Below are 66,546 nucleotides of genomic sequence, written 5' to 3'. Positions count from 1 at the left end.
GGAAAACAACACTGGAGTCCCGGAGTGCTCAACTTCACCCTCAGACATAACCAAATATAATGTACAGACAAAATATATATGGCAATAGAGGAAAAAAGAACTGCACTTCCCTGTGTGCTGAACAACAGTCCTGAATATGGCACTGTGTAGCACACAACTGTATGTGACAGACCTCACAAATACTTGATTTATATATGTGAGGTTAGTAGAAAAGCCCCTCCTCCACACCTGTAGGGCTAAGGAAGAAGGAAAGAGATAGATATAAGCTGACAGTAATAAGAGAAAAATACAGACAGCAGCACTAGCAAAAGTCACATACCATGCAGGAAGATATACTCACTGCACCTTTACACTACACTCAACCGCCCAGATTCAGTGTCTGGGAGGGCTATAGTGCTGTGTACGCCGTCCTAACAGGGGAGAGGTACACAGGGGGACCGGTCCGCGTGCTCCCTGAGGGATCTGCGCTGCCACATGTAGAAAAAAAAAAAATGGCCGCCAGAGACCTCAGAGGAGGAGTGGCCGAGTGAACTGCAGCTCAGGGACGCTAGACATGCAGGCTGAAAAGCGCGCTGAGCTGAGGGGAGGAGCCGCTGAACAGGGAAGGCTTCCTCCCCTGGCTGGCCATTAACCCCAGGGATGCTGGCTTCCCGCTTGCCGGTTATCCCTGGTGGTCTAGTGGTCCCACGGGTTATGGGGGGGGCCCGCCGCCACTGCCAGCAGCCTCCGGTCTGTCCCCAGGACCGGAGGCTAAAGGACTGCATTTAAGGTATTCCGCGCGCCGCCGCTAGCCAGCGACGCGCGGCTTACCTGAATCCCCGGCGACTCCGGCAGCAGTCCTGGGAGGTAGACAGAGTCCGGCTAGTACGGACTCTGTCCTCCCGCCGCGATCCCCAGATCAGTACTGGCGTCGCGGCGCCAGTCGGGGATCAGAGCGGCAGCGTGGGCGTCTGTACAGACAGCCCTTCGCTGCCGTCTGTAGTAAAAAGAGAAACTAAAATAAATAAAATCTATTAGAAAATAAAAAGCTTCTGGGGGCTGCTCCTGCAGCCCCCCTGTGCGGTGACCGAGTCCGGCCGGGCACCAGCTTACACTGAGGTGCCTGTGGCTCGGGGGCGGGGTATAGAGGAGGACCCAAGTGCATCCTGGGAGCTAAAAGCTTAACTGTGTGGTGCCCATGGATCCTGATCCAGCTATATCCCCCAAGGTCAACCCTGTGGATCCCCTATGGACCCTGAAGTAGAAAATACAGATATATACACACACACACACACACTCCCATCTCCTGCAGCACTGACACAACACAGATATACACACACACACTCCCCTCTCCTGCAGCACTGACACAACACAGATATACACACACACACTCCCCTCTCCTGCAGCACTGACACAACACAGATATACACACACACACACTCCCCTCTCCTGCAGCACTGACACAACACAGATATACACATACACACACACTCCCATCTCCTGCAGCACTGACACAACACAGATATACACACACACTCCCCTCTCCTGCAGCACTGACACAACACAGATATACACACACACTCACATCTCCTGCAGCACTGACACAACACAGATATACACACACACACACACTCCCCTCTCCTGCAGCACTGACACAACACAGATATACACACACACTCCCCTCTCCTGCAGCACTGACACAACACAGTTATACACACACACACACACTCCCCTCTCCTGCAGCACTGACACAATACAGATATACACACACACTCCCCTCTCCTGCAGCACTGACACAACACAGAAATACACACACTCCCCTCTCCTGCAGCACTGACACAACACAGATATACACACACACACTCCCATCTCCTGCAGCACTGACACAACACAGATATACACACACACTCCCATCTCCTGCAGCACTGACACAACACAGATATACACACACACACACTCCCATCTCCTGCAGCACTGACACAACACAGATATACACACACACACTCCCCTCTCCTGCAGCACTGACACAACACAGATATACACACACACACTCCCCTCTCCTGCAGCACTGACACAACACAGATATACACATACACACACACTCCCATCTCCTGCAGCACTGACACAACACAGATATACACACACACACTCCCCTCTCCTGCAGCACTGACACAACAACAGATATACACACACACTCCCATCTCCTGCAGCACTGACACAACACAGATATACACACACACACACTCCCATCTCCTGCAGCACTGACACAACACAGATATACACACACACACTCCCCTCTCCTGCAGCACTGACACAACACAGATATACACACACACTCCCATCTCCTGCAGCACTGACACAACACAGATATACACACACACACTCCCCTCTCCTGCAGCACTGACACAACACAGATATACACACACACACACTCCCATCTCCTGCAGCACTGACACAACACAGATATACACACACACACTCCCCTCTCCTGCAGCACTGACACAACACAGATATACACACACACACACTCCCCTCTCCTGCAGCACTGACACAACACAGATATACACATACACACACACTCCCATCTCCTGCAGCACTGACACAACACAGATATACACACACACTCCCCTCTCCTGCAGCACTGACACAACACAGATATACACACACACTCACATCTCCTGCAGCACTGACACAACACAGATATACACACACACACACACTCCCTTCTCCTGCAGCACTGACACAACACAGATATACACACACACTCCCCTCTCCTGCAGCACTGACACAACACAGTTATACACACACACACACACTCCCCTCTCCTGCAGCACTGACACAATACAGATATACACACACACTCCCCTCTCCTGCAGCACTGACACAACACAGAAATACACACACTCCCCTCTCCTGCAGCACTGACACAACACAGATATACACACACACACTCCCATCTCCTGCAGCACTGACACAACACAGATATACACACACACTCCCATCTCCTGCAGCACTGACACAACACAGATATACACACACACACACTCCCATCTCCTGCAGCACTGACACAACACAGATATACACACACACACTCCCCTCTCCTGCAGCACTGACACAACACAGATATACACACACACACTCCCCTCTCCTGCAGCACTGACACAACACAGATATACACATACACACACACTCCCATCTCCTGCAGCACTGACACAACACAGATATACACACACACACTCCCCTCTCCTGCAGCACTGACACAACACAGATATACACACACACACACTCCCATCTCCTGCAGCACTGACACAACACAGATATACACACACACACTCCCCTCTCCTGCAGCACTGACACAACACAGATATACACACACACTCCCATCTCCTGCAGCACTGACACAACACAGATATACACACACACACTCCCCTCTCCTGCAGCACTGACACAACACAGATATACACACACACACACTCCCATCTCCTGCAGCACTGACACAACACAGATATACACACACACACTCCCCTCTCCTGCAGCACTGACACAACACAGATATACACACACACTCCCATCTCCTGCAGCACTGACACAACACAGATATACACACACACTCCCATCTCCTGCAGCACTGACACTGACAACAACAGATATCACTGAGTTTTTTGCCTCAGCCTCTGAATTGTTAAACACTCACACAGCTCCTCGGGCTCTCGGCATCAGCTCCTCCTCCATGTGTCCTCCTTGGGCTCAAACAGCAGGCAATCAGCTCCTCCTCGGTTATGGCTGGGCAGGGAATGCTGGGAGCATCAGTCTCTCCCAGCAGTCTGTGTGTACTTTGGCCGGTAAGTCAGCTGCTCTGTGCAGGGGGTGGACCCGGGCAGCTGCTCTATGCAGGGGGTGGACCCGGGAGACATCTCTCTGTGTTAACAGACTCCCTGCCCCTGCGTCTTCCCTCACTGAAGCCCTGGCCCTGCCCCCATTACATCCAGACTCGCGCATGCGGTCCGGGCTTTCTGCTGTGCAGAGAGGAAAGCGGGGGGATTACATGTGCTGTGCGGGATAGCGGGAGCTCTCACCTTAATTCGGGAGGCTCCCGCAGAATTCGGGAGGGTAGGCAAGCATCGGGTAGTGTAGAGTGTGCAAGTAGCGGCAGCAGGGTTAGCGGTAGTGTAGTGCGTGTGGGGAATGGGATCAGGGTTAGGGGTAGTGTAGGGTGTGTGGGGAGTGGGATCAGGGTTAGGGGTAGTGTAGTTTGTGTGGGGAGTGGCAGCAGGATTAGGGGTAGTATACTGTATGCGGGGATTGGGTGCAGGGTTAGGGGTATTATAGTGTGTGTGGGGAGTGACAGCAAGGTGGTCGGTAGTGTAGTTTGTGCGGGGAGTGGGAGCAGGGGTAGTGTAGTGTGTGCGGGGAGTGGGAGCAGGGTTAGGGGTAGTGTAGCATGTGCGGGGAGTGGGAGCAGGGTTAGGGGTAGTGTAGTGTATATGTGGGGAGTAGGGTTAGGGGCAGTGTAGTGTGTGCGGGGAGTGGGAGCATGGTTGGGGGATGTGTAGTGTATGCGGGGAGTGGGAGCAGAGTTAGGGCTAGTGTAGTGTGTGCGGGGAGCGGCTGCAGGGTTAGGGGTAGTGTAGTGTGTGTGGGGAGAGGGAGCAGGGTTAGGGGTAGTGTAGTGTGTGCAGGGAGCGGCAGCAGGGTTAGGGGTAGTGTAGTGCGTGTGGGGAGTGGGAGCAGGGTTAGGGGTAGTGTAGGGTGTGCGGGGAGTAGGGTTAGGGGTATTGTAGTGTGTGTGGGGAGTGGCAGCAAGGTTGTCGGTAGTGTAGTTTGTGCAGGGAGTGGGAGCAGGGTTAGGGGTAGTGTAGTGTGTGCGGGGAGTGGGAGCAGGGTTAGGGGTAGTGTATTGTGTTCGGGGAGTGGGAGCAGGGTTAGGGGTAGTGTATTGTATGCGGGGGATTGGGAGCATGGTTAGGGGTAGTGTAGCTTGTGCGGAGAGTGGGAGCAGGATTAGGGGTAGTGTATTGTGTGCTGGGAGTGGGAGCAGGGTTAGGGGTAGTGTAGTGTGTGTGGGGAGTGGAAGTAGGGTTAGGGGTAGTGTTGTGTGTGCGGGGAGCGGGAGCATGGTTGGGGGATGTGTAGTGTGTGCGGGGAGTGGGAGCAGGGTTAGGGCTAGTGTAGTGTGTGCGGGGAGCGGCAGCAGGGTTAGGGGTAGTGTAGTGTGTGGGGAGAGGGAGCAGGGTTAGGGGTAGTGTAGTGTGTGCAGGGAGCGGCAGCAGGGTTAGGGGTAGTGTAGGGTGTGCGGGGAGTAGGGTTAGGGGTATTGTAGTGTGTGTGGGGAGTGGCAGCAAGGTTGTCGGTAGTCTAGTTTGTGCGAGGAGTGGGAGCAGGGTTAGGGGAAGTGTAGTGTGTGCGGGGAGTGGGAGCAGGGTTAGGGGTAGTGTAGTAGGTGCGGGGAGTGGGAGCAGGGTTAGGGGTTGTGTAGTGTGTGCAGTGAGCGGCAGCAGGGTTAGGGGTAGTGTAGTATGTGCGGGGAGTGGGAGCAGGGTTAGGGGTAGTGTGTGCAGTGAGTGGCAGCAGGGTTAGGGGTAGTGTGTGTGCAGAGGATTGGGAGCAGGGATAGGGGTAGTGTATTGTGTGTGTGGAGTGGGAGCAGGGTTAGGGGTAGTGTATTGTGTGCTGGGAGTGGGAGCAGGGTTAGGGGTAGTGTAGTGTGTGTGGGGAGAGGGAGCAGGGTTAGGGGTAGTGTAGTGCGTGTGGGGAGTGGGAGCAGGGTTAGGGGTAGTGTAGTGTGTGCGGGGAGCGGCAGCAGGGTTAGGGGTAGTGTAGTGCATATGGGGAGTGGGAGCAGGGTTAGGGGTAGTGTGCGGGGAGTGGGAGTAGGGTTAGGGGTATTGTAGTGTGTGTGGGAAGTGGCAGCAAGGTTGTCGGTAGTCTAGTTTGTGCTGGGAGTGGGAGCAGGGTTAGGGGAAGTGTGTGTGCGGGGAGTGGGAGCAGGGTTAGGGGTAGTGTAGTGTGTGCAGTGAGCGGCAGCAGGGTTAGGGGTAGTGTAGTGTGTGCGGGGAGTGGGAGCAGGGTTAGGGGTAGTGTAGTATGTGCGGGGAGTGGGAGCAGGGTTAGGGGTAGTGTAGTGTGTGCAGTGAGCGGCAGCAGGGTTAGGGGTAGTGTAGTGTGTGCGGGGAGTGGGAGCATGGTTAGGGGTAGTGCAGTATGTGAGGGGAGTGGGAGCAGGTTTAGGGGTAGTGTAGTGTGTGTGGGGAGCGGCAGCAGGGTTAGGGGTAGTGTATTGTGTTAGGGGAGAGGGAGCAGGGTTAGGGGTAGTGTATTGTGTGCTGGGAGCAGCAGCATGGTTAGGAGTAGTGTAGTGTGTGCGGGGAGTGGGAGCAGGGTTAGGGGTAGTGTGTGAGGGGAGTGGGACCAGGGTTAGGGATAGTGTAGTGTGTGCGGGGGATTGGGAGCAGGGTTAGGGGATGTGTAGTGTGTGCGGGAAGCAGCAGGAGGGCTAGGGATAGTTTAGTGTGTGCTGGGAGCGGGAGCAGGTTTAGCGATAGTGTATTGTGTGCAGGGGATTGGGAGCATGGTTAGGGGTAGGGTAGTGTGTGCGTGGAGTGGGAGCAGGGTTAGGGGTAGTGTGCTGGGAGTGGGAGCACGGTTAGGGGTAGTGTAGTGTGTGAGGGAAGAGGGAGCAGGGTTAGGGGTAGTGTAGTGCGTGTGGGGAGTGGGAGCAGGGTTATGGGTAGTGTAGTGTGTGTGGGGAATGGGATCAGGGTTAGGGGTAGTGTGTGGGGAGTGGGATCAGGGTTAGGGGTAGTGTATTGTGTGCTGGGAGTGGGAGCAGGGTTAGGGGTAGTGTAGTGTATGCGGGGAGTGGGAGCAGGGTTAAGGGTAGTGTATTGTGTTTGGGGAGTGGGAGCAGGGTTAGGGGTACTGTATTGTGTCCGGGGGATTGGGAGCATGGTTAGGGGTAGTGTAGCTTGTGCAGGGAGTGGGAGCAGGGTTAGGGGTAGTGTATTGTGTGCTGGGAGTGGGAGCAGGGTTAGGGGTAGTGTAGTGTGTGTGGGGAGTGGGAGTAGGGTTAGGGGTAGTGTGTGTGGTCAGCTGGAGCAAGGATGGGGGATGTGTAGTGTGTGCGGGGAGTGGGAGCAGGGTTAGGGCTAGTGTAGTGTGTGCGGGGAGCGGTAGCAGGGTTAGGGGTAGTGTAGTGTGTGGGGAGAGGGAGCAGGGTTAGGGGTAGTGTAGTGTGTGCAGGGAGCAGCAGCAGGGTTAGGGGTAGTGTAGGGTGTGCGGGGAGTGGGAGTAGGGTTAGGGGTATTGTAGTGTGTGTGGGGAGTGGCAGCAAGGTTGTCGGTAGTTAGTTTGTGCGAGGAGTGGGAGCAGGGTTAGTGGAAGTGTAGTGTGTGCGGGGAGTGGGAGCAGGGTTAGGGGTTGTGTAGTAGGTGCGGGGAGTGGGAGCAGGGTTAGGGGTTGTGTAGTGTGTGCAGTGAGCGGCAGCAGGGTTAGGGGTAGTGTAGTATGTGCGGGGAGTGGGAGCAGGGTTAGGGGTAGTGTAGTGTGTGCAGTGAGCGGCAGCAGGGTTAGGGGTAGTGTAGTGTGTGCAGAGGATTGGGAGCAGGGTTAGGGGTAGTGTACTGTGTGTGTGGAGTGGGAGCAGGGTTTAGGGTAGTGTATTGTGTGCTGGGAGTGGGAGCAGGGTTAGAGGTAGTGTAGTGTGTGTGGGGAGAGGGAGCAGGGTTAGGGGTAGTGTAGTGCGTGTGGGGAGTGGGAGCAGGGTTAGGGGTAGTGTAGTGTGTGCGGGGAGCGGCAGCAGGGGTAGTGTAGTGCGTATGGGGAGTGGGAGCAGGGTTAGGGGTAGTGTAGGGTGTGCGGGGAGTGGGAGTAGGGTTAGGGGTATTGTAGTGTGTGTGGGGAGTGGCAGCAAGGTTGTCGGTAGTCTAGTTTGTGCTGGGAGTGGGAGCAGGGTTAGGGGAAGTGTAGTGTGTGCGGGGAGTGGGAGCAGGGTTACGGGTAGTGTAGTGTGTGCAGTGAGCGGCAGCAGGGTTAGGGGTAGTGTAGTGTGTGCGGGGAGTGGGAGCAGGGTTAGGGGTAGTGCAGTGTGTGAGGGGAGTGGGAGCAGGTTTAGGGGTAGTGTAGTGTGTGTGGGGAGCGGCAGCAGGGTTAGCGGTAGTGTATTGTGTTCGGGGAGTGGGAGCAGGGTTAGGGGTAGTGTATTGTGTGCTGGGAGCAGCAGCTTGGTTAGGAGTAGTGTAGTGTGTGCGGGGAGTGGTAGCAGGGTTAGGGGTAGTGTAGTGTGTGAGGGGAGTGGGACCAGGGTTAGGGATAGTGTAGTGTGTGCGGGGGATTGGGAGCAGGGTTAGGGGATGTGTAGCGTGTGCGGGAAGCAGCAGGAGGGCTAGAGATAGTTTAGTGTGTGCTGGGAGCGGGAGCAGGTTTAGCGATAGTGTATTGTGTGCAGGGGATTGGGAGCATGGTTAGGGGTAGTGTAGTGTGTGCGTGGAGTGGGACCAGGGTTAGGGGTAGTGTATTGTGTGCTGGGAGTGGGAGCAGGGTTAGGGGTAGTGTAGTCTGTGTGGGAAGAGGGAGCAGGGTTAGGGGTAGTGTAGTGCATGTGGGGAGTGGGAGCAGGGTTATGGGTAGTGTAGTGTGTGTGGGGAATGGAACCAGGGTTAGGGGTAGTGTAGGGTGTGTGGGGAGTGGGATCAGGGTTAGGGGTAGTGTAGGGTGTGTGGGAGCAGGGTTAGGGGTAGTGTAGTTTGTGTGGGGAGTGGCAGCAGGATTAGGGGTAGTATACTGTATGCGGGGAGTGGGAGCAGGTTTAGGGGTATTGTAGTGTGTGTGGGGAGTGGCAGCAAGGTTGTCGGTAGTGTAGTTTGTGTGGGGAGTGGGAGCAGGGTTAGGGGTAGTGTAGTGTGTGCGGGGAGTGGGAGCAGGGTTAGGGGTAGTGTATTGTGTTCGGGGAGTGGGAGCAGGGTTAGGGGTAGTGTATTGTGTGCGGGGGATTGGGAGCATGGTTAGGGGTAGTGTAGCTTGTGCGGGGAGTGGGAGCAGGGTTAGGGGTAGTGTATTGTGTGCTGGGAGTGGGAGCAGGGTTAGGGGTAGTGTAGTGTGTGTGGGGAGTAGGGTTAGGGGTAGTGTAGTGTGTGCGGTGAGCGGGAGCAAGGATGGGGGATGTGTAGTGTGTGCGGGGAGTGGGAGAAGGGGTAGTGTAGTGTGTGCGGGGAGCGGCAGCAGGGTTAGGGGTAGTGTGTGTGGGGAGAGGAAGCAGGGTTAGGGGTAGTGTAGTGTGTGCAGGGAGCGGCAGCAGGGTTAGGGGTAGTGTAGTGCATGTGGGGAGTGGGAGCAGGGTTAGGGGTAGTGTAGGGTGTGCGGGGAGTGGGAGTAGGGTTAGGGGTAGTGTAGTTTGTGCAAGGAGTGGGAGCAGGGTTAGGAGTAGTGTAGTGTGTGAGGGGAGTGGGACCAGGGTTAGGGATAGTGTAGTGTGTGCGGGGGATTGGGAGCAGGGTTAGGGGATGTGTAGTGTGTGCGGGAAGCAGCAGGAGGGCTAGGGATAGTTTAGTGTGTGCTGGGAGCGGGAGCAGGTTTAGCGATATTGTATTGTGTGCAGGGTATTGGGAGCATGGTTAGGGGTAGTGTAGTGTGTGCGTGGAGTGGGAGCAGGGTTAGGGGTAGTGTATTGTGTGCTGGGAGTGGGAGCACGGTTAGGGGTAGTGTAGTGTGTGTGGGAAGAGGGAGCAGGGTTAGGGGTAGTGTAGTGCGTGTGGGGAGTGGGAGCAGGGATATGGGTAGTGTAGGGTGTGTGGGGAGTGGGATCAGGGTTAGGGGTAGTGTAGGGTGTTGGTAGTGGGAGCAGGGTTAGGGGTAGTGTAGTTTGTGTGGGGAGTGGCAGCAGGATTAGGGGTAGTATACTGTATGCGAGGATTCGAAGCAGGGTTAGGGGTATTGTAGTGTGTGTGGGGAGTGGCAGCAAGGTTGTCGGTAGTGTAGTTTGTGTGGGGAGTGGGAGCAGGGTTAGGGGTAGTGTAGTGTATGCGGGGAGTGGGAGCAGGGTTAAGGGTAGTGTATTGTGTTCGGGGAGTGGGAGCAGGGTTAGGGGTACTGTATTGTGTGCTGGGAGTGGGAGCAGGGTTAGGGGTAGTGTAGTGTGTGTGGGGAGTGGGAGTAGGGTTAGGGGTAGTGTAGTGTGTGCGGTCAGCTGGAGCAAGGATGGGGGATGTATAGTGTGTGCGGGGAGTGGGAGCAGGGTTAGGGCTAGTGTAGTGTGTGCGGGGAGCGGCAGCAGGGTTAGGGGTAGTGTAGTGTGTGGGGAGAGGGAGCAGGGTTAGGGGTAGTGTAGTGTGTGCAGGGAGCAGCAGCAGGGTTAGGGGTAGTGTAGGGTGTGCGGGGAGTGGGAGTAGGGTTAGGGGTATTGTAGTGTGTGTGGGGAGTGGCAGCAAGGTTGTCGGTAGTTAGTTTGTGCGAGGAGTGGGAGCAGGGTTAGTGGAAGTGTAGTGTGTGCGGGGAGTGGGAGCAGGGTTAGGGGTAGTGTAGTAGGTGCGGGGAGTGGGAGCAGGGTTAGGGGTTGTGTAGTGTGTGCAGTGAGCGGCAGCAGGGTTAGGGGTAGTGTAGTATGTGCGGGGAGTGGGAGCAGGGTTAGGGGTAGTGTAGTGTGTGCAGTGAGCGGCAGCAGGGTTAGGGGTAGTGTAGTGTGTGCAGAGGATTGGGAGCAGGGTTAGGGGTAGTGTACTGTGTGTGTGGAGTGGGAGCAGGGTTAGGGGTAGTGTATTGTGTGCTGGGAGTGGGAGCAGGGTTAGAGGTAGTGTAGTGTGTGTGGGGAGAGGGAGCAGGGTTAGGGGTAGTGTAGTGCGTGTGGGGAGTGGGATCAGGGTTAGGGGTAGTGTAGTGTGTGCGGGGAGCGGCAGCAGGGTTTGGGGTAGTGTAGTGCGTATGGGGAGTGGGAGCAGGGTTAGGGGTAGTGTAGGGTGTGCGGGGAGTGGGAGTAGGGTTAGGGGTATTGTAGTGTGTGGGGAGTGCCAGCAAGGTTGTCGGTAGTCTAGTTTGTGCTGGGAGTGGGAGCAGGGTTAGGGGAAGTGTAGTGTGTGCGGGGAGTGGGAGCAGGGTTAGGGGTAGTGTAGTGTGTGCAGTGAGCAGCAGCAGGGTTAGGGGTAGTGTAGTGCATGTGGGGAGTGGGAGCAGGGTTAGGGGTAGTGTAGGGTGTGCGGGGAGTGGGAGTAGGGTTAGGGGTAGTGTAGTTTGTGCAAGGAGTGGGAGCAGGGTTAGGAGTAGTGTAGTGTGTGAGGGGAGTGGGACCAGGGTTAGGGATAGTGTAGTGTGTGCGGGGGATTGGGAGCAGGGTTAGGGGATGTGTAGTGTGTGCGGGAAGCAGCAGGAGGGCTAGGGATAGTTTAGTGTGTGCTGGGAGCGGGAGCAGGTTTAGCGATATTGTATTGTGTGCAGGGTATTGGGAGCATGGTTAGGGGTAGTGTAGTGTGTGCGTGGAGTGGGAGCAGGGTTAGGGGTAGTGTATTGTGTGCTGGGAGTGGGAGCACGGTTAGGGGTAGTGTAGTGTGTGTGGGAAGAGGGAGCAGGGTTAGGGGTAGTGTAGTGCGTGTGGGGAGTGGGAGCAGGGATATGGGTAGTGTAGGGTGTGTGGGGAGTGGGATCAGGGTTAGGGGTAGTGTAGGGTGTTGGTAGTGGGAGCAGGGTTAGGGGTAGTGTAGTTTGTGTGGGGAGTGGCAGCAGGATTAGGGGTAGTATACTGTATGCGAGGATTCGAAGCAGGGTTAGGGGTATTGTAGTGTGTGTGGGGAGTGGCAGCAAGGTTGTCGGTAGTGTAGTTTGTGTGGGGAGTGGGAGCAGGGTTAGGGGTAGTGTAGTGTATGCGGGGAGTGGGAGCAGGGTTAAGGGTAGTGTATTGTGTTCGGGGAGTGGGAGCAGGGTTAGGGGTACTGTATTGTGTGCTGGGAGTGGGAGCAGGGTTAGGGGTAGTGTAGTGTGTGTGGGGAGTGGGAGTAGGGTTAGGGGTAGTGTAGTGTGTGCGGTCAGCTGGAGCAAGGATGGGGGATGTATAGTGTGTGCGGGGAGTGGGAGCAGGGTTAGGGCTAGTGTAGTGTGTGCGGGGAGCGGCAGCAGGGTTAGGGGTAGTGTAGTGTGTGGGGAGAGGGAGCAGGGTTAGGGGTAGTGTAGTGTGTGCAGGGAGCAGCAGCAGGGTTAGGGGTAGTGTAGGGTGTGCGGGGAGTGGGAGTAGGGTTAGGGGTATTGTAGTGTGTGTGGGGAGTGGCAGCAAGGTTGTCGGTAGTTAGTTTGTGCGAGGAGTGGGAGCAGGGTTAGTGGAAGTGTAGTGTGTGCGGGGAGTGGGAGCAGGGTTAGGGGTAGTGTAGTAGGTGCGGGGAGTGGGAGCAGGGTTAGGGGTTGTGTAGTGTGTGCAGTGAGCGGCAGCAGGGTTAGGGGTAGTGTAGTATGTGCGGGGAGTGGGAGCAGGGTTAGGGGTAGTGTAGTGTGTGCAGTGAGCGGCAGCAGGGTTAGGGGTAGTGTAGTGTGTGCAGAGGATTGGGAGCAGGGTTAGGGGTAGTGTACTGTGTGTGTGGAGTGGGAGCAGGGTTAGGGGTAGTGTATTGTGTGCTGGGAGTGGGAGCAGGGTTAGAGGTAGTGTAGTGTGTGTGGGGAGAGGGAGCAGGGTTAGGGGTAGTGTAGTGCGTGTGGGGAGTGGGATCAGGGTTAGGGGTAGTGTAGTGTGTGCGGGGAGCGGCAGCAGGGTTTGGGGTAGTGTAGTGCGTATGGGGAGTGGGAGCAGGGTTAGGGGTAGTGTAGGGTGTGCGGGGAGTGGGAGTAGGGTTAGGGGTATTGTAGTGTGTGGGGAGTGCCAGCAAGGTTGTCGGTAGTCTAGTTTGTGCTGGGAGTGGGAGCAGGGTTAGGGGAAGTGTAGTGTGTGCGGGGAGTGGGAGCAGGGTTAGGGGTAGTGTAGTGTGTGCAGTGAGCAGCAGCAGGGTTAGGGGTAGTGTAGTGTGTGCGGGGAGTGGGAGTAGGGTTAGGGGTAGTGTAGTATGTGCGGGGAGTGGGAGCAGGGTTAGGGGTAGTGTAGTTTGTGCAGTGAGCGGCCGCAGGCTTAGGGGTAGTGTAGTGTGTGCGGGGAGTGGGAGCAGGGTTAGGGGTAGTGCAGTGTGTGAGGGGAGTGGGAGCAGGTTTAGGGGTAGTGTAGTGTGTGTGGGGAGCGGCAGCAGGGTTAGGGGTAGTGTATTGTGTTCGGGGAGTGGGAGCAGGGTTAGGGGTAGTGTATTGTGTGCTGGGAGCAGCAGCTTGGTTAGGAGTAGTGTAGTGTGTGCGGGGAGGGGGAGCAGGGTTAGGGGTAGTGTAGTGTGTGAGGGGAGTGGGACCAGGGTTAGGGATAGTGTAGTGTGTGCGGGGATTGGGAGCAGGGTTAGGGGATGTGTAGTGTGTGCGGGAAGCAGCAGGAGGGCTAGGGATAGTTTAGTGTGTGCTGGGAGCGGGAGCAGGTTTAGCGATAGTGTATTGTGTGCAGGGGATTGGGAGCATGGTTAGGGGTAGTGTAGTGTGTGCGTGGAGTGGGAGCAGGGTTAGGGGTAGTGTATTGTGTGCTGGGAGTGGGAGCAGGGTTAGGGGTAGTGTAGTGTGTGTGGGAAGAGGGAGCAGGGTTAGGGGTAGTGTAGTGTGTGTGGGGAATGGGATCAGGGTTAGGGGTAGTGTAGGGTGTGTGGGGAGTGGGATCAGGGTTAGGGGTAGTGTAGGGTGTGTGGGTAGTGGGAGCAGGGTTAGGGGTAGTGTAGTTTGTGTGGGGAGTGGCAGCAGGATTAGGGGTAGTATACTGTATGCGGGGAGTGGGAGCAAGGTTAGGGGTATTGTAGTGTGTGTGGGGAGTGGCAGCAAGGTTGTCGGTAGTGTAGTTTGTGTGGGGAGTGGGAGCAGGGTTAGAGGTAGTGTAGTGTGTGTGGGGAGTGGGAGCAGGGTTAGGGGTAGTGTATTGTGTTCGGGGAGTGGGAGCAGGGTTAGGGGTAGTGTATTGTGTGCGGGGGATTGGGAGCATGGTTAGGGGTAGTGTAGCTTGTGCGGGGAGTGGGAGCAGGGTTAGGGGTAGTGTATTGTGTGCTGGGAGTGGGAGCAGGGTTAGGGGTAGTGTAGTGTGTGTGGGGAGTAGGGTTAGGGGTAGTGTAGTGTGTGCGGTGAGCGGGAGCAAGGATGGGGGATGTGTAGTGTGTGCGGGGAGTGGGAGAAGGGGTAGTGTAGTGTGTGCGGGGAGCGGCAGCAGGGTTAGGGGTAGTGTGTGTGGGGAGAGGAAGCAGGGTTAGGGGTAGTGTAGTGTGTGCAGGGAGCGGCAGCAGGGTTAGGGGTAGTGTAGTGCATGTGGGGAGTGGGAGCAGGGTTAGGGGTAGTGTAGGGTGTGCGGGGAGTGGGAGTAGGGTTAGGGGTAGTGTAGTTTGTGCAAGGAGTGGGAGCAGGGTTAGGAGTAGTGTAGTGTGTGAGGGGAGTGGGACCAGGGTTAGGGATAGTGTAGTGTGTGCGGGGGATTGGGAGCAGGGTTAGGGGATGTGTAGTGTGTGCGGGAAGCAGCAGGAGGGCTAGGGATAGTTTAGTGTGTGCTGGGAGCGGGAGCAGGTTTAGCGATATTGTATTGTGTGCAGGGTATTGGGAGCATGGTTAGGGGTAGTGTAGTGTGTGCGTGGAGTGGGAGCAGGGTTAGGGGTAGTGTATTGTGTGCTGGGAGTGGGAGCACGGTTAGGGGTAGTGTAGTGTGTGTGGGAAGAGGGAGCAGGGTTAGGGGTAGTGTAGTGCGTGTGGGGAGTGGGAGCAGGGATATGGGTAGTGTAGGGTGTGTGGGGAGTGGGATCAGGGTTAGGGGTAGTGTAGGGTGTTGGTAGTGGGAGCAGGGTTAGGGGTAGTGTAGTTTGTGTGGGGAGTGGCAGCAGGATTAGGGGTAGTATACTGTATGCGAGGATTCGAAGCAGGGTTAGGGGTATTGTAGTGTGTGTGGGGAGTGGCAGCAAGGTTGTCGGTAGTGTAGTTTGTGTGGGGAGTGGGAGCAGGGTTAGGGGTAGTGTAGTGTATGCGGGGAGTGGGAGCAGGGTTAAGGGTAGTGTATTGTGTTCGGGGAGTGGGAGCAGGGTTAGGGGTACTGTATTGTGTGCTGGGAGTGGGAGCAGGGTTAGGGGTAGTGTAGTGTGTGTGGGGAGTGGGAGTAGGGTTAGGGGTAGTGTAGTGTGTGCGGTCAGCTGGAGCAAGGATGGGGGATGTATAGTGTGTGCGGGGAGTGGGAGCAGGGTTAGGGCTAGTGTAGTGTGTGCGGGGAGCGGCAGCAGGGTTAGGGGTAGTGTAGTGTGTGGGGAGAGGGAGCAGGGTTAGGGGTAGTGTAGTGTGTGCAGGGAGCAGCAGCAGGGTTAGGGGTAGTGTAGGGTGTGCGGGGAGTGGGAGTAGGGTTAGGGGTATTGTAGTGTGTGTGGGGAGTGGCAGCAAGGTTGTCGGTAGTTAGTTTGTGCGAGGAGTGGGAGCAGGGTTAGTGGAAGTGTAGTGTGTGCGGGGAGTGGGAGCAGGGTTAGGGGTAGTGTAGTAGGTGCGGGGAGTGGGAGCAGGGTTAGGGGTTGTGTAGTGTGTGCAGTGAGCGGCAGCAGGGTTAGGGGTAGTGTAGTATGTGCGGGGAGTGGGAGCAGGGTTAGGGGTAGTGTAGTGTGTGCAGTGAGCGGCAGCAGGGTTAGGGGTAGTGTAGTGTGTGCAGAGGATTGGGAGCAGGGTTAGGGGTAGTGTACTGTGTGTGTGGAGTGGGAGCAGGGTTAGGGGTAGTGTATTGTGTGCTGGGAGTGGGAGCAGGGTTAGAGGTAGTGTAGTGTGTGTGGGGAGAGGGAGCAGGGTTAGGGGTAGTGTAGTGCGTGTGGGGAGTGGGATCAGGGTTAGGGGTAGTGTAGTGTGTGCGGGGAGCGGCAGCAGGGTTTGGGGTAGTGTAGTGCGTATGGGGAGTGGGAGCAGGGTTAGGGGTAGTGTAGGGTGTGCGGGGAGTGGGAGTAGGGTTAGGGGTATTGTAGTGTGTGGGGAGTGCCAGCAAGGTTGTCGGTAGTCTAGTTTGTGCTGGGAGTGGGAGCAGGGTTAGGGGAAGTGTAGTGTGTGCGGGGAGTGGGAGCAGGGTTAGGGGTAGTGTAGTGTGTGCAGTGAGCAGCAGCAGGGTTAGGGGTAGTGTAGTGTGTGCGGGGAGTGGGAGTAGGGTTAGGGGTAGTGTAGTATGTGCGGGGAGTGGGAGCAGGGTTAGGGGTAGTGTAGTTTGTGCAGTGAGCGGCCGCAGGCTTAGGGGTAGTGTAGTGTGTGCGGGGAGTGGGAGCAGGGTTAGGGGTAGTGCAGTGTGTGAGGGGAGTGGGAGCAGGTTTAGGGGTAGTGTAGTGTGTGTGGGGAGCGGCAGCAGGGTTAGGGGTAGTGTATTGTGTTCGGGGAGTGGGAGCAGGGTTAGGGGTAGTGTATTGTGTGCTGGGAGCAGCAGCTTGGTTAGGAGTAGTGTAGTGTGTGCGGGGAGGGGGAGCAGGGTTAGGGGTAGTGTAGTGTGTGAGGGGAGTGGGACCAGGGTTAGGGATAGTGTAGTGTGTGCGGGGATTGGGAGCAGGGTTAGGGGATGTGTAGTGTGTGCGGGAAGCAGCAGGAGGGCTAGGGATAGTTTAGTGTGTGCTGGGAGCGGGAGCAGGTTTAGCGATAGTGTATTGTGTGCAGGGGATTGGGAGCATGGTTAGGGGTAGTGTAGTGTGTGCGTGGAGTGGGAGCAGGGTTAGGGGTAGTGTATTGTGTGCTGGGAGTGGGAGCAGGGTTAGGGGTAGTGTAGTGTGTGTGGGAAGAGGGAGCAGGGTTAGGGGTAGTGTAGTGTGTGTGGGGAATGGGATCAGGGTTAGGGGTAGTGTAGGGTGTGTGGGGAGTGGGATCAGGGTTAGGGGTAGTGTAGGGTGTGTGGGTAGTGGGAGCAGGGTTAGGGGTAGTGTAGTTTGTGTGGGGAGTGGCAGCAGGATTAGGGGTAGTATACTGTATGCGGGGAGTGGGAGCAAGGTTAGGGGTATTGTAGTGTGTGTGGGGAGTGGCAGCAAGGTTGTCGGTAGTGTAGTTTGTGTGGGGAGTGGGAGCAGGGTTAGGGGTAGTGTAGTGTGTGCGGGGAGTGGGAGCAGGGTTAGGGGTAGTGTATTGTGTTCGGGGAGTGGGAGCAGGGTTAGGGGTAGTGTATTGTGTGCGGGGGATTGGGAGCATGGTTAGGGGTAGTGTAGCTTGTGCGGGGAGTGGGAGCAGGGTTAGGGGTAGTGTATTGTGTGCTGGGAGTGGGAGCAGGGTTAGGGGTAGTGTAGTGTGTGTGGGGAGTAGGGTTAGGGGTAGTGTAGTGTGTGCGGTGAGCGGGAGCAAGGATGGGGGATGTGTAGTGTGTGCGGGGAGTGGGAGAAGGGGTAGTGTAGTGTGTGCGGGGAGCGGCAGCAGGGTTAGGGGTAGTGTGTGTGGGGAGAGGAAGCAGGGTTAGGGGTAGTGTAGTGTGTGCAGGGAGCGGCAGCAGGGTTAGGGGTAGTGTAGTGCATGTGGGGAGTGGGAGCAGGGTTAGGGGTAGTGTAGGATGTGCGGGGAGTGGGAGTAGGGTTAGGGGTATTGTAGTGGGAGTGGCAGCAAGGTTGTCGGTAGTCTAGTTTGTGCGGGGAGTGGGAGCAGGGTTAGGGGAAGTGTAGTGTGTGCGGGGAGTGGTGGAGCAGGGTTAGGGGTAGTGTAGTATGAGCGGGGAGTGGGAGCAGGGTTAGGGGTAGTGTAGTGTTTGCAGTGAGCGGCAGCAGGGTTAGGGGTAGTGTAGTGTTTGCGGGGAGTGGGAGTAGGGTTAGGGGTAGTGTAGTGTGTGCGGGGAGCGGCAGCAGGGTTAGGGGTAGTGTAGTGTGTGGGGAGAGGGAGCAGGGTTAGGGGTAGTGTAGTGTGTGCAGGGAGCGGCAGCAGGGTTAGGGGTAGTGTAGGGTGTGCGGGGAGTAGGGTTAGGGGTATTGTAGTGTGTGTGGGGAGTGGCAGCAAGGTTGTCGGTAGTCTAGTTTGTGCGAGGAGTGGGAGCAGGGTTAGGGGTTGTGTAGTGTGTGCAGTGAGCGGCAGCAGGGTTAGGGGTAGTGTAGTATGTGCGGGGAGTGGGAGCAGGGTTAGGGGTAGTGTGTGCAGTGAGTGGCAGCAGGGTTAGGGGTAGTGTGTGTGCAGAGGATTGGGAGCAGGGATAGGGGTAGTGTATTGTGTGTGTGGAGTGGGAGCAGGGTTAGGGGTAGTGTATTGTGTGCTGGGAGTGGGAGCAGGGTTAGGGGTAGTGTAGTGTGTGTGGGGAGAGGGAGCAGGGTTAGGGGTAGTGTAGTGCGTGTGGGGAGTGGGAGCAGGGTTAGGGGTAGTGTAGTGTGTGCGGGGAGCGGCAGCAGGGTTAGGGGTAGTGTAGTGCATATGGGGAGTGGGAGCAGGGTTAGGGGTAGTGTGCGGGGAGTGGGAGTAGGGTTAGGGGTATTGTAGTGTGTGTGGGAAGTGGCAGCAAGGTTGTCGGTAGTCTAGTTTGTGCTGGGAGTGGGAGCAGGGTTAGGGGAAGTGTGTGTGCGGGGAGTGGGAGCAGGGTTAGGGGTAGTGTAGTGTGTGCAGTGAGCGGCAGCAGGGTTAGGGGTAGTGTAGTGTGTGCGGGGAGTGGGAGCAGGGTTAGGGGTAGTGTAGTATGTGCGGGGAGTGGGAGCAGGGTTAGGGGTAGTGTAGTGTGTGCAGTGAGCGGCAGCAGGGTTAGGGGTAGTGTAGTGTGTGCGGGGAGTGGGAGCATGGTTAGGGGTAGTGCAGTATGTGAGGGGAGTGGGAGCAGGTTTAGGGGTAGTGTAGTGTGTGTGGGGAGCGGCAGCAGGGTTAGGGGTAGTGTATTGTGTTAGGGGAGAGGGAGCAGGGTTAGGGGTAGTGTATTGTGTGCTGGGAGCAGCAGCATGGTTAGGAGTAGTGTAGTGTGTGCGGGGAGTGGGAGCAGGGTTAGGGGTAGTGTGTGAGGGGAGTGGGACCAGGGTTAGGGATAGTGTAGTGTGTGCGGGGGATTGGGAGCAGGGTTAGGGGATGTGTAGTGTGTGCGGGAAGCAGCAGGAGGGCTAGGGATAGTTTAGTGTGTGCTGGGAGCGGGAGCAGGTTTAGCGATAGTGTATTGTGTGCAGGGGATTGGGAGCATGGTTAGGGGTAGGGTAGTGTGTGCGTGGAGTGGGAGCAGGGTTAGGGGTAGTGTGCTGGGAGTGGGAGCACGGTTAGGGGTAGTGTAGTGTGTGAGGGAAGAGGGAGCAGGGTTAGGGGTAGTGTAGTGCGTGTGGGGAGTGGGAGCAGGGTTATGGGTAGTGTAGTGTGTGTGGGGAATGGGATCAGGGTTAGGGGTAGTGTGTGGGGAGTGGGATCAGGGTTAGGGGTAGTGTATTGTGTGCTGGGAGTGGGAGCAGGGTTAGGGGTAGTGTAGTGTATGCGGGGAGTGGGAGCAGGGTTAAGGGTAGTGTATTGTGTTTGGGGAGTGGGAGCAGGGTTAGGGGTACTGTATTGTGTCCGGGGGATTGGGAGCATGGTTAGGGGTAGTGTAGCTTGTGCAGGGAGTGGGAGCAGGGTTAGGGGTAGTGTATTGTGTGCTGGGAGTGGGAGCAGGGTTAGGGGTAGTGTAGTGTGTGTGGGGAGTGGGAGTAGGGTTAGGGGTAGTGTGTGCGGTCAGCTGGAGCAAGGATGGGGGATGTGTAGTGTGTGCGGGGAGTCGGAGCAGGGTTAGGGCTAGTGTAGTGTGTGCGGGGAGCGGTAGCAGGGTTAGGGGTAGTGTAGTGTGTGGGGAGAGGGAGCAGGGTTAGGGGTAGTGTAGTGTGTGCAGGGAGCAGCAGCAGGGTTAGGGGTAGTGTAGGGTGTGCGGGGAGTGGGAGTAGGGTTAGGGGTATTGTAGTGTGTGTGGGGAGTGGCAGCAAGGTTGTCGGTAGTTAGTTTGTGCGAGGAGTGGGAGCAGGGTTAGTGGAAGTGTAGTGTGTGCGGGGAGTGGGAGCAGGGTTAGGGGTTGTGTAGTAGGTGCGGGGAGTGGGAGCAGGGTTAGGGGTTGTGTAGTGTGTGCAGTGAGCGGCAGCAGGGTTAGGGGTAGTGTAGTATGTGCGGGGAGTGGGAGCAGGGTTAGGGGTAGTGTAGTGTGTGCAGTGAGCGGCAGCAGGGTTAGGGGTAGTGTAGTGTGTGCAGAGGATTGGGAGCAGGGTTAGGGGTAGTGTACTGTGTGTGTGGAGTGGGAGCAGGGCTTAGGGTAGTGTATTGTGTGCTGGGAGTGGGAGCAGGGTTAGAGGTAGTGTAGTGTGTGTGGGGAGAGGGAGCAGGGTTAGGGGTAGTGTAGTGCGTGTGGGGAGTGGGAGCAGGGTTAGGGGTAGTGTAGTGTGTGCGGGGAGCGGCAGCAGGGGTAGTGTAGTGCGTATGGGGAGTGGGAGCAGGGTTAGGGGTAGTGTAGGGTGTGCGGGGAGTGGGAGTAGGGTTAGGGGTATTGTAGTGTGTGTGGGGAGTGGCAGCAAGGTTGTCGGTAGTCTAGTTTGTGCTGGGAGTGGGAGCAGGGTTAGGGGAAGTGTAGTGTGTGCGGGGAGTGGGAGCAGGGTTACGGGTAGTGTAGTGTGTGCAGTGAGCGGCAGCAGGGTTAGGGGTAGTGTAGTGTGTGCGGGGAGTGGGAGCAGGGTTAGGGGTAGTGCAGTGTGTGAGGGGAGTGGGAGCAGGTTTAGGGGTAGTGTAGTGTGTGTGGGGAGCGGCAGCAGGGTTAGCGGTAGTGTATTGTGTTCGGGGAGTGGGAGCAGGGTTAGGGGTAGTGTATTGTGTGCTGGGAGCAGCAGCTTGGTTAGGAGTAGTGTAGTGTGTGCGGGGAGTGGTAGCAGGGTTAGGGGTAGTGTAGTGTGTGAGGGGAGTGGGACCAGGGTTAGGGATAGTGTAGTGTGTGCGGGGGATTGGGAGCAGGGTTAGGGGATGTGTAGCGTGTGCGGGAAGCAGCAGGAGGGCTAGAGATAGTTTAGTGTGTGCTGGGAGCGGGAGCAGGTTTAGCGATAGTGTATTGTGTGCAGGGGATTGGGAGCATGGTTAGGGGTAGTGTAGTGTGTGCGTTTAGTGGGACCAGGGTTAGGGGTAGTGTATTGTGTGCTGGGAGTGGGAGCAGGGTTAGGGGTAGTGTAGTCTGTGTGGGAAGAGGGAGCAGGGTTAGGGGTAGTGTAGTGCATGTGGGGAGTGGGAGCAGGGTTATGGGTAGTGTAGTGTGTGTGGGGAATGGAACCAGGGTTAGGGGTAGTGTAGGGTGTGTGGGGAGTGGGATCAGGGTTAGGGGTAGTGTAGGGTGTGTGGGAGCAGGGTTAGGGGTAGTGTAGTTTGTGTGGGGAGTGGCAGCAGGATTAGGGGTAGTATACTGTATGCGGGGAGTGGGAGCAGGTTTAGGGGTATTGTAGTGTGTGTGGGGAGTGGCAGCAAGGTTGTCGGTAGTGTAGTTTGTGTGGGGAGTGGGAGCAGGGTTAGGGGTAGTGTAGTGTGTGCGGGGAGTGGGAGCAGGGTTAGGGGTAGTGTATTGTGTTCGGGGAGTGGGAGCAGGGTTAGGGGTAGTGTATTGTGTGCGGGGGATTGGGAGCATGGTTAGGGGTAGTGTAGCTTGTGCGGGGAGTGGGAGCAGGGTTAGGGGTAGTGTATTGTGTGCTGGGAGTGGGAGCAGGGTTAGGGGTAGTGTAGTGTGTGTGGGTAGTAGGGTTAGGGGTAGTGTAGTGTGTGCGGTGAGCGGGAGCAAGGATGGGGGATGTGTAGTGTGTGCGGGGAGTGGGAGAAGGGGTAGTGTAGTGTGTGCGGGGAGCGGCAGCAGGGTTAGGGGTAGTGTGTGTGGGGAGAGGAAGCAGGGTTAGGGGTAGTGTAGTGTGTGCAGGGAGCGGCAGCAGGGTTAGGGGTAGTGTAGTGCATGTGGGGAGTGGGAGCAGGGTTAGGGGTAGTGTAGGGTGTGCGGGGAGTGGGAGTAGGGTTAGGGGTAGTGTAGTTTGTGCAAGGAGTGGGAGCAGGGTTAGGAGTAGTGTAGTGTGTGAGGGGAGTGGGACCAGGGTTAGGGATAGTGTAGTGTGTGCGGGGGATTGGGAGCAGGGTTAGGGGATGTGTAGTGTGTGCGGGAAGCAGCAGGAGGGCTAGGGATAGTTTAGTGTGTGCTGGGAGCGGGAGCAGGTTTAGCGATATTGTATTGTGTGCAGGGGATTGGGAGCATGGTTAGGGGTAGTGTAGTGTGTGCGTGGAGTGGGAGCAGGGTTAGGGGTAGTGTATTGTGTGCTGGGAGTGGGAGCACGGTTAGGGGTAGTGTAGTGTGTGTGGGAAGAGGGAGCAGGGTTAGGGGTAGTGTAGTGCGTGTGGGGAGTGGGAGCAGGGATATGGGTAGTGTAGGGTGTGTGGGGAGTGGGATCAGGGTTAGGGGTAGTGTAGGGTGTTGGTAGTGGGAGCAGGGTTAGGGGTAGTGTAGTTTGTGTGGGGAGTGGCAGCAGGATTAGGGGTAGTATACTGTATGCGAGGATTCGAAGCAGGGTTAGGGGTATTGTAGTGTATGTGGGGAGTGGCAGCAAGGTTGTCGGTAGTGTAGTTTGTGTGGGGAGTGGGAGCAGGGTTAGGGGTAGTGTAGTGTATGCGGGGAGTGGGAGCAGGGTTAAGGGTAGTGTATTGTGTTCGGGGAGTGGGAGCAGGGTTAGGGGTACTGTATTGTGTGCTGGGAGTGGGAGCAGGGTTAGGGGTAGTGTAGTGTGTGTGGGGAGTGGGAGTAGGGTTAGGGGTAGTGCAGTGTGTGCGGTCAGCTGGAGCAAGGATGGGGGATGTGTAGTGTGTGCGGGGAGTGGGAGCAGGGTTAGGGCTAGTGTAGTGTGTGCGGGGAGCGGCAGCAGGGTTAGGGGTAGTGTAGTGTGTGGGGAGAGGGAGCAGGGTTAGGGGTAGTGTAGTGTGTGCAGGGAGCAGCAGCAGGGTTAGGGGTAGTGTAGGGTGTGCGGGGAGTGGGAGTAGGGTTAGGGGTATTGTAGTGTGTGTGGGGAGTGGCAGCAAGGTTGTCGGTAGTTAGTTTGTGCGAGGAGTGGGAGCAGGGTTAGTGGAAGTGTAGTGTGTGCGGGGAGTGGGAGCAGGGTTAGGGGTAGTGTAGTAGGTGCGGGGAGTGGGAGCAGGGTTAGGGGTTGTGTAGTGTGTGCAGTGAGCGGCAGCAGGGTTAGGGGTAGTGTAGTATGTGCGGGGAGTGGGAGCAGGGTTAGGGGTAGTGTAGTGTGTGCAGTGAGCGGCAGCAGGGTTAGGGGTAGTGTAGTGTGTGCAGAGGATTGGGAGCAGGGTTAGGGGTAGTGTACTGTGTGTGTGGAGTGGGAGCAGGGTTAGGGGTAGTGTATTGTGTGCTGGGAGTGGGAGCACGGTTAGGGGTAGTGTAGTGTGTGTGGGAAGAGGGAGCAGGGTTAGGGGTAGTGTAGTGCGTGTGGGGAGTGGGAGCAGGGATATGGGTAGTGTAGGGTGTGTGGGGAGTGGGATCAGGGTTAGGGGTAGTGTAGGGTGTTGGTAGTGGGAGCAGGGTTAGGGGTAGTGTAGTTTGTGTGGGGAGTGGCAGCAGGATTAGGGGTAGTATACTGTATGCGAGGATTCGAAGCAGGGTTAGGGGTATTGTAGTGTATGTGGGGAGTGGCAGCAAGGTTGTCGGTAGTGTAGTTTGTGTGGGGAGTGGGAGCAGGGTTAGGGGTAGTGTAGTGTATGCGGGGAGTGGGAGCAGGGTTAAGGGTAGTGTATTGTGTTCGGGGAGTGGGAGCAGGGTTAGGGGTACTGTATTGTGTGCTGGGAGTGGGAGCAGGGTTAGGGGTAGTGTAGTGTGTGTGGGGAGTGGGAGTAGGGTTAGGGGTAGTGCAGTGTGTGCGGTCAGCTGGAGCAAGGATGGGGGATGTGTAGTGTGTGCGGGGAGTGGGAGCAGGGTTAGGGCTAGTGTAGTGTGTGCGGGGAGCGGCAGCAGGGTTAGGGGTAGTGTAGTGTGTGGGGAGAGGGAGCAGGGTTAGGGGTAGTGTAGTGTGTGCAGGGAGCAGCAGCAGGGTTAGGGGTAGTGTAGGGTGTGCGGGGAGTGGGAGTAGGGTTAGGGGTATTGTAGTGTGTGTGGGGAGTGGCAGCAAGGTTGTCGGTAGTTAGTTTGTGCGAGGAGTGGGAGCAGGGTTAGTGGAAGTGTAGTGTGTGCGGGGAGTGGGAGCAGGGTTAGGGGTAGTGTAGTAGGTGCGGGGAGTGGGAGCAGGGTTAGGGGTTGTGTAGTGTGTGCAGTGAGCGGCAGCAGGTTTAGGGGTAGTGTAGTATGTGCGGGGAGTGGGAGCAGGGTTAGGGGTAGTGTAGTGTGTGCAGTGAGCGGCAGCAGGGTTAGGGGTAGTGTAGTGTGTGCAGAGGATTGGGAGCAGGGTTAGGGGTAGTGTACTGTGTGTGTGGAGTGGGAGCAGGGTTAGGGGTAGTGTATTGTGTGCTGGGAGTGGGAGCAGGGTTAGAGGTAGTGTAGTGTGTGTGGGGAGAGGGAGCAGGGTTAGGGGTAGTGTAGTGCGTGTGGGGAGTGGGATCAGGGTTAGGGGTAGTGTAGTGTGTGCGGGGAGCGGCAGCAGGGTTTGGGGTAGTGTAGTGCGTATGGGGAGTGGGAGCAGGGTTAGGGGTAGTGTAGGGTGTGCGGGGAGTGGGAGTAGGGTTAGGGGTAGTGTAGTGTGTGCAGTGAGCGGCAGCAGGGTTAGGGGTAGTGTAGTGTGTGCGGGGAGTGGGAGTAGGGTTAGGGGTAGTGTAGTATGTGCGGGGGATTGGGAGCAGGGTTAGGGGATGTGTAGTGTGTGCGGGAAGCAGCAGGAGGGCTAGGGATAGTTTAGTGTGTGCTGGGAGCGGGACCAGGTTTAGCGATAGTGTATTGTGTGCAGGGGATTGGGAGCATGGTTAGGGGTAGGGTAGTGTGTGCGTGGAGTGGGAGCAGGGTTAGGGGTAGTGTGCTGGGAGTGGGAGCACGGTTAGGGGTAGTGTAGTGTGTGAGGGAAGAGGGAGCAGGGTTAGGGGTAGTGTAGTGCGTGTGGGGAGTGGGAGCAGGGTTATGGGTAGTGTAGTGTGTGTGGGGAATGGGATCAGGGTTAGGGGTAGTGTGTGGGGAGTGGGATCAGGGTTAGGGGTAGTGTATTGTGTGCTGGGAGTGGGAGCAGGGTTAGGGGTAGTGTAGTGTATGCGGGGAGTGGGAGCAGGGTTAAGGGTAGTGTATTGTGTTTGGGGAGTGGGAGCAGGGTTAGGGGTACTGTATTGTGTCCGGGGGATTGGGAGCATGGTTAGGGGTAGTGTAGCTTGTGCAGGGAGTGGGAGCAGGGTTAGGGGTAGTGTATTGTGTGCTGGGAGTGGGAGCAGGGTTAGGGGTAGTGTAGTGTGTGTGGGGAGTGGGAGTAGGGTTAGGGGTAGTGTGTGCGGTCAGCTGGAGCAAGGATGGGGGATGTGTAGTGTGTGCGGGGAGTGGGAGCAGGGTTAGGGCTAGTGTAGTGTGTGCGGGGAGCGGTAGCAGGGTTAGGGGTAGTGTAGTGTGTGGGGAGAGGGAGCAGGGTTAGGGGTAGTGTAGTGTGTGCAGGGAGCAGCAGCAGGGTTAGGGGTAGTGTAGGGTGTGCGGGGAGTGGGAGTAGGGTTAGGGGTATTGTAGTGTGTGTGGGGAGTGGCAGCAAGGTTGTCGGTAGTTAGTTTGTGCGAGGAGTGGGAGCAGGGTTAGTGGAAGTGTAGTGTGTGCGGGGAGTGGGAGCAGGGTTAGGGGTTGTGTAGTAGGTGCGGGGAGTGGGAGCAGGGTTAGGGGTTGTGTAGTGTGTGCAGTGAGCGGCAGCAGGGTTAGGGGTAGTGTAGTATGTGCGGGGAGTGGGAGCAGGGTTAGGGGTAGTGTAGTGTGTGCAGTGAGCGGCAGCAGGGTTAGGGGTAGTGTAGTGTGTGCAGAGGATTGGGAGCAGGGTTAGGGGTAGTGTACTGTGTGTGTGGAGTGGGAGCAGGGTTTAGGGTAGTGTATTGTGTGCTGGGAGTGGGAGCAGGGTTAGAGGTAGTGTAGTGTGTGTGGGGAGAGGGAGCAGGGTTAGGGGTAGTGTAGTGCGTGTGGGGAGTGGGAGCAGGGTTAGGGGTAGTGTAGTGTGTGCGGGGAGCGGCAGCAGGGGTAGTGTAGTGCGTATGGGGAGTGGGAGCAGGGTTAGGGGTAGTGTAGGGTGTGCGGGGAGTGGGAGTAGGGTTAGGGGTATTGTAGTGTGTGTGGGGAGTGGCAGCAAGGTTGTCGGTAGTCTAGTTTGTGCTGGGAGTGGGAGCAGGGTTAGGGGAAGTGTAGTGTGTGCGGGGAGTGGGAGCAGGGTTACGGGTAGTGTAGTGTGTGCAGTGAGCGGCAGCAGGGTTAGGGGTAGTGTAGTGTGTGCGGGGAGTGGGAGCAGGGTTAGGGGTAGTGCAGTGTGTGAGGGGAGTGGGAGCAGGTTTAGGGGTAGTGTAGTGTGTGTGGGGAGCGGCAGCAGGGTTAGCGGTAGTGTATTGTGTTCGGGGAGTGGGAGCAGGGTTAGGGGTAGTGTATTGTGTGCTGGGAGCAGCAGCTTGGTTAGGAGTAGTGTAGTGTGTGCGGGGAGTGGTAGCAGGGTTAGGGGTAGTGTAGTGTGTGAGGGGAGTGGGACCAGGGTTAGGGATAGTGTAGTGTGTGCGGGGGATTGGGAGCAGGGTTAGGGGATGTGTAGCGTGTGCGGGAAGCAGCAGGAGGGCTAGAGATAGTTTAGTGTGTGCTGGGAGCGGGAGCAGGTTTAGCGATAGTGTATTGTGTGCAGGGGATTGGGAGCATGGTTAGGGGTAGTGTAGTGTGTGCGTGGAGTGGGACCAGGGTTAGGGGTAGTGTATTGTGTGCTGGGAGTGGGAGCAGGGTTAGGGGTAGTGTAGTCTGTGTGGGAAGAGGGAGCAGGGTTAGGGGTAGTGTAGTGCATGTGGGGAGTGGGAGCAGGGTTATGGGTAGTGTAGTGTGTGTGGGGAATGGATCCAGGGTTAGGGGTAGTGTAGGGTGTGGGGAGAGGGAGCAGGGTTAGGGGTAGTGTAGTGTGTGCAGGGAGCAGCAGCAGGGTTAGGGGTAGTGTAGGGTGTGCGGGGAGTGGGAGTAGGGTTAGGGGTATTGTAGTGTGTGTGGGGAGTGGCAGCAAGGTTGTCGGTAGTTAGTTTGTGCGAGGAGTGGGAGCAGGGTTAGTGGAAGTGTAGTGTGTGCGGGGAGTGGGAGCAGGGTTAGGGGTAGTGTAGTAGGTGCGGGGAGTGGGAGCAGGGTTAGGGGTTGTGTAGTGTGTGCAGTGAGCGGCAGCAGGGTTAGGGGTAGTGTAGTATGTGCGGGGAGTGGGAGCAGGGTTAGGGGTAGTGTAGTGTGTGCAGTGAGCGGCAGCAGGGTTAGGGGTAGTGTAGTGTGTGCAGAGGATTGGGAGCAGGGTTAGGGGTAGTGTACTGTGTGTGTGGAGTGGGAGCAGGGTTAGGGGTAGTGTATTGTGTGCTGGGAGTGGGAGCAGGGTTAGAGGTAGTGTAGTGTGTGTGGGGAGAGGGAGCAGGGTTAGGGGTAGTGTAGTGCGTGTGGGGAGTGGGATCAGGGTTAGGGGTAGTGTAGTGTGTGCGGGGAGCGGCAGCAGGGTTTGGGGTAGTGTAGTGCGTATGGGGAGTGGGAGCAGGGTTAGGGGTAGTGTAGGGTGTGCGGGGAGTGGGAGTAGGGTTAGGGGTATTGTAGTGTGTGGGGAGTGCCAGCAAGGTTGTCGGTAGTCTAGTTTGTGCTGGGAGTGGGAGCAGGGTTAGGGGAAGTGTAGTGTGTGCGGGGAGTGGGAGCAGGGTTAGGGGTAGTGTAGTGTGTGCAGTGAGCGGCAGCAGGGTTAGGGGTAGTGTAGTGTGTGCGGGGAGTGGGAGTAGGGTTAGGGGTAGTGTAGTATGTGCGGGGAGTGGGAGCAGGGTTAGGGGTAGTGTAGTTTGTGCAGTGAGCGGCCGCAGGCTTAGGGGTAGTGTAGTGTGTGCGGGGAGTGGGAGCAGGGTTAGGGGTAGTGCAGTGTGTGAGGGGAGTGGGAGCAGGTTTAGGGGTAGTGTAGTGTGTGTGGGGAGCGGCAGCAGGGTTAGGGGTAGTGTATTGTGTTCGGGGAGTGGGAGCAGGGTTAGGGGTAGTGTATTGTGTGCTGGGAGCAGCAGCTTGGTTAGGAGTAGTGTAGTGTGTGCGGGGAGGGGGAGCAGGGTTAGGGGTAGTGTAGTGTGTGAGGGGAGTGGGACCAGGGTTAGGGATAGTGTAGTGTGTGCGGGGATTGGGAGCAGGGTTAGGGGATGTGTAGTGTGTGCGGGAAGCAGCAGGAGGGCTAGGGATAGTTTAGTGTGTGCTGGGAGCTGGAGCAGGTTTAGCGATAGTGTATTGTGTGCAGGGGATTGGGAGCATGGTTAGGGGTAGTGTAGTGTGTGCGTGGAGTGGGAGCAGGGTTAGGGGTAGTGTATTGTGTGCTGGGAGTGGGAGCAGGGTTAGGGGTAGTGTAGTGTGTGTGGGAAGAGGGAGCAGGGTTAGGGGTAGTGTAGTGTGTGTGGGGAATGGGATCAGGGTTAGGGGTAGTGTAGGGTGTGTGGGGAGTGGGATCAGGGTTAGGAGTAGTGTAGGGTGTGTGGGTAGTGGGAGCAGGGTTAGGGGTAGTGTAGTTTGTGTGGGGAGTGGCAGCAGGATTAGGGGTAGTATACTGTATGCGGGGAGTGGGAGCAAGGTTAGGGGTATTGTAGTGTGTGTGGGGAGTGGCAGCAAGGTTGTCGGTAGTGTAGTTTGTGTGGGGAGTGGGAGCAGGGTTAGGGGTAGTGTAGTGTGTGCGGGGAGTGGGAGCAGGGTTAGGGGTAGTGTATTGTGTTCGGGGAGTGGGAGCAGGGTTAGGGGTAGTGTATTGTGTGCGGGGGATTGGGAGCATGGTTAGGGGTAGTGTAGCTTGTGCGGGGAGTGGGAGCAGGGTTAGGGGTAGTGTATTGTGTGCTGGGAGTGGGAGCAGGGTTAGGGGTAGTGTAGTGTGTGTGGGGAGTAGGGTTAGGGGTAGTGTAGTGTGTGCGGTGAGCGGGAGCAAGGATGGGGGATGTGTAGTGTGTGCGGGGAGTGGGAGAAGGGGTAGTGTAGTGTGTGCGGGGAGCGGCAGCAGGGTTAGGGGTAGTGTGTGTGGGGAGAGGAAGCAGGGTTAGGGGTAGTGTAGTGTGTGCAGGGAGCGGCAGCAGGGTTAGGGGTAGTGTAGTGCATGTGGGGAGTGGGAGCAGGGTTAGGGGTAGTGTAGGATGTGCGGGGAGTGGGAGTAGGGTTAGGGGTATTGTAGTGGGAGTGGCAGCAAGGTTGTCGGTAGTCTAGTTTGTGCGGGGAGTGGGAGCAGGGTTAGGGGAAGTGTAGTGTGTGCGGGGAGTGGTGGAGCAGGGTTAGGGGTAGTGTAGTATGAGCGGGGAGTGGGAGCAGGGTTAGGGGTAGTGTAGTGTTTGCAGTGAGCGGCAGCAGGGTTAGGGGTAGTGTAGTGTTTGTGGGGAGTGGGAGTAGGGTTAGGGGTAGTGTAGTGTGTGCGGTGAGCGGGAGCAAGGATTGGGGATGTGTAGTGTGTGCGGGAGTGGGAGAAGGGTTAGGGGTAGTGTAGTGTGTGCGGGCAGCGGCAGCAGGGTTAGGGGTAGTGTAGTGTGTGTGGGGAGAGGAAGCAGGGTTAGGGGTAGTGTAGTGTGTGCAGGGAGCGGCAGCAGGGTTAGGGGTAGTGTAGTACGTGTGGGGAGTGGGAGCAGGGTTAGGGGTAGTGTAGGGTGTGCGGGGAGTGGGAGTAGGGTTAGGGGTATTGTAGTGTGTGTGGGGAGTGGCAGCAAGGTTGTCGGTAGTCTAGTTTGTGCGGGGAGTGGGAGCAGGGTTAGCAGAAGTGTAGTGTGTGCGGGGAGTGGGAGCAGGGTTAGGGGTAGTGTAGTATGAGCGGGGAGTGGGAGCAGGGTTAGGGGTAGTGTAGGGTGTGCGGGGAGTGGGAGTAGGGTTAGGGGTAGTGTAGTTTGTGCAAGGAGTGGGAGCAGGGTTAGGAGTAGTGTAGTGTGTGAGGGGAGTGGGACCAGGGTTAGGGATAGTGTAGTGTGTGCGGGGGATTGGGAGCAGGGTTAGGGGATGTGTAGTGTGTGCGGGAAGCAGCAGGAGGGCTAGGGATAGTTTAGTGTGTGCTGGGAGCGGGAGCAGGTTTAGCGATATTGTATTGTCTGCAGGGGATTGGGAGCATGGTTAGGGGTAGTGTAGTGTGTGCGTGGAGTGGGAGCAGGGTTAGGGGTAGTGTAATGTGTGCTGGGAGTGGGAGCACGGTTAGGGGTAGTGTAGTGTGTGTGGGAAGAGGGAGCAGGGTTAGGGGTAGTGTAGGGTGTGTGGGGAGTGGGATCAGGGTTAGGGGTAGTGTAGGGTGTTGGTAGTGGGAGCAGGGTTAGGGGTAGTGTAGTTTGTGTGGGGAGTGGCAGCAGGATTAGGGGTAGTATACTGTATGCGAGGATTCGAAGCAGGGTTAGGGGTATTGTAGTGTGTGTGGGGAGTGGCAGCAAGGTTGTCGGTAGTGTAGTTTGTGTGGGGAGTGGGAGCAGGGTTAGGGGTAGTGTAGTGTATGCGGAGAGTGGGAGCAGGGTTAAGGGTAGTGTATTGTGTTCGGGGAGTGGGAGCAGGGTTAGGGGTACTGTATTGTGTGCGGGGGATTGGGAGCATGGTTAGGGGTAGTGTAGCTTGTGCAGGGAGTGGGATCAGGTTTAGGGGTAGTGTATTGTGTGCTGGGAGTGGGAGCAGGGTTAGGGGTAGTGTAGTGTGTGTGGGGAGTAGGGTTAGGGGTAGTGTAGTGTGTGCGGTCAGCTGGAGCAAGGATGGGGGATGTGTAGTGTGTGCGGGGAGTGGGAGCAGGGTTAGGGCTAGTGTAGTGTGTGCGGGGAGCGGCAGCAGGGTTAGGGGTAGTGTAGTGTGTGCAGGGAGCAGCAGCAGGGTTAGGGGTAGTGTAGGGTGTGCGGGGAGTGGGAGTAGGGTTAGGGGTATTGTAGTGTGTGTGGGGAGTGGCAGCAAGGTTGTCGGTAGTTAGTTTGTGCGAGGAGGGGGAGCAGGGTTAGTGGAAGTGTAGTGTGTGCGGGGAGTGGGAGCAGGGTTAGGGTAGTGTATTAGGTGCGGGGAGTGGGAGCAGGGTTAGGGGTTGTGTAGTGTGTGCAGTGAGCGGCAGCAGGGTTAGGGGTATTGTAGTATGTGCGGGGAGTGGGAGCAGGGTTAGGGGTAGTGTAGTGTGTGCAGTGAGCGGCAGCAGGGTTAGGGGTAGTGTAGTGTGTGCAGAGGATTGGGAGCAGGGTTAGGGGTAGTGTACTGTGTGTGTGGAGTGGGAGCAGGGTTAGGGGTAGTGTATTGTGTGCTGGGAGTGGGAGCAGGGTTAGAGGTGGTGTAGTGTGTGTGGGGAGAGGGAGCAGGGTTAGGGGTAGTGTACTGCGTGTGGGGAGTGGGAGCAGGGTTAGGGGTAGTGTAGTGTGTGCGGGGAGCGGCAGCAGGGTTAGGGGTAGTGTAGTGCGTATGGGGAGTGGGAGCAGGGTTAGGGGTAGTGTAGGGTGTGCGGGGAGTGGGAGTAGGGTTAGGGGTATTGTAGTGTGTGGGGAGTGGCAGCAAGGTTGTCGGTAGTCTAGTTTGTGCTGGGAGTGGGAGCAGGGTTAGGGGAAGTGTAGTGTGTGCGGGGAGTGGGAGCAGGGTTAGGGGTAGTGTAGTGTGTGCAGTGAGCGGCAGCAGGGTTAGGGGTAGTGTAGTGTGTGCGGGGAGTGGGAGTAGGGTTAGGGGTAGTGTAGTATGTGCGGGGAGTGGGAGCAGGGTTAGGGGTAGTGTAGTGTGTGCAGTGAGCGGCCGCAGGGTTAGGGGTAGTGTAGTGTGTGCGGGGAGTGGGAGCAGGGTTAGGGGTAGTGCATTGTGTGAGGGGAGTGGGAGCAGGTTTAGGGGTAGTGTAGTGTGTGTGGGGAGCGGCAGCAGGGTTAGGGGTAGTGTATTGTGTTCGGGGAGTGGGAGCAGGGTTAGGGGTAGTGTATTGTGTGCTGGGAGCAGCAGCTTGGTTAGGAGTAGTGTAGTGTGTGCGGGGAGGGGGAGCAGGGTTAGGGGTAGTGTAGTGTGTGAGGGGAGTGGGACCAGGGTTAGGGATAGTGTAGTGTGTGCGGGGATTGGGAGCAGGGTTAGGGGATGTGTAGTGTGTGCGGGAAGCAGCAGGAGGGCTAGGGATAGTTTAGTGTGTGCTGGGAGCTGGAGCAGGTTTAGCGATAGTGTATTGTGTGCAGGGGATTGGGAGCATGGTTAGGGGTAGTGTAGTGTGTGCGTGGAGTGGGAGCAGGGTTAGGGGTAGTGTATTGTGTGCTGGGAGTGGGAGCAGGGTTAGGGGTAGTGTAGTGTGTGTGGGAAGAGGGAGCAGGGTTAGGGGTAGTGTAGTGTGTGTGGGGAATGGGATCAGGGTTAGGGGTAGTGTAGGGTGTATGGGGAGTGGGATCAGGGTTAGGGGTAGTGTAGTTTGTGTGGGGAGTGGCAGCAGGATTAGGGGTAGTATACTGTATGCGGGGAGTGGGAGCAAGGTTAGGGGTATTGTAGTGTGTGTGGGGAGTGGCAGCAAGGTTGTCGGTAGTGTAGTTTGTGTGGGGAGTGGGAGCAGGGTTAGGGGTAGTGTAGTGTGTGCGGGGAGTGGGAGCAGGGTTAGGGGTAGTGTATTGTGTTCGGGGAGTGGGAGCAGGGTTAGGGGTAGTGTATTGTGTGCGGGGGATTGGGAGCATGGTTAGGGGTAGTGTAGCTTGTGCGGGGAGTGGGAGCAGGGTTAGGGGTAGTGTATTGTGTGCTGGGAGTGGGAGCAGGGTTAGGGGTAGTGTAGTGTGTGTGGGGAGTAGGGTTAGGGGTAGTGTAGTGTGTGCGGTGAGCGGGAGCAAGGATGGGGGATGTGTAGTGTGTGCGGGGAGTGGGAGAAGGGGTAGTGTAGTGTGTGCGGGGAGCGGCAGCAGGGTTAGGGGTAGTGTGTGTGGGGAGAGGAAGCAGGGTTAGGGGTAGTGTAGTGTGTGCAGGGAGCGGCAGCAGGGTTAGGGGTAGTGTAGTGCATGTGGGGAGTGGGAGCAGGGTTAGGGGTAGTGTAGGATGTGCGGGGAGTGGGAGTAGGGTTAGGGGTATTGTAGTGTGTGTGGGGAGTGGCAGCAAGGTTGTCGGTAGTTAGTTTGTGCGAGGAGGGGGAGCAGGGTTAGTGGAAGTGTAGTGTGTGCGGGGAGTGGGAGCAGGGTTAGTGTAGTGTATTAGGTGCGGGGAGTGGGAGCAGGGTTAGGGGTTGTGTAGTGTGTGCAGTGAGCGGCAGCAGGGTTAGGGGTAGTGTAGTATGTGCGGGGAGTGGGAGCAGGGTTAGGGGTAGTGTAGTGTGTGCAGTGAGCGGCAGCAGGGTTAGGGGTAGTGTAGTGTGTGCAGAGGATTGGGAGCAGGGTTAGGGGTAGTGTACTGTGTGTGTGGAGTGGGAGCAGGGTTAGGGGTAGTGTATTGTGTGCTGGGAGTGGGAGCAGGGTTAGAGGTAGTGTAGTGTGTGTGGGGAGAGGGAGCAGGGTTAGGGGTAGTGTACTGCGTGTGGGGAGTGGGAGCAGGGTTAGGGGTAGTGTAGTGTGTGCGGGGAGCGGCAGCAGGGTTAGGGGTAGTGTAGTGCGTATGGGGAGTGGGAGCAGGGTTAGGGGTAGTGTAGGGTGTGCGGGGAGTGGGAGTAGGGTTAGGGGTATTGTAGTGTGTGTGGGTAGTGGGAGCAGGGTTAGGGGTAGTGTAGTTTGTGTGGGGAGTGGCAGCAGGATTAGGGGTAGTATACTGTATGCGGGGAGTGGGAGCAAGGTTAGGGGTATTGTAGTGTGTGTGGGGAGTGGCAGCAAGGTTGTCGGTAGTGTAGTTTGTGTGGGGAGTGGGAGCAGGGTTAGGGGTAGTGTAGTGTGTGCGGGGAGTGGGAGCAGGGTTAGGGGTAGTGTATTGTGTTCGGGGAGTGGGAACAGGGTTAGGGGTAGTGTATTGTGTGCGGGGGATTGGGAGCATGGTTAGGGGTAGTGTAGCTTGTGCGGGGAGTGGGAGCAGGGTTAGGGGTAGTGTATTGTGTGCTGGGAGTGGGAGCAGGGTTAGGGGTAGTGTAGTGTGTGTGGGGAGTAGGGTTAGGGGTAGTGTAGTGTGTGCGGTGAGCGGGAGCAAGGATGGGGGATGTGTAGTGTGTGCGGGGAGTGGGAGAAGGGGTAGTGTAGTGTGTGCGGGGAGCGGCAGCAGGGTTAGGGGTAGTGTGTGTGGGGAGAGGAAGCAGGGTTAGGGGTAGTGTAGTGTGTGCAGGGAGCGGCAGCAGGGTTAGGGGTAGTGTAGTGCATGTGGGGAGTGGGAGCAGGGTTAGGGGTAGTGTAGGATGTGCGGGGAGTGGGAGTAGGGTTAGGGGTATTGTAGTGGGAGTGGCAGCAAGGTTGTCGGTAGTCTAGTTTGTGCGGGGAGTGGGAGCAGGGTTAGGGGAAGTGTAGTGTGTGCGGGGAGTGGTGGAGCAGGGTTAGGGGTAGTGTAGTATGAGCGGGGAGTGGGAGCAGGGTTAGGGGTAGTGTAGTGTTTGCAGTGAGCGGCAGCAGGGTTAGGGGTAGTGTAGTGTTTGTGGGGAGTGGGAGTAGGGTTAGGGGTAGTGTAGTGTGTGCGGTGAGCGGGAGCAAGGATTGGGGATGTGTAGTGTGTGCGGGAGTGGGAGAAGGGTTAGGGGTAGTGTAGTGTGTGCGGGCAGCGGCAGCAGGGTTAGGGGTAGTGTAGTGTGTGTGGGGAGAGGAAGCAGGGTTAGGGGTAGTGTAGTGTGTGCAGGGAGCGGCAGCAGAGTTAGGGGTAGTGTAGTACGTGTGGGGAGTGGGAGCAGGGTTAGGGGTAGTGTAGGGTGTGCGGGGAGTGGGAGTAGGGTTAGGGGTATTGTAGTGTGTGTGGGGAGTGGCAGCAAGGTTGTCGGTAGTCTAGTTTGTGCGGGGAGTGGGAGCAGGGTTAGCAGAAGTGTAGTGTGTGCGGGGAGTGGGAGCAGGGTTAGGGGTAGTGTAGTATGAGCGGGGAGTGGGAGCAGGGTTAGGGGTAGTGTAGGGTGTGCGGGGAGTGGGAGTAGGGTTAGGGGTAGTGTAGTTTGTGCAAGGAGTGGGAGCAGGGTTAGGAGTAGTGTAGTGTGTGAGGGGAGTGGGACCAGGGTTAGGGATAGTGTAGTGTGTGCGGGGGATTGGGAGCAGGGTTAGGGGATGTGTAGTGTGTGCGGGAAGCAGCAGGAGGGCTAGGGATAGTTTAGTGTGTGCTGGGAGCGGGAGCAGGTTTAGCGATATTGTATTGTCTGCAGGGGATTGGGAGCATGGTTAGGGGTAGTGTAGTGTGTGCGTGGAGTGGGAGCAGGGTTAGGGGTAGTGTAATGTGTGCTGGGAGTGGGAGCACGGTTAGGGGTAGTGTAGTGTGTGTGGGAAGAGGGAGCAGGGTTAGGGGTAGTGTAGGGTGTGTGGGGAGTGGGATCAGGGTTAGGGGTAGTGTAGGGTGTTGGTAGTGGGAGCAGGGTTAGGGGTAGTGTAGTTTGTGTGGGGAGTGGCAGCAGGATTAGGGGTAGTATACTGTATGCGAGGATTCGAAGCAGGGTTAGGGGTATTGTAGTGTGTGTGGGGAGTGGCAGCAAGGTTGTCGGTAGTGTAGTTTGTGTGGGGAGTGGGAGCAGGGTTAGGGGTAGTGTAGTGTATGCGGAGAGTGGGAGCAGGGTTAAGGGTAGTGTATTGTGTTCGGGGAGTGGGAGCAGGGTTAGGGGTACTGTATTGTGTGCGGGGGATTGGGAGCATGGTTAGGGGTAGTGTAGCTTGTGCAGGGAGTGGGATCAGGTTTAGGGGTAGTGTATTGTGTGCTGGGAGTGGGAGCAGGGTTAGGGGTAGTGTAGTGTGTGTGGGGAGTAGGGTTAGGGGTAGTGTAGTGTGTGCGGTCAGCTGGAGCAAGGATGGGGGATGTGTAGTGTGTGTGGGAAGAGGGAGCAGGGTTAGGGGTAGTGTAGTGTGTGGGGAGAGGGAGCAGGGTTAGGGGTAGTGTAGTGTGTGCAGGGAGCAGCAGCAGGGTTAGGGGTAGTGTAGGGTGTGCGGGGAGTGGGAGTAGGGTTAGGGGTATTGTAGTGTGTGTGGGGAGTGGCAGCAAGGTTGTCGGTAGTTAGTTTGTGCGAGGAGGGGGAGCAGGGTTAGTGGAAGTGTAGTGTGTGCGGGGAGTGGGAGCAGGGTTAGGGTAGTGTATTAGGTGCGGGGAGTGGGAGCAGGGTTAGGGGTTGTGTAGTGTGTGCAGTGAGCGGCAGCAGGGTTAGGGGTATTGTAGTATGTGCGGGGAGTGGGAGCAGGGTTAGGGGTAGTGTAGTGTGTGCAGTGAGCGGCAGCAGGGTTAGGGGTAGTGTAGTGTGTGCAGAGGATTGGGAGCAGGGTTAGGGGTAGTGTACTGTGTGTGTGGAGTGGGAGCAGGGTTAGGGGTAGTGTATTGTGTGCTGGGAGTGGGAGCAGGGTTAGAGGTGGTGTAGTGTGTGTGGGGAGAGGGAGCAGGGTTAGGGGTAGTGTACTGCGTGTGGGGAGTGGGAGCAGGGTTAGGGGTAGTGTAGTGTGTGCGGGGAGCGGCAGCAGGGTTAGGGGTAGTGTAGTGCGTATGGGGAGTGGGAGCAGGGTTAGGGGTAGTGTAGGGTGTGCGGGGAGTGGGAGTAGGGTTAGGGGTATTGTAGTGTGTGGGGAGTGGCAGCAAGGTTGTCGGTAGTCTAGTTTGTGCTGGGAGTGGGAGCAGGGTTAGGGGAAGTGTAGTGTGTGCGGGGAGTGGGAGCAGGGTTAGGGGTAGTGTAGTGTGTGCAGTGAGCGGCAGCAGGGTTAGGGGTAGTGTAGTGTGTGCGGGGAGTGGGAGTAGGGTTAGGGGTAGTGTAGTATGTGCGGGGAGTGGGAGCAGGGTTAGGGGTAGTGTAGTGTGTGCAGTGAGCGGCCGCAGGGTTAGGGGTAGTGTAGTGTGTGCGGGGAGTGGGAGCAGGGTTAGGGGTAGTGCATTGTGTGAGGGGAGTGGGAGCAGGTTTAGGGGTAGTGTAGTGTGTGTGGGGAGCGGCAGCAGGGTTAGGGGTAGTGTATTGTGTTCGGGGAGTGGGAGCAGGGTTAGGGGTAGTGTATTGTGTGCTGGGAGCAGCAGCTTGGTTAGGAGTAGTGTAGTGTGTGCGGGGAGGGGGAGCAGGGTTAGGGGTAGTGTAGTGTTTGAGGGGAGTGGGACCAGGGTTAGGGATAGTGTAGTGTGTGCGGGGATTGGGAGCAGGGTTAGGGGATGTGTAGTGTGTGCGGGAAGCAGCAGGAGGGCTAGGGATAGTTTAGTGTGTGCTGGGAGCTGGAGCAGGTTTAGCGATAGTGTATTGTGTGCAGGGGATTGGGAGCATGGTTAGGGGTAGTGTAGTGTGTGCGTGGAGTGGGAGCAGGGTTAGGGGTAGTGTATTGTGTGCTGGGAGTGGGAGCAGGGTTAGGGGTAGTGTAGTGTGTGTGGGAAGAGGGAGCAGGGTTAGGGGTAGTGTAGTGTGTGTGGGGAATGGGATCAGGGTTAGGGGTAGTGTAGGGTGTGGGGAGTGGGATCAGGGTTAGGGGTAGTGTAGGGTGTGTGGGTAGTGGGAGCAGGGTTAGGGGTAGTGTAGTTTGTGTGGGGAGTGGCAGCAGGATTAGGGGTAGTATACTGTATGCGGGGAGTGGGAGCAAGGTTAGGGGTATTGTAGTGTGTGTGGGGAGTGGCAGCAAGGTTGTCGGTAGTGTAGTTTGTGTGGGGAGTGGGAGCAGGGTTAGGGGTAGTGTAGTGTGTGCGGGGAGTGGGAGCAGGGTTAGGGGTAGTGTATTGTGTTCGGGGAGTGGGAGCAGGGTTAGGGGTAGTGTATTGTGTGCGGGGGATTGGGAGCATGGTTAGGGGTAGTGTAGCTTGTGCGGGGAGTGGGAGCAGGGTTAGGGGTAGTGTATTGTGTGCTGGGAGTGGGAGCAGGGTTAGGGGTAGTGTAGTGTGTGTGGGGAGTAGGGTTAGGGGTAGTGTAGTGTGTGCGGTGAGCGGGAGCAAGGATGGGGGATGTGTAGTGTGTGCGGGGAGTGGGAGAAGGGGTAGTGTAGTGTGTGCAGGGAGCGGCAGCAGGGTTAGGGGTAGTGTGTGTGGGGAGAGGAAGCAGGGTTAGGGGTAGTGTAGTGTGTGCAGGGAGCGGCAGCAGGGTTAGGGGTAGTGTAGTGCATGTGGGGAGTGGGAGCAGGGTTAGGGGTAGTGTAGGATGTGCGGGGAGTGGGAGTAGGGTTAGGGGTATTGTAGTGTGTGTGGGGAGTGGCAGCAAGGTTGTCGGTAGTTAGTTTGTGCGAGGAGGGGGAGCAGGGTTAGTGGAAGTGTAGTGTGTGCGGGGAGTGGGAGCAGGGTTAGGGTAGTGTATTAGGTGCGGGGAGTGGGAGCAGGGTTAGGGGTTGTGTAGTGTGTGCAGTGAGCGGCAGCAGGGTTAGGGGTAGTGTAGTATGTGCGGGGAGTGGGAGCAGGGTTAGGGGTAGTGTAGTGTGTGCAGTGAGCGGCAGCAGGGTTAGGGGTAGTGTAGTGTGTGCAGAGGATTGGGAGCAGGGTTAGGGGTAGTGTACTGTGTGTGTGGAGTGGGAGCAGGGTTAGGGGTAGTGTATTGTGTGCTGGGAGTGGGAGCAGGGTTAGAGGTAGTGTAGTGTGTGTGGGGAGAGGGAGCAGGGTTAGGGGTAGTGTACTGCGTGTGGGGAGTGGGAGCAGGGTTAGGGGTAGTGTAGTGTGTGCGGGGAGCGGCAGCAGGGTTAGGGGTAGTGTAGTGCGTATGGGGAGTGGGAGCAGGGTTAGGGGTAGTGTAGGGTGTGCGGGGAGTGGGAGTAGGGTTAGGGGTATTGTAGTGTGTGGGGAGTGGCAGCAAGGTTGTCGGTAGTCTAGTTTGTGCTGGGAGTGGGAGCAGGGTTAGGGGAAGTGTAGTGTGTGCGGGGAGTGGGAGCAGGGTTAGGGGTAGTGTAGTGTGTGCAGTGAGCGGCAGCAGGGTTAGGGGTAGTGTAGTGTGTGCGGGGAGTGGGAGTAGGGTTAGGGGTAGTGTAGTATGTGCGGGGAGTGGGAGCAGGGTTAGGGGTAGTGTAGTGTGTGCAGTGAGCGGCCGCAGGGTTAGGGGTAGTGTAGTGTGTGCGGGGAGTGGGAGCAGGGTTAGGGGTAGTGCATTGTGTGAGGGGAGTGGGAGCAGGTTTAGGGGTAGTGTAGTGTGTGTGGGGAGCGGCAGCAGGGTTAGGGGTAGTGTATTGTGTTCGGGGAGTGGGAGCAGGGTTAGGGGTAGTGTATTGTGTGCTGGGAGCAGCAGCTTGGTTAGGAGTAGTGTAGTGTGTGCGGGGAGGGGGAGCAGGGTTAGGGGTAGTGTAGTGTGTGAGGGGAGTGGGACCAGGGTTAGGGATAGTGTAGTGTGTGCGGGGATTGGGAGCAGGGTTAGGGGATGTGTAGTGTGTGCGGGAAGCAGCAGGAGGGCTAGGGATAGTTTAGTGTGTGCTGGGAGCTGGAGCAGGTTTAGCGATAGTGTATTGTGTGCAGGGGATTGGGAGCATGGTTAGGGGTAGTGTAGTGTGTGCGTGGAGTGGGAGCAGGGTTAGGGGTAGTGTATTGTGTGCTGGGAGTGGGAGCAGGGTTAGGGGTAGTGTAGTGTGTGTGGGAAGAGGGAGCAGGGTTAGGGGTAGTGTAGTGTGTGTGGGGAATGGGATCAGGGTTAGGGGTAGTGTAGGGTGTGTGGGGAGTGGGATCAGGGTTAGGGGTAGTGTAGGGTGTGTGGGTAGTGGGAGCAGGGTTAGGGGTAGTGTAGTTTGTGTGGGGAGTGGCAGCAGGATTAGGGGTAGTATACTGTATGCGGGGAGTGGGAGCAAGGTTAGGGGTATTGTAGTGTGTGTGGGGAGTGGCAGCAAGGTTGTCGGTAGTGTAGTTTGTGTGGGGAGTGGGAGCAGGGTTAGGGGTAGTGTAGTGTGTGCGGGGAGTGGGAGCAGGGTTAGGGGTAGTGTATTGTGTTCGGGGAGTGGGAGCAGGGTTAGGGGTAGTGTATTGTGTGCGGGGGATTGGGAGCATGGTTAGGGGTAGTGTAGCTTGTGCGGGGAGTGGGAGCAGGGTTAGGGGTAGTGTATTGTGTGCTGGGAGTGGGAGCAGGGTTAGGGGTAGTGTAGTGTGTGTGGGGAGTAGGGTTAGGGGTAGTGTAGTGTGTGCGGTGAGCGGGAGCAAGGATGGGGGATGTGTAGTGTGTGCGGGGAGTGGGAGAAGGGGTAGTGTAGTGTGTGCGGGGAGCGGCAGCAGGGTTAGGGGTAGTGTGTGTGGGGAGAGGAAGCAGGGTTAGGGGTAGTGTAGTGTGTGCAGGGAGCGGCAGCAGGGTTAGGGGTAGTGTAGTGAATGTGGGGAGTGGGAGCAGGGTTAGGGGTAGTGTAGGATGTGCCGGGAGTGGGAGTAGGGTTAGGGGTATTGTAGTGGGAGTTGCAGCAAGGTTGTCGGTAGTCTAGTTTGTGCGGGGAGTGGGAGCAGGGTTAGGGGAAGTGTAGTGTGTGCGGGGAGTGGTGGAGAAGGGTTAGGGGTAGTGTAGTATGAGCGGGGAGTGGGAGCAGGGTTAGGGGTAGTGTAGTGTTTGCAGTGAGCGGCAGCAGGGTTAGGGGTAGTGTAGTGTTTGTGGGGAGTGGGAGTAGGGTTAGGGGTAGTGTAGTGTGTGCGGTGAGCGGGAGCAAGGATTGGGGATGTGTAGTGTGTGCGGGAGTGGGAGAAGGGTTAGGGGTAGTGTAGTGTGTGCGGGCAGCGGCAGCAGGGTTAGGGGTAGTGTAGTGTGTGTGGGGAGAGGAAGCAGGGTTAGGGGTAGTGTAGTGTGTGCAGGGAGCGGCAGCAGGGTTAGGGGTAGTGTAGTACGTGTGGGGAGTGGGAGCAGGGTTAGGGGTAGTGTAGGGTGTGCGGGGAGTGGGAGTAGGGTTAGGGGTATTGTAGTGTGTGTGGGGAGTGGCAGCAAGGTTGTCGGTAGTCTAGTTTGTGCGGGGAGTGGGAGCAGGGTTAGCAGAAGTGTAGTGTGTGCGGGGAGTGGGAGCAGGGTTAGGGGTAGTGTAGTATGAGCGGGGAGTGGGAGCAGGGTTAGGGGTAGTGTAGGGTGTGCGGGGAGTGGGAGTAGGGTTAGGGGTAGTGTAGTTTGTGCAAGGAGTGGGAGCAGGGTTAGGAGTAGTGTAGTGTGTGAGGGGAGTGGGACCATGGTTAGGGATAGTGTAGTGTGTGCGGGGGATTGGGAGCAGGGTTAGGGGATGTGTAGTGTGTGCGGGAAGCAGCAGGAGGGCTAGGGATAGTTTAGTGTGTGCTGGGAGCGGGAGCAGGTTTAGCGATATTGTATTGTCTGCAGGGGATTGGGAGCATGGTTAGGGGTAGTGTAGTGTGTGCGTGGAGTGGGAGCAGGGTTAGGGGTAGTGTAATGTGTGCTGGGAGTGGGAGCACGGTTAGGGGTAGTGTAGTGTGTGTGGGAAGAGGGAGCAGGGTTAGGGGTAGTGTAGGGTGTGTGGGGAGTGGGATCAGGGTTAGGGGTAGTGTAGGGTGTTGGTAGTGGGAGCAGGGTTAGGGGTAGTGTAGTTTGTGTGGGGAGTGGCAGCAGGATTAGGGGTAGTATACTGTATGCGAGGATTCGAAGCAGGGTTAGGGGTATTGTAGTGTGTGTGGGGAGTGGCAGCAAGGTTGTCGGTAGTGTAGTTTGTGTGGGGAGTGGGAGCAGGGTTAGGGGTAGTGTAGTGTATGCGGAGAGTGGGAGCAGGGTTAAGGGTAGTGTATTGTGTTCGGGGAGTGGGAGCAGGGTTAGGGGTACTGTATTGTGTGCGGGGGATTGGGAGCATGGTTAGGGGTAGTGTAGCTTGTGCAGGGAGTGGGATCAGGTTTAGGGGTAGTGTATTGTGTGCTGGAAGTGGGAGTAGGGTTAGGGGTAGTGTAGTGTGTGCGGTCAGCTGGAGCAAGGATGGGGGATGTGTAGTGTGTGCGGGGAGTGGGAGCAGGGTTAGGGCTAGTGTAGTGTGTGCGGGGAGCGGCAGCAGGGTTAGGGGTAGTGTAGTGTGTGCAGGGAGCAGCAGCAGGGTTAGGGGTAGTGTAGGGTGTGCGGGGAGTGGGAGTAGGGTTAGGGGTATTGTAGTGTGTGTGGGGAGTGGCAGCAAGGTTGTCGGTAGTTAGTTTGTGCGAGGAGTGGGAGCAGGGTTAGTGGAAGTGTAGTGTGTGCGGGGAGTGGGAGCAGGGTTAGGGTAGTGTATTAGGTGCGGGGAGTGGGAGCAGGGTTAGGGGTTGTGTAGTGTGTGCAGTGAGCGGCAGCAGGGTTAGGGGTAGTGTAGTATGTGCGGGGAGTGGGAGCAGGGTTAGGGGTAGTGTAGTGTGTGCAGTGAGCGGCAGCAGGGTTAGGGGTAGTGTAGTGTGTGCAGAGGATTGGGAGCAGGGTTAGGGGTAGTGTACTGTGTGTGTGGAGTGGGAGCAGGGTTAGGGGTAGTGTATTGTGTGCTGGGAGTGGGAGCAGGGTTAGAGGTAGTGTAGTGTGTGTGGGGAGAGGGAGCAGGGTTAGGGGTAGTGTACTGCGTGTGGGGAGTGGGAGCAGGGTTAGGGGTAGTGTAGTGTGTGCGGGGAGCGGCAGCAGGGTTAGGGGTAGTGTAGTGCGTATGGGGAGTGGGAGCAGGGTTAGGGGTAGTGTAGGGTGTGCGGGGAGTGGGAGTAGGGTTAGGGGTATTGTAGTGTGTGGGGAGTGGCAGCAAGGTTGTCGGTAGTCTAGTTTGTGCTGGGAGTGGGAGCAGGGTTAGGGGAAGTGTAGTGTGTGCGGGGAGTGGGAGCAGGGTTAGGGGTAGTGTAGTGTGTGCAGTGAGCGGCAGCAGGGTTAGGGGTAGTGTAGTGTGTGCGGGGAGTGGGAGTAGGGTTAGGGGTAGTGTAGTATGTGCGGGGAGTGGGAGCAGGGTTAGGGGTAGTGTAGTGTGTGCAGTGAGCGGCCGCAGGGTTAGGGGTAGTGTAGTGTGTGCGGGGAGTGGGAGCAGGGTTAGGGGTAGTGCATTGTGTGAGGGGAGTGGGAGCAGGTTTAGGGGTAGTGTAGTGTGTGTGGGGAGCGGCAGCAGGGTTAGGGGTAGTGTATTGTGTTCGGGGAGTGGGAGCAGGGTTAGGGGTAGTGTATTGTGTGCTGGGAGCAGCAGCTTGGTTAGGAGTAGTGTAGTGTGTGCGGGGAGTGGGAGCAGGGTTAGGGGTAGTGTAGTGTGTGAGGGGAGTGGGACCAGGGTTAGGGATAGTGTAGTGTGTGCGGGGGATTGGGAGCAGGGTTAGGGGATGTGTAGTGTGTGCGGGAAGCAGCAGGAGGGCTAGGGATAGTTTAGTGTGTGCTGGGAGCGGGAGCAGGTTTAGCGATAGTGTATTGTGTGCAGGGGATTGGGAGCATGGTTAGGGGTACTGTAGTGTGTGCGTGGAGTGGGAGCAGGGTTAGGGGTAGTGTATTGTGTGCTGGGAGTGGGAGCAGGGTTAGGGGTAGTGTAGTGTGTGTGGGAAGAGGGAGCAGGGTTAGGGGTAGTGTAGTGTGTGTGGGGAATGGGATCAGGGTTAGGGGTAGTGTAGGGTGTGTGGGGAGTGGGATCAGGGTTAGGGGTAGTGTAGGGTGTGTGGGTAGTGGGAGCAGGGTTAGGGGTAGTGTAGTTTGTGTGGGGAGTGGCAGCAGGATTAGGGGTAGTATACTGTATGCGGGGAGTGGGAGCAGGGTTAGGGGTATTGTAGTGTGTGTGGGGAGTGGCAGCAAGGTTGTCGGTAGTGTAGTTTGTGTGGGGAGTGGGAGCAGGGTTAGGGGTAGTGTAGTGTGTGCGGGGAGTGGGAGCAGGGTTAGGGGTAGTGTATTGTGTTCGGGGAGTGGGAGCAGGGTTAGGGGTAGTGTATTGTGTGCTGGGAGTGGGAGCAGGGTTAGGGGTAGTGTAGTGTGTGTGGGGAGTGGCAGCAAGGTTGTCGGTAGTTAGTTTGTGCGAGGAGGGGGAGCAGGGTTAGTGGAAGTGTAGTGTGTGCGGGGAGTGGGAGCAGGGTTAGGGTAGTGTATTAGGTGCGGGGAGTGGGAGCAGGGTTAGGGGTTGTGTAGTGTGTGCAGTGAGCGGCAGCAGGGTTAGGGGTAGTGTAGTATGTGCGGGGAGTGGGAGCAGGGTTAGGGGTAGTGTAGTGTGTGCAGTGAGCGGCAGCAGGGTTAGGGGTAGTGTAGTGTGTGCAGAGGATTGGGAGCAGGGTTAGGGGTAGTGTACTGTGTGTGTGGAGTGGGAGCAGGGTTAGGGGTAGTGTATTGTGTGCTGGGAGTGGGAGCAGGGTTAGAGGTAGTGTAGTGTGTGTGGGGAGAGGGAGCAGGGTTAGGGGTAGTGTACTGCGTGTGGGGAGTGGGAGCAGGGTTAGGGGTAGTGTAGTGTGTGCGGGGAGCGGCAGCAGGGTTAGGGGTAGTGTAGTGCGTATGGGGAGTGGGAGCAGGGTTAGGGGTAGTGTAGGGTGTGCGGGGAGTGGGAGTAGGGTTAGGGGTATTGTAGTGTGTGGGGAGTGGCAGCAAGGTTGTCGGTAGTCTAGTTTGTGCTGGGAGTGGGAGCAGGGTTAGGGGAAGTGTAGTGTGTGCGGGGAGTGGGAGCAGGGTTAGGGGTAGTGTAGTGTGTGCAGTGAGCGGCAGCAGGGTTAGGGGTAGTGTAGTGTGTGCGGGGAGTGGGAGTAGGGTTAGGGGTAGTGTAGTATGTGCGGGGAGTGGGAGCAGGGTTAGGGGTAGTGTAGTGTGTGCAGTGAGCGGCCGCAGGGTTAGGGGTAGTGTAGTGTGTGCGGGGAGTGGGAGCAGGGTTAGGGGTAGTGCATTGTGTGAGGGGAGTGGGAGCAGGTTTAGGGGTAGTGTAGTGTGTGTGGGGAGCGGCAGCAGGGTTAGGGGTAGTGTATTGTGTTCGGGGAGTGGGAGCAGGGTTAGGGGTAGTGTATTGTGTGCTGGGAGCAGCAGCTTGGTTAGGAGTAGTGTAGTGTGTGCGGGGAGGGGGAGCAGGGTTAGGGGTAGTGTAGTGTGTGAGGGGAGTGGGACCAGGGTTAGGGATAGTGTAGTGTGTGCGGGGATTGGGAGCAGGGTTAGGGGATGTGTAGTGTGTGCGGGAAGCAGCAGGAGGGCTAGGGATAGTTTAGTGTGTGCTGGGAGCTGGAGCAGGTTTAGCGATAGTGTATTGTGTGCAGGGGATTGGGAGCATGGTTAGGGGTAGTGTAGTGTGTGCGTGGAGTGGGAGCAGGGTTAGGGGTAGTGTATTGTGTGCTGGGAGTGGGAGCAGGGTTAGGGGTAGTGTAGTGTGTGTGGGAAGAGGGAGCAGGGTTAGGGGTAGTGTAGTGTGTGTGGGGAATGGGATCAGGGTTAGGGGTAGTGTAGGGTGTGTGGGGAGTGGGATCAGGGTTAGGGGTAGTGTAGGGTGTGTGGGTAGTGGGAGCAGGGTTAGGGGTAGTGTAGTTTGTGTGGGGAGTGGCAGCAGGATTAGGGGTAGTATACTGTATGCGGGGAGTGGGAGCAAGGTTAGGGGTATTGTAGTGTGTGTGGGGAGTGGCAGCAAGGTTGTCGGTAGTGTAGTTTGTGTGGGGAGTGGGAGCAGGGTTAGGGGTAGTGTAGTGTGTGCGGGGAGTGGGAGCAGGGTTAGGGGTAGTGTATTGTGTTCGGGGAGTGGGAGCAGGGTTAGGGGTAGTGTATTGTGTGCGGGGGATTGGGAGCATGGTTAGGGGTAGTGTAGCTTGTGCGGGGAGTGGGAGCAGGGTTAGGGGTAGTGTATTGTGTGCTGGGAGTGGGAGCAGGGTTAGGGGTAGTGTAGTGTGTGTGGGGAGTAGGGTTAGGGGTAGTGTAGTGTGTGCGGTGAGCGGGAGCAAGGATGGGGGATGTGTAGTGTGTGCGGGGAGTGGGAGAAGGGGTAGTGTAGTGTGTGCGGGGAGCGGCAGCAGGGTTAGGGGTAGTGTGTGTGGGGAGAGGAAGCAGGGTTAGGGGTAGTGTAGTGTGTGCAGGGAGCGGCAGCAGGGTTAGGGGTAGTGTAGTGAATGTGGGGAGTGGGAGCAGGGTTAGGGGTAGTGTAGGATGTGCCGGGAGTGGGAGTAGGGTTAGGGGTATTGTAGTGGGAGTGGCAGCAAGGTTGTCGGTAGTCTAGTTTGTGCGGGGAGTGGGAGCAGGGTTAGGGGAAGTGTAGTGTGTGCGGGGAGTGGTGGAGAAGGGTTAGGGGTAGTGTAGTATGAGCGGGGAGTGGGAGCAGGGTTAGGGGTAGTGTAGTGTTTGCAGTGAGCGGCAGCAGGGTTAGGGGTAGTGTAGTGTTTGTGGGGAGTGGGAGTAGGGTTAGGGGTAGTGTAGTGTGTGCGGTGAGCGGGAGCAAGGATTGGGGATGTGTAGTGTGTGCGGGAGTGGGAGAAGGGTTAGGGGTAGTGTAGTGTGTGCGGGCAGCGGCAGCAGGGTTAGGGGTAGTGTAGTGTGTGTGGGGAGAGGAAGCAGGGTTAGGGGTAGTGTAGTGTGTGCAGGGAGCGGCAGCAGGGTTAGGGGTAGTGTAGTACGTGTGGGGAGTGGGAGCAGGGTTAGGGGTAGTGTAGGGTGTGCGGGGAGTGGGAGTAGGGTTAGGGGTATTGTAGTGTGTGTGGGGAGTGGCAGCAAGGTTGTCGGTAGTCTAGTTTGTGCGGGGAGTGGGAGCAGGGTTAGCAGAAGTGTAGTGTGTGCGGGGAGTGGGAGCAGGGTTAGGGGTAGTGTAGTATGAGCGGGGAGTGGGAGCAGGGTTAGGGGTAGTGTAGGGTGTGCGGGGAGTGGGAGTAGGGTTAGGGGTAGTGTAGTTTGTGCAAGGAGTGGGAGCAGGGTTAGGAGTAGTGTAGTGTGTGAGGGGAGTGGGACCATGGTTAGGGATAGTGTAGTGTGTGCGGGGGATTGGGAGCAGGGTTAGGGGATGTGTAGTGTGTGCGGGAAGCAGCAGGAGGGCTAGGGATAGTTTAGTGTGTGCTGGGAGCGGGAGCAGGTTTAGCGATATTGTATTGTCTGCAGGGGATTGGGAGCATGGTTAGGGGTAGTGTAGTGTGTGCGTGGAGTGGGAGCAGGGTTAGGGGTAGTGTAATGTGTGCTGGGAGTGGGAGCACGGTTAGGGGTAGTGTAGTGTGTGTGGGAAGAGGGAGCAGGGTTAGGGGTAGTGTAGGGTGTGTGGGGAGTGGGATCAGGGTTAGGGGTAGTGTAGGGTGTTGGTAGTGGGAGCAGGGTTAGGGGTAGTGTAGTTTGTGTGGGGAGTGGCAGCAGGATTAGGGGTAGTATACTGTATGCGAGGATTCGAAGCAGGGTTAGGGGTATTGTAGTGTGTGTGGGGAGTGGCAGCAAGGTTGTCGGTAGTGTAGTTTGTGTGGGGAGTGGGAGCAGGGTTAGGGGTAGTGTAGTGTATGCGGAGAGTGGGAGCAGGGTTAAGGGTAGTGTATTGTGTTCGGGGAGTGGGAGCAGGGTTAGGGGTACTGTATTGTGTGCGGGGGATTGGGAGCATGGTTAGGGGTAGTGTAGCTTGTGCAGGGAGTGGGATCAGGTTTAGGGGTAGTGTATTGTGTGCTGGAAGTGGGAGTAGGGTTAGGGGTAGTGTAGTGTGTGCGGTCAGCTGGAGCAAGGATGGGGGATGTGTAGTGTGTGCGGGGAGTGGGAGCAGGGTTAGGGCTAGTGTAGTGTGTGCGGGGAGCGGCAGCAGGGTTAGGGGTAGTGTAGTGTGTGCAGGGAGCAGCAGCAGGGTTAGGGGTAGTGTAGGGTGTGCGGGGAGTGGGAGTAGGGTTAGGGGTATTGTAGTGTGTGTGGGGAGTGGCAGCAAGGTTGTCGGTAGTTAGTTTGTGCGAGGAGTGGGAGCAGGGTTAGTGGAAGTGTAGTGTGTGCGGGGAGTGGGAGCAGGGTTAGGGTAGTGTATTAGGTGCGGGGAGTGGGAGCAGGGTTAGGGGTTGTGTAGTGTGTGCAGTGAGCGGCAGCAGGGTTAGGGGTAGTGTAGTATGTGCGGGGAGTGGGAGCAGGGTTAGGGGTAGTGTAGTGTGTGCAGTGAGCGGCAGCAGGGTTAGGGGTAGTGTAGTGTGTGCAGAGGATTGGGAGCAGGGTTAGGGGTAGTGTACTGTGTGTGTGGAGTGGGAGCAGGGTTAGGGGTAGTGTATTGTGTGCTGGGAGTGGGAGCAGGGTTAGAGGTAGTGTAGTGTGTGTGGGGAGAGGGAGCAGGGTTAGGGGTAGTGTACTGCGTGTGGGGAGTGGGAGCAGGGTTAGGGGTAGTGTAGTGTGTGCGGGGAGCGGCAGCAGGGTTAGGGGTAGTGTAGTGCGTATGGGGAGTGGGAGCAGGGTTAGGGGTAGTGTAGGGTGTGCGGGGAGTGGGAGTAGGGTTAGGGGTATTGTAGTGTGTGGGGAGTGGCAGCAAGGTTGTCGGTAGTCTAGTTTGTGCTGGGAGTGGGAGCAGGGTTAGGGGAAGTGTAGTGTGTGCGGGGAGTGGGAGCAGGGTTAGGGGTAGTGTAGTGTGTGCAGTGAGCGGCAGCAGGGTTAGGGGTAGTGTAGTGTGTGCGGGGAGTGGGAGTAGGGTTAGGGGTAGTGTAGTATGTGCGGGGAGTGGGAGCAGGGTTAGGGGTAGTGTAGTGTGTGCAGTGAGCGGCCGCAGGGTTAGGGGTAGTGTAGTGTGTGCGGGGAGTGGGAGCAGGGTTAGGGGTAGTGCATTGTGTGAGGGGAGTGGGAGCAGGTTTAGGGGTAGTGTAGTGTGTGTGGGGAGCGGCAGCAGGGTTAGGGGTAGTGTATTGTGTTCGGGGAGTGGGAGCAGGGTTAGGGGTAGTGTATTGTGTGCTGGGAGCAGCAGCTTGGTTAGGAGTAGTGTAGTGTGTGCGGGGAGTGGGAGCAGGGTTAGGGGTAGTGTAGTGTGTGAGGGGAGTGGGACCAGGGTTAGGGATAGTGTAGTGTGTGCGGGGGATTGGGAGCAGGGTTAGGGGATGTGTAGTGTGTGCGGGAAGCAGCAGGAGGGCTAGGGATAGTTTAGTGTGTGCTGGGAGCGGGAGCAGGTTTAGCGATAGTGTATTGTGTGCAGGGGATTGGGAGCATGGTTAGGGGTACTGTAGTGTGTGCGTGGAGTGGGAGCAGGGTTAGGGGTAGTGTATTGTGTGCTGGGAGTGGGAGCAGGGTTAGGGGTAGTGTAGTGTGTGTGGGAAGAGGGAGCAGGGTTAGGGGTAGTGTAGTGTGTGTGGGGAATGGGATCAGGGTTAGGGGTAGTGTAGGGTGTGTGGGGAGTGGGATCAGGGTTAGGGGTAGTGTAGGGTGTGTGGGTAGTGGGAGCAGGGTTAGGGGTAGTGTAGTTTGTGTGGGGAGTGGCAGCAGGATTAGGGGTAGTATACTGTATGCGGGGAGTGGGAGCAGGGTTAGGGGTATTGTAGTGTGTGTGGGGAGTGGCAGCAAGGTTGTCGGTAGTGTAGTTTGTGTGGGGAGTGGGAGCAGGGTTAGGGGTAGTGTAGTGTGTGCGGGGAGTGGGAGCAGGGTTAGGGGTAGTGTATTGTGTTCGGGGAGTGGGAGCAGGGTTAGGGGTAGTGTATTGTGTGCTGGGAGTGGGAGCAGGGTTAGGGGTAGTGTAGTGTGTGTGGGGAGTAGGGTTAGGGGTAGTGTAGTGTGTGCGGTGAGCGGGAGCAAGGATGGGGGATGTGTAGTGTGTGCGGGGAGTGGGAGAAGGGGTAGTGTAGTGTGTGCGGGGAGCGGCAGCAGGGTTAGGGGTAGTGTGTGTGGGGAGAGGAAGCAGGGTTAGGGGTAGTGTGTGTGGGGAGAGGAAGCAGGGTTAGGGGTAGTGTAGTGTATGCAGGGAGCGGCAGCAGGGTTAGGGGTAGTGTAGTGTATGCAGGGAGCGGCAGCAGGGTTAGGGGTAGTGTAGTGCATGTGGGGAGTGGGAGCAGGGTTAGGGGTAGTGTAGTGTGTGAGGGGAGTGGGAGCAGGTTTAGGGGTAGTGTATTCTGTGCAGGGGATTGGGAGCATGGTTAGGGGTAGTGTAGTGTGTGCGTGGAGTGGGAGCAGGGTTAGGGGTAGTGTAGTGTGTGCGGGGAGTGGGAGCAGGGTTAGAGGTAGTGTAGTATGTGCAGGGAGCAGGGTTAGGGGTAGTGTAGTGTGTGCGGGGAGCAGGGTTAGGGGTAGTGTAGTGTGTGCGGGGAGTGGGAGTATGGTTAGGGGTAGTGAAGTGTGTATGGGGAGTGGCAGCAAGGTTAGGGGTAGTGTATTGTGTTTGGGTAGTGGGAGCAGGGTTAGGGGTAGTGTATTGTGTGCAGGGAGAGGAAGCAGGGTTAAGAGTAGTGTAGTTTGTGCAAGGAGTGGGAGCAGGGTTAGTGGTAGTGTATTGTGCGCTGGGAGCAGCAGCATGGTTAGGAGTAGTGTAGTGTGTGCGGGGAGTGGGAGCAGGGTTAGGGGTAGTGTAGTGTGTGAGGTGAGTGGGACCAGGGTTAGGGATAGTGTAGTGTGTGCGGGGGATTGGCTGCAGGGTTAGGGGATGTGTAGTGTGTGCGGGAAGCAGCATCAGGGCTAGGGATAGTTTAGTGTGTGCTGGGAGCTGGAGCATGTTAGGGGTAGTGTAGTGGTAGTGTAGTGCGTGTGGGGAGTGGGAGCAGGGTTAAGGGTAGTGTAGAGTGTGCAAGTAGCGGCAGCAGGGTTAGCGGTAGTGTAGTGCGTGTGGGGAATGGGATCAGGGTTAGGGGTAGTGTAGGGTGTGTGGGGAGTGGGATCAGGGTTAGGGGTAGTGTAGTTTGTGTGGGGAGTGGCAGCAGGATTAGGGGTAGTATACTGTATGCGGGGATTGGGTGCAGGGTTAGGGGTATTGTAGTGTGTGTGGGGAGTGGCAGCAAGGTGGTCGGTAGTGTAGTTTGTGCGGGGAGTAGGAGCAGGATTAGGGGTAGTTTAGTGTGTGCGGGGAGTGGGAGCAGGATTAGGGGTAGTGTATTGTGTTCGGGGAGTGGGAGCAGGGTATGGGGTAGTGTATTGTGTGCGAAGGATTGGGAGCATGGTTAGGGGTAGTGTAGCATGTGCGGGGAGTGGGAGCAGGATTAGGGGTAGTGTATTGTGTGCTGGGAGTGGGAGCAGGGTTAGGGGTAGTGTAGTGTGTGTGGGGAGTGGGAGTAGGGGTAGTGTAGTGTGTGCGGGGAGTGGGAGCATGGTTGGGGGATGTGTAGTGTATGCGGTGAGTGGGAGCAGGGTTAGGACTAGTGTAGTGTGTGCGGGGAGCGGCAGCAGGGTTAGGGGTAGTGTAGTGTGTGTGGGGAGAGGGAGCAGGGTTAGGGGTAGTGTAGTGTGTGCAGGGAGCGGCAGCAGGGTTAGGGGTAGTGTAGTGCGTGTGGGGAGTGGGAGCAGGGTTAGGGGTAGTGTAGGGTGTGCGGGGAGTGGGAGTAGGGTTAGGGGTATTGTAGTGTGTGTGGGGAGTGGCAGCAAGGTTGTCGGTAGTGTAGTTTGTGCGGGGAGTGGGAGCAGGGTTAGGGGTACTGTAGTGTGTGCGGGGAGTGGAAGCAGGGTTAGGGGTAGTGTATTGTGTTCGGGGAGTGGGAGCAGGGTTAGGGGTAGTGTATTGTGTGCGGGGGATTGGGAGCATGGTTAGGGGAAGTGTAGCTTGTGCGGAGAGTGGGAGCAGTATTAGGGGTAGTGTATTGTGTGCTGGGAGTGGGAGCAGGGTTAGGGGTAGTGTAGTGTGTGTGGGGAGTGGGAGTAGGGTTAGGGGTAGTGTTGTGTGTGCGGGGAGCGGGAGCATGGTTGGGGGTGTGTAGTGTGTGCAGTGAGTGGCAGCAGGGTTAGGGCTAGTGTAGTGTGTTCGGGGAGCGGCAGCAGGGTTAGGGGTAGTGTAGTTTGTGGGGAGAGGGACCAGGGTTAGGGGTAGTGTAGTGTGTGCAGGGAGCTGCAGCAGGGTTAGGGGTAGTGTAGGGTGTGCGGGGAGTGGGAGTAGGGTTAGGGGTATTGTAGTGTGTGTGGGGAGTGGCAGCAAGGTTGTCGGTAGTCTAGTTTGTGCGAGGAGTGGGAGCAGGGTTAGGGGAAGTGTAGTGTGTGCGGGGAGTGGGAGCAGGGTTAGGGGTAGTGTAGTAGGTGCGTGGAGTGGGAGCAGGGTTAGGGGTTGTGTAGTGTGTGCAGTGAGCGGCAGCAGGGTTAGGGGTAGTGTAGTATGTGCGGGGAGTGGGAGCAGGGTTAGGGGTAGTGCAGTGTGTGCAGTGAGCGGCAGCAGGGTTAGGGGTAGTGTAGTGTGTTCAGAGGATTGGGAGCAGGGTTAGGGGTAGTGTACTGTGTGTGTGGAGTGGGAGCAGGGTTAGGGGTAGTGTATTGTGTGCTGATAGTGGGAGCAGGGTTAGGGGTAGTGTAGTGTGTGTGGGGAGAGGGAGCAGGGTTAGGGGTAGTGTAGTGCGTGTGGGGAGTGGGAGCAGAGTTAGGGGTTGTGTAGTGTGTGCGGGGAGCGGCAGCAGGGTTAGGGGTAGTGTAGTGTGTGGGGAGAGGGAGCAGGGTTAGGGGTAGTGTAGTGTGTGCAGGGAGCGGCAGCAGGGTTAGGGGTAGTGTAGGGTGTGCGGGGAGTAGGGTTAGGGGTATTGTAGTGTGTGTGGGGAGTGGCAGCAAGGTTGTCGGTAGTCTAGATTGTGCTGGGAGTGGGAGCAGGGTTAGGGGAAGTGTAGTGTGTGCGGGGAGTGGGAGCAGGGTTAGGGGTAGTGTAGTGTGTGCAGTGAGCGGCAGCAGGGTTAGGGGAAGTGTAGTGTGTGCGGGGAGTGGGAGCAGGGTTAGGGGTAGTGTAGTATGTGCGGGGAGTGGGAGCAGGGTTAGGGGTAGTGTAGTGTGTGCAGTGAGCGGCAGCAGGGTTAGGGGTAGTGTAGTGCGTGCGGGGAGTGGGAGCAGGGTTAGGGGTAGTGCAGTGTGTGAGGGGTGGGACCAGGTTTAGGGGTAGTGTAGTGTGTGTGGGGAGCGGCAGCAGGGTTTGGGGTAGTGTATTGTGTTCGGGGAGTGGGAGCACGGTTAGGGGTAGTGTATTGTGTGCAGGGGATTGGGAGCAGGGTTAGGGGTAGTGTATTGTGTGCTGGGAGAAGCAGCATGGTTAGGAGTAGTGTAGTGTGTGAGGGGAGTGGGAGCAGGGTTAGGGGTAGTGTAGTGTGTGAGGGGAGTGGGACCAGGGTTAGGGATAGTGTAGTGTGTGCCGGGATTGGGAGCAGGGTTAGGGGATGTGTAGTGTGTGCGGGAAGTAGCAGGAGGGCTAGGGATAGTTTAGTGTGTGCTGGGAGCGGGAGCAGGTTTAGCGATAGTGTATTGTGTGCAGGGGATTGGGAGCATGGTTAGGGGTAGTGTAGTGTGTGCGTGGAGTGGTTGCAGGGTTAGGGGTAGTGTATTGTGTGCTGGGAGTGGGAGCAGGGTTAGGGGTAGTGTAGTGTGTGTGGGAAGAGGGAGCAGGGTTAGGGGTAGTGCAGTGCGTGTGAGGAGTGGGAGCAGGGTTAGGGGTAGTGTAGTGCGTGTGGGGAGTGGGAGCAGGGTTAGGGGTACTGTAGTGTGTGCGTGGAGTGGGAGCAGGGTTAGTGGTAGTGCAAGTGGGGAATGGGATCAGGGTTAGGGGTAGTGTAGGGTGTGTGGGGAGTGGGATCAGGGTTCGGGGTAGTGTAGGGTGTGTGGGGAGTGGGAGCAGGGTTAGGGGTAGTGTAGTTTGTGTGGGGAGTGGCAGCAGGATTAGGGGTAGTATACTGTATGCGGGGAGTGGGAGCAGGGTTAGGGGTATTGTAGTGTGTGTGGGGAGTGGCAGCAAGGTTGTCGGTAGTGTAGTTTGTGTGGGGAGTGGGAGCAGGATTAGGGGTAGTGTAGTGTGTGCGGGGAGTGGGAGCAGGGTTAGGGGTAGTGTATTGTGTTCGGGGAGTGGGAGCAGGGTTAGGGGTAGTGTGTGCGGGGAGCGGCAGCAGGGTTAGGGGAAGTGTAGTGCGTGTGGGGAGTGGGAGCAGGGTTAGGGGTAGTGTAGGGTGTGCGGGGAGTGGGAGTAGGGTTAGGGGTATTGTAGTGTGTGTGGGGAGTGGCAGCAAGGTTGTCGGTAGTCTAGTTTGTGCGGGGAGTGGGAGCAGGGTTAGGGGAAGTGTAGTGTGTGCAGGGTTAGGGGTAGTGTAGTGTGTGCAGTGAGCGGCAGCAGGGTTAGGGGTAGTGTAGTGTGTGCGGGGAGTGGGAGCAGAGTTAGGGGTAGTGTAGTATGTGCAGGGAGTGGGAGCAGGGTTGGGGGTAGTGTAGTGTGTGCAGTGAGCGGCAGCAGGGTTAGGGGTAGTGTAGTGTGCGCGGGGAGTGGGAGCAGGGTTAGGGGTAGTGCAGTGTGTAAGGGGAGTGGGAGCAGGTTTAGGGGTAGTGTAGTGTGTGTGGGGAGCGGCAGCAGGGTTAGGGGTAGTGTACTGTGTGCAGGGGATTGGGAGCATGGTTAGGGGTAGTGTAGTGTGTGCGTGGAGTGGGAGCAGGGGTAGTGTAGTGTGTATGGGGAGTGGGAGTAGGGCTAGGGGTAGTGTGTGCGGGGAGCGGAGGCATGGTTGGGGGATGTGTATTGTGTGCGTGAAGTAGCAGCACGGCTAGGGGTAGTTTAATGTGTGCTGCGAGCGGCAGCAGGGTTAGGGGTAGTGTTGTGTGTGCGGTGAGTGGGAGCAGGGTTAGGGGTAGTGTATTGTGTTCGGGGAGTGGGAGCAGGGTTAGGGGTAGTGTATTGTGTGCGGGGGATTGGGAGCGTGGTTAGGGGTAGTGTAGTGTGTGCGGGGAGTGGGAGCAGGGTTAGGGGTAGTGTATTGTGTGCTGGGAACGGCAGCACGGTTAGGAGTAGTGTAGTGTGTGCGGGGAGCGGGAGCATGGTTGGGGGATGTGTAGTGTGTGTGCGGGGAGTGGGAGCAGGGTTAGGGGTAGTGTAGTGTGTGCAGTGAGCGGCAGCAGGGTTAGGGGTAGTGTAGTGTGTGCGGGGAGTGGGAGCAGGGTTAGGGGTAGTGTAGTATGTGCGGGGACTGGGAGCAGGGTTAGGGGCAGTGTAGTGTGTGCTGTGAACGGCAGCAGGGTTAGGGGTAGTGTAGTGTGTGCGGGGAGTGGGAGCAGGGTTAGGGGTAGTGCAGTGTGTGAGGGGAGTGTTAGCAGGGTTAGGGATAGTGTTGTGTGTGCGGGGGATTGGGAGCAGGGTTAGGGGTAGTGTAGTGTGTGCGGGGAGTGGGAGCAGGGTTAGGGGTAGTGTAGTGTGTGCAGTGAGCTGCAGCAGGGTTAAGGGTAGTGTAGTGTGTGTGGGGTGTGGGAGCAGGGTTAGGGGTAGTGTGCAGTGTGTGAGGGGAGTGGGAGCAGGTTTAGGGATAGTGTAGTGTGTATGGGGAGCGGCTGCAGGGTTAGGGGTAGTGTATTGTGTTCGGGGAGTGGGAGCAGGGTTAGGGGTAGTGTATTGTGTGCAGGGGATTGGGAGCAGGGTTAGGGGTAGTGTATTGTGTGCTGGGAGCAGCAGCATGGTTAGGAGTAGTGTAGTGTGTGCGGGGAGTGGGAGCAGCGTTAGGGGTAGTATAGTGTGTGAGGGGAGTGGGACCAGGGTTAGGGTTAGTGTAGTGTGTGCGGGTGATTGGGAGCAGGGTTAGGGGATGTGTAGTGTGTGTGGGAAGCAGCAGGGCTAGGGATAGTTTAGTGTGTGCTGGGAGCGGGAGAATGTTAGGGGTAGTGTAGTGGTAGTGTAGTGCGTGTGGGGACTGGGAGCAGGGTAAGGGGTAGTGTAGTGTGTGCAAGTAGCGGCAGCAGGGTTAGGGGTAGTGCAGTGCGTGTGGGGAATGGGATCAGGGTTAGGTGTAGTGTAGGGTGTGTGGGGAGTGGGATCAGGGTTAGGGGTAGTGTAGGTTGTGTGGGGAGTGGGAGCAGGGTTAGGGGTAGTGTAGTTTGTGTGGGGAGTGGCAGCAGGATTAGGGGTAGTATACTGTATGCGGGGAGTGGGAGCAAGGTTAGGGGTATTGTAGTGTGTGTGGGGAGTAGCAGCAAGGTTGTCGGTAGTGTAGTTTGTGCTGGGAGTGGTAGCAGGGTTAGGGGTAGTGTAGTGTGTGCGGGGAGTGGGAGCAGGGTTATGGGTAGTGTATTGTGTTCGGAGAGTGGGAGCAGGGTTAGGGGTAGTGTATTGTGTGCGGGGGATTGGAAGCATGGTTAGGGGTAGTGTAGCTTGTGCGGGGAGTGGGAGCAGGGTTAGGGGTAGTGTATTGTGTGCTGGGAGTGGAAGCAGGGTTAGGGGTAGTGTAGTGTGTGGGGAGTAGGGTTAGGGGTAGTGTAGTGTGTGCGGGTAGCGGGAGCAAGGATGGGGAATGTGTAGTGGGTGCGGGGAGTGGGAGCAGGGTTAGGGGTAGTGTGTGCGTGGAGCTGCAGCAGGGTTAGGGGTAGTGTAGTGTGTGTGGGGAGAGGGAGCAGGGTTAGGGGTACTGTAGTGTGTGCAGGGAGCGGCAGCAGGGTTAGGGGTAGTGTAGTGTGTGCAGGGAGTGGGAGCAGGGTTAGGGGTAGTGTTGTGTGTTCGTGGAGTGGGAGCAGGGTTAGGGGTAGTGTATTGTGTGCTGGGAGTGGGAGCAGGGTTAGGGGTAGTGTAGTGTGTGGGGGGAGAGGGAGCAAGGTTAGGGGTTGTGTAGTGCGTGTGGGGAGTGGGAGCAGGGTTAGGGGGGGTAGTGTAGTGTGTGCGGGGAGCGGCAGCAGGGTTAGGGGTAGTGTCGTGCGTGTGGGGAGTGGGAGCAGGGTTAGGGGTAGTGTAGGGTGTGCGGGGAGTGGGAGTAGGGTTTGGGGTATTGTAGTGTGTGTGGGGAGTGGCAGCAAGGTTGTCGGTAGTCTAGTTTGTGCGGGGAGTGGGAGCAGGATTAGGGGAAGTGTAGTGTGTGCGGGGAGTGGGAGCAGGGTTAGGGGTAGTGTAGTGTGTGCAGTGAGCGGCAGCAGGGTTAGGGGTAGTGTAGTGTGTGCAGGGAGTGGGAGCAGGGTTAGGGGTAGTGTAGTGGGTGCAGTGAGCGGCAGCAGTGTTAGGGGTAGTGTAGTGTGTGCAGAGAGTGGGAGCAGGGTTAGGGGTAGTGTGCAGTGTGTGAGGGGAGCGAGAGCAGGTTTAGGGGTAGTGTATTGTGCGTGGGGAGCGGCAGCAGGGTTAGGGGTAGTGTATTGTGTTCGGGGAGTGGGAGCAGGGTTAGGGGTAGTGTATTGTGTGCCGGGGATTGGGAGCAGGGTTAGGGGTAGTGTATTGTGTGCTGGGAGCAGCATAATGGCTAGGAGTAGTGTAGTGTGTGCGGGGAGTGGGAGCAGGATTAGGGGTAGTGTAGCGTGTGAGGGGAGTGGGACCAGGGTTAGGGATAGTGTAGTGTGTGCGGGGGATTGGGAGCAGGGTGAGGGGATGTGTAGTGTGTGTGGGAAGCAGCAGCAGGGCTAGGGATAGTTTAGTGTGTGCTGAGAGCGGGAGCATGTTAGGGGTAGTGTAGTGGTAGTGTAGTGCGTGTGGGGAGTGGGAGCAGGGTTAGGGGTAGTGTGTGCAAGTAGCGGCAGCAGGATTAGGGGTAGTGTAGTGCGTGTGGGGAATGGGATCAGGGTTAGGGGTAGTGTAGGGTGTGTGCGGAGTGGGATCAGGGTTAGGGGTAGTGTAGGTTGTGTGGGGAGTTGGAGCAGGGTTAGGGGTAGTGTAGTTTGTGTGTGGAGTGGCAGCAGGATTAGGGGTAGTATACTGTATGCGGGGAGTGGGAGCAGGGTTAGGGGTATTGTAGTGTGTGTGGGGAGTGGCAGCAAGGTTGTCGGTAGTGTAGTTTGTGCGGGGAGTGGGAGCAGGGTTAGGGGTAGTGTAGTGTGTGCGGGGAGTAGGAGCAAGGTTATGGGTAGTGTATTGTGTTCGGGGAGTGGGAGCAGGGTTAGGGGTAGTGTATTGTGGGCAGGGGATTGGGAGCATGGTTAGTGGTAGTGTAGCTTGTGCGGGGAGTGGGAGCAGGGTTAGGGGTAGTGTATTGTGTGCTGGGAGTGGGAGCAGGGTTAGGGGTAGTGTAGTGTGTGGGGAGTGGGAGTAGGGTTAGGGGTAGTGTAGTGTGTGCGGGGAGCGGGAGCAAGGATGGGGAATGTGTAGTGTGTGCGGGGAGTGGGAGCAGGGTTAGGGGTAGTGTAGTGTGTGCCGGCAGCGGCAGCAGGATTAGGGGTAGTGTGTGTGGGGAGAGGGAGCAGGGTTAGGGGTAGTGTAGTGTGTGCAGGGAGCGGCAGCAGGGTTAGGGGTAGTGTAGTGCGTGTGGGGAGTGGGAGCAGGGTTAGGGGTAGTGTAGGGTGTGCGGGGAGTGGGAGTAGGGTTAGGGGTATTGTAGTGTGTGTGGGGAGTGGCAGCAAGGTTGTCGGTAGTCTAGTTTGTGCGGGGAGTGGGAGCAGGGTTAGGGGAAGTGTAGTGTGTGCGGGGAGTGGGAGCAGGGTTAGGGGTAGTGTAGTATGTGCGGGGAGTGGGAGCAGGGTTAGGGGTAGTGTAGTGTGTGCAGTGAGCGGCAGCAGGGTTAGGGGTAGTGTAGTGTGTGTGGGGAGTGGGAGCAGGGTTAGGGGTAGTGTAGTGTGTGAGGGGAGTGGGAGCAGGTTTAGGGGTAGTGTATTGTGTGCAGGGGATTGGGAGCATGGTTAGGGGTAGTGTAGTGTGTGCGTGGAGTGGGACAAGGATGGGGAATGTGTAGTGTGTGCGGGGAGCAGGGTTAGGGGTATTGTAGTGTGTGCGGGGAGCGGCAGCAGGGTTAGGGGTAGTGTAGTGTGTGTGGGGAGAGGGAGCAGGGTTAGGGGTAGTGTAGTGTGTGCAGGGAGCGGCAGCAGGGTTAGGGGTAGTGTAGTGTGTGTGGGGAGTGGGAGCAGGGTTAGGGGTAGTGTAGGGTGTGCGGGGAGTGGGAGTAGGGTTTGGGGTATTGTAGTGTGTGTGGGGAGTGGCAGCAAGGTTGTCGGTAGTCTAGTTTGTGCGGGGAGTGGGAGCAGGGTTAGGGGAAGTGTAGTGTGTGCGGCTAGTGGGAGCAGTGTTAGGGGTAGTGTAGTATGTGCGGGGAGTGGGAGCAGGGTTAGGGGTAGTGTTGTGTGTGCAGTGAGCGGCAGCAAGGTTAGGGGTAGTGTAGTGTGTGCGGGGAGTGGGAGCAGGGTTAGGGGTAGTGTAGTGTGTGAGGGGAGTGGGAGCAGGTTTAGGGGTAGTGTATTGTGTGCAGGGGATTGGGAGCATGGTTAGGGGTAGTGTAGTGTGTGCGTGGAGTGGGAGCAGGGTTAGGGGTAGTGTATTGTGTGCTAGGAGTGGGTGCAGGGTTAGGGGTAGTGTAGTGTGTGTGGGGAGAGGGAGCAGGGTTAGGGGTAGTGTAGTGCGTGTGGAGAGTGGGAGCAGGGTTAGGGGTAGTGTAGTGTGTGTGGGGAGCGGCAGCAGGGTTAGGGGTAGTGTAGTGCGTGTGGGGAGTGGGAGCAGGGTTAGGGGTAGTGTAGGGTGTGCGGGGAGTGGGAGTAGGGTTAGGGGTATTGTAGTGTGTGTGGGGAGTGGCAGCAAGGTTGTTGGTAGTCTAGTTTGTGCGGGGAGTGGGAGCAGGGTTAGGGGTAGTGTGTGCGGGGAGAGGGAGCAGGGTTAGGGGTAGTGTAGTGTGTGCATTGAGCGGCAGCAGGGTTAGGGGTAGTGTAATGTGTGCGGGGAGTGGGAGCAGGGTTAGGGGTAGTGTAGTATGTGCGGGGAGTGGGAGCAGGGTTGGGGGTAGTGTAGTGTGTGCAGTGAGCGGCAGCAGGGTTAGGGGTAGTGTAGTGTGTGCGGGGAGTGGGAGCCGGTTTAGGGGTAGTGTAGTGTGTGTGGGGAGCGGCAGCAGGGTTAGGGGTAGTGTATTGTGTTCGTGGAGTGGGAGCAGGGTTAGGGGTAGTATATTGTGTGCAGGGGATTGGGAGCATGGTTAGGGGTAGTGTAGTGTGTGCGTGGAGTGGGAGCAGGGTTAGGGGTAGTGTATTGTGTGCTGGGAGTGGGAGCAGTATTAGGGGTAGTGTAGTGTGTGTGGGGAGTGGGAGTAGGGCTAGTGGTAGTGTGTGCGGGGAGCGGAGGCATGGTTGGGGGATGTGTAGTGTGTGCGTGAAGTAGCAGCAGGGCTAGGGGTAGTTTAATGTGTGCTGGGAGCGGGAGCATGTTAGGGGTAGTGTAGTGTGTGTGGGGAGTGGGAGCAGGATTAGGGGTAGTGTAGTGTGTGCGGGGAATGGGAGCAGGGTTAGGGGTAGTGTAGTGTGTGTGGAGAGGAAGCAGGGTTAGGGGTAGTGTAGTGTGTGCAGGGAGCGGCAGCAGGGTTAGGGGTGGAGTGGGAGCAGGGTTAGGGGTAGTGTAGGGTGTGCGGGGAGAGGGAGTAGGGTTATGGGTAGTGTAGTGTGTGCTTGGAGCGGCAGCAGGGTTAGGGGTAGTGTAGTGTGTGCTTGGAGCGGCAGCAGGGTTAGGGGTAGTGTAGTGTGTGTGGGGAGAGGGAGCAGGGTTAGGGGTAGTGTAGTGTGTGCAGGGAGCGGCAGCAGGATTAGGGGTAGTGTAGTGTGTGCAGGGAGTGGGAGCAGGGTTAGGGGTAGTGTAGTGTGTTCGTGGAGTGGGAGCAGGGTTAGGGGTAGTGTATTGTGTGCTGGGAGTGGGAGCAGGGTTAGGGGTAGTGTAGTGTGTGGGGCGAGAGGGAGCAGGGTTAGGGGTAGTGTAGTGCGTGTGGGGAGTGGGAGCAGGGTTAGGGGTAGTGTAGTGCGTGTGGGGAGTGGGAGCAGGGTTAGGGGTAGTGTAGGGTGTTCGGGGAGTGGGAGTAGGGTTAGGGGTATTGTAGTGTGTGTGGGGAGTGGCAGCAAGGTTGTCGGTAGTCTAGTTTGTGCGGGGAGTGGGAGCAGGGTTAGGGGAAGTGTAGTGTGTGCGGGGAGTGGGAGCAGGGTTAGGGGTAGTGTAGTGTGTGCAGTGAGCGGCAGCAGGGTTAGGGGTAGTGTAGTGTGTGCGGGGAGTGGGAGCAGGGTTAGGGGTAGTGTAGTGGGTGCAGGGAGCGGCAGCAGGGTTAGGGGTAGTGTAGTGTGTGCAGGAAGTGGGAGCAGGGTTAGGGGTAGTGTAGTGTGTGTGGGGAGTGGGAGCAGGGTTAGGGGTAGTATAGGGTGTGCGGGGAGTGGGAGTAGGGTTAGGGGTATTGTAGTGTGTGTGGGGAGTGGCAGCAAGGTTGTCGGTAGTCTAGTTTGTGCGGGGAGTGGGAGCAGGATTAGGGGTAGTGTAGTGTGTGCGGGGAGTGGGAGCAGGGTTAGGGGTAGTGTAGTGGGTGCAGTGAGCGGCAGCAGTGTTAGGGGTAGTGTAGTGTGTGCAGAGAGTGGGAGCAGGGTTAGGGGTAGTGTGCAGTGTGTGAGGGGAGCGGGAGCAGGTTTAGGGGTAGTGTAGTGTGTGTGGGGAGCGGCAGCAGGGTTAGGGGTAGTGTATTGTGTTCAGGGAGTGGGAGCAGGGTTAGGGGTAGTGTATTGTGTGCAGGGGATTGGGAGCAGGGTTAGGGGTAGTGTATTGTGTGCTGGGAGCAGCAGCATGGTTAGGAGTAGTGTAGTGTGTGCGGGGAGTGGGAGCAGGGTTAGGGGTAGTGTAGTGTGTGAGGGGAGTCGGACCAGGGTTAGGGTTAGTGTAGTGTGTGCGGGGGATTGGGAGCAGGGTTAGGGGATGTGTAGTGTGTGTGGGAAGCAGCAGCAGGGCTAGGGATAGTTTAGTGTGTGCTGGGAGCGGGAGCATGTTACGGGTAGTGTAGTGGTAGTGTAGTGCGTGTGGGGACTGGGAGCAGGGTAAGGGGTAGTGTAGTGTGTGCAAGTAGCGGCAGCAGGGTTAGGGGTAGTGCAGTGTGTGTGGGGAATGGGATCAGGGTTAGGGGTAGTGTAGGGTATGTGGGGAGTGGGATCAGGGTTAGGGGTAGTGTAGGTTGTGTGGGGAGTGGGAGCAGGGTTAGGGGTAGTGTAGTTTGTGTGGGGAGTGGCAGCAGGATTAGGGGTAGTATACTGTATGCGGGGAGTGGGAGCAAGGTTAGGGGTATTGTAGTGTGTGTGGGGAGTAGCAGCAAGGTTGTCGGTAGTGTAGTTTGTGCGGGGAGTGGGAGCAGGGTTAGGGGTAGTGTAGTGTGTGCGGGGAGTGGGAGCAGGGTTATGGGTAGTGTATTGTGTTCGAAGAGTGGTAGCAGGGTTAGGGGTAGTGTATTGTGTGCGGGGGATTGGAAGCATGGTTAAGGGTAGTGTAGCTTCTGCGGTGAGTGGGAGCAGGGTTAGGGGTAGTGTATTGTGTGCTGGGAGTGGGAGCAGGGTTAGGGGTAGTGTAGTGTGTGTGGGGAGTAGGGTTTGGGGTAGTGTAGTGTGTGCGGGTAGCGGGAGCAAGGATGGGGAATGTGTAGTGGGTGCGGGGAGTGGGAGCAGGGTTAGGGGTAGTGTGTGCGTGGAGCGGCAGCAGGGTTAGGGGTAGTGTAGTGTGTGTGGGGAGAGGGAGCAGGGTTAGGGGTAGTGTAGTGTGTGCAGGGAGCGGCAGCAGGGTTAGGGGTAGTGTTGTGTGTTCGTGGAGTGGGAGCAGGGTTAGGGGTAGTGTATTGTGTGCTGGGAGTGGGAGCAGGGTTAGGGGTAGTGTAGTGTGTGGGGGGAGAGGGAGCAAGGTTAGGGGTTGTGTAGTGCGTGTGGGGAGTGGGAGCAGGGTTAGGGGGGGTAGTGTAGTGTGTGCGGGGAGCGGCAGCAGGGTTAGGGGTAGTGTAGTGCGTGTGGGGAGTGGGAGCAGGGTTAGGGGTAGTTTAGGGTGTGCGGGGAGTGGGAGTAGGGTTAGGGGTATTGTAGTGTGTGTGGGGAGTGGGAGCAAGGTTGTCGGTAGTCTAGTTTGCGGGGAGTGGGAGCAGGATTAGGGGAAGTGTAGTGTGTGCGGGGAGTGGGAGCAGGGTTAGGGGTAGTGTAGTGTGTGCAGTGAGCGGCAGCAGGGTTAGGGGTAGTGTAGTGTGTGCAGGGAGTGGGAGCAGGGTTAGGGGTAGTGTAGTGGGTGCAGTGAGCGGCAGCAGTGTTAGGGGTAGTGTAGTGTGTGCAGAGAGTGGGAGTAGGGGTAGTGTGCAGTGTGTGAGGGGAGCGAGAGCAGGTTTAGGGGTAGTGTATTGTGTGTGGGGAGCGGCAGCAGGGTTAGGGGTAGTGTATTGTGTGCCGGGGATTGGGAGCAGGGTTAGGGGTAGTGTATTGTGTGCTGGGAGCAGCAGAATGGCTAGGAGTAGTGTAGTGTGTGCGGGGAGTGGGAGCAGGGTTAGGGGTAGTGTAGCATGTGAGGGGAGTGGGACCAGGGTTAGGGATAGTGTAGTGTGTGCGGGGGATTGGGAGCAGGGTGAGGGGATGTGTAGTGTGTGTGGGAAGCAGCAGCAGGGCTAGGGATAGTTTAGTGTGTGCTGAGAGCGGGAGCATGTTAGGGGTAGTGTAGTGGTAGTGTAGTGCGTGTGGGGAGTGGGAGCAGGGTTAGGGATAGTGTAGTGTGTGCAAGTAGCGGCAGCAGGGTTAGGGGTAGTGTAGTGCGTGTGGGGAATGGGATCAGGGTTAGGGGTAGTGTAGGGTGTGTGGGGAGTGGGATCAGGGTTAGGGGTAGTGTAGGTTGTGTGGGGAGTGGGAGCAGGGTTAGGGGTAGTGTAGTTTGTGTGTGGAGTGGCAGCAGGATTAGGGGTAGTATACTGTATGCGGGGAGTGGGAGCAGGGTTAGGGGTATTGTAGTGTGTGTGGGGAGTGGCAGCAAGGTTGTCGGTAGTGTAGTTTGTGCGGGGAGTGGGAGCAGGGTTAGGGGTAGTGTAGTGTGTGCGGGTAGTAGGAGCAAGGTTATGGGTAGTGTATTGTGTTCGGGGAGTGGGAGCAGGGTTAGGGGTAGTGTATTGTGGGCAGGGGATTGGGAGCATGGTTAGTGGTAGTGTAGCTTGTGCGGGGAGTGGGAGCAGGGTTAGGGGTAGTGTATTGTGTGCTGGGAGTGGGAGCAGGGTTAGGGGTAGTGTAGTGTGTGTGGGGAGTGGGAGTAGGGTTAGGGGTAGTGTAGTGTGTGCGGGGAGCGGGAGCAAGGATGGGGAATGTGTAGTGTGTGCGGGGAGTGGGAGCAGGGTTAGGGGTAGTGTAGTGTGTGCCGGCAGCGGCAGCAGGATTAGGGGTAGTGTAGTGTGTGTGGGGAGAGGGAGCAGGGTTAGGGGTAGTGTAGTGTGTGCAGGGAGCGGCAGCAGGGTTAGGGGTAGTGTAGTGCGTGTGGGGAGTGGGAGCAGGGTTAGGGGTAGTGTAGGGTGTGCGGGGAGTGGGAGTAGGGTTAGGGGTATTGTAGTGTGTGTGGGGAGTGGCAGCAAGGTTGTCGGTAGTCTAGTTTGTGCGGGGAGTGGGAGCAGGGTTAGGGGAAGTGTAGTGTGTGCGGGGAGTGGGAGCAGGGTTAGGGGTAGTGTAGTATGTGCGGGGAGTGGGAGCAGGGTTAGGGGTAGTGTAGTGTGTGCAGTGAGCGGCAGCAGGGTTAGGGGTAGTGTAGTGTGTGTGGGGAGTGGGAGCAGGGTTAGAGGTAGTGTAGTGTGTGAGGGGAGTGGGAGCAGGTTTAGGGGTAGTGTATTGTGTGCAGGGGATTTGGAGCATGGTTAGGGGTAGTGTAGTGTGTGCGTGGAGTGGGAGCAAGGATGGGGAATGTGTAGTGTGTGTGGGGAGTGGGAGCAGGGTTAGGGGTAGTGTAGTGTGTGCGCGGAGCGGCAGCAGGGTTAGGGGTAGTGTAGTGTGTGTGGGGAGAGGGAGCAGGGTTAGGGGTAGTGTAGTGTGTGCAGGGAGTGGCAGCAGGGTTAGGGGTAGTGTAGTGTGTGTGGGGAGTGGAAGCAGGGTTAGGGGTAGTGTAGGGTGTGCGGGGAGTGGGAGTAGGGTTTGGGGTATTGTAGTGTGTGTGGGGAGTGGCAGCAAGGTTGTCGGTAGTCTAGTTTGTGCGGGGAGTGGGAGCAGGGTTAGGGGAAATGTAGTGTGTGCGGCTAGTGGGAGCAGGGTTAGGGGTAGTGTAGTATGTGCGGGGAGTGGGAGCAGGGTTAGGGGTAGTGTAGTGTGTGCAGTGAGCGGCAGCAGGGTTAGGGGTAGTGTAGTGTGTGCGGGGAGTGGGAGCAGGGTTAGGGGTAGTGTAGTGTGTGAGGGGAGTGGGAGCAGGTTTAGGGGTAGTGTATTGTGTGCAGGGGATTGGGAGCAGGGTTAGGGGTAGTGTAGTGTGTGTGGGGAGCGGCAGCAGGGTTAGGGGTAGTGTAGTGCGTGTGGGGAGTGGGAGCAGGGTTAGGGGTAGTGTAGGGTGTGCGGGGAGTGGGAGTAGGGTTAGGGGTATTGTAGTGTGTGTGGGGAGTGGCAGCAAGGTTGTTGGTAGTCTAGTTTGTGCGGGGAGTGGGAGCAGGGTTAGGGGTAGTGTATTGTGTGCTGGGAGTGGGTGCAGGGTAAGGGGTAGTGTAGTGTGTGTGGGGAGAGGGAGCAGGGTTTGGGGTAGTGTAGTGCGTGTGGAGAGTGGGAGCAGGGTTAGGGGTAGTGTAGTGTGTGTGGGGAGCGGCAGCAGGGTTAGGGGTAGTGTAGTGCGTGTGGGGAGTGGGAGCAGGGTTAAGGATAGTGTAGGGTGTGCGGGGAGTGGGAGTAGGGTTAGGGGTATTGTAGTGTGTGTGGGGAGTGGCAGCAAGGTTGTTGGTAGTCTAGTTTGTGCGGGGAGTGGGAGCAGGGTTAGGGGTAGTGTAGTGTGTGCGGGGAGTGGGAGCAGGGTTAGGGGTAGTGTAGTATGTGCGGGGAGTGGGAGCAGGGTTGGGGGTAGTGTAGTGTGTGCAGTGAGCGGCAGCAGGGTTAGGGGTAGTGTAGTGTGTGCGGGGAGTGGGAGCCGGTTTAGGGGTAGTGTAGTGTGTGTGGGGAGCGGCAGCAGGGTTAGGGGTAGTGTATTGTGTTCGTGGAGTGGGAGCAGGGTTAGGGGTAGTGTATTGTGTGCAGGGGATTGGGAGCATGGTTAGGGGTAGTGTAGTGTGTGCGTGGAGTGGGAGCAGGGTTAGGGGTAGTGTATTGTGTGCTGGGAGTGGGAGCAGGATTAGGGGTAGTGTAGTGTGTGTGGGGAGTGGGAGTAGGGCTAGTGGTAGTGTGTGCGGGGAGCGGAGGCATGGTTGGGGGATGTGTAGTGTGTGCGTGAAGTAGCAGCAGGGCTAGGGGTAGTTTAGTGTGTGCTGGGAGCGGGAGCATGTTAGGGGTAGTGTAGTGTGTGTGGGGAGTGGGAGCAGGATTAGGGGTAGTGTAGTGTGTGCGGGGAATGGGAGCAGGGTTAGGGGTAGTGTAGTGTGTGTTGAGAGGGAGCAGGGTTAGGGGTAGTGTAGTGTGTGCAGGGAGCGGCAGCAGGGTTAGGGGTAGTGTAAGGTGTGCGGGGAGAGGGAGTAGGGTTAGGGGTATTGTAGTGTGTGTTTGGAGTGGCAGCATGGTTGTCGGTAGTGTAGTCTGTGCGGGGAGTGGGAGCAGGGTTAAGGGAAGTATAGTGTGTGAGGGGAGTGGGAGCAGGGTTAGGGGTAGTGTAGTGTGTGCAGGGAGTGGGAACAGGGTTAGGGGTAGTGTAGTGTGTGTGTGTGGAGAGGGAGCAGGGTTAGGGGTAGTGTAGTGTGTGTGTGTGGAGAGGGAGCAGGGTTAGGGGTAGTGTAGTGCGTGCAGGGAGCGGCAGCAGGGTTAGGGGTAGTGTGGGGAGTGGGTGCAGGGTTAGGCTTAGTGTAGGGTGTGCGGGGAGTGGGAGTAGGGTTAGGGGTATTGTAGTGTGTGTGTGGGGAGTGGCAGCAAGGTTGTCGGTAGTCTA

This window comes from Taudactylus pleione, unplaced genomic scaffold, assembly GCF_031769625.1.
Source record: "Taudactylus pleione unplaced genomic scaffold, aTauple2 ptg000727l, whole genome shotgun sequence".
Classification (NCBI taxonomy): Eukaryota; Metazoa; Chordata; class Amphibia; order Anura; family Myobatrachidae; genus Taudactylus; species Taudactylus pleione.
The sequence above is the reverse complement of the archived record's forward strand: the minus strand, read 5'-3'. Positions refer to the sequence as shown.